The following is a 72,089-nucleotide window of genomic DNA, read 5'->3' as shown; positions in this document are numbered from 1 at the left end:
GAAATTCTCATCCGAGGTGCGCTTGGATGAGAACTGGTTCTCATACAGGCTGCTTCTGACATCCAAGTCCATGGAATGTTTGTTCCCTGCATCAAACCCACCCATGGGACCACTGACACCACCAGGGGGACAAAACTGTGTTCCAGATGATTATTCATTACTCTTTCAGGCAATGGTCTGCCTGAGGAGACATGTCAATCAGCTCATCTTAAATGCAAGGCATTGAGTGGTAACAGACACATCTTCAGGCGAGACATGTAACCAAATTACCAAGGCATCACGAGGCACTGGATGTCACCCAAGTCACGGTCACAGCCTGTGCCCATGCTCCTTTCCCATGGTGAATGGAGCACTTTGCACTTGCTATGAGTCAGAAGTGCCTGTGGACATTTTCCCTGGCCCAGCCAAGCACGGTGACCCAGTGGCTGCAGTGCCTCCACCAAGGCTGAGCCACCTGCTTGCAGAAGGAGGTTGTAGCCTCTCCATCAAGGGTTGGAGCTTCCACATTTCAGATGCTGGCCCTCCAAATGTTGGATTTCCTTTAGCAGCTGACACTTTCCTAGAACTGGTGACTCCTTTTACCAACCCATTGTCAGTGATTCTTGCTGACCTGGGTAGCCAGATTTTCACTGGGCTGTATGCACCCCAATCCTCAACTCAAGTCACTACATGGGCATTAACAAGAGATGAATTATTGGCACAGAGTTGCTCATTGCCCCTCCCTGGGGCTGTGTCTCCATTTCCAGCCATCCCACACTCGTACCACGTACTTCTCCCTGGAGCCTGGCAGGTTGGCTCAGTTTAGCATACTGTCAGCACTCTTGTCCTGAGCATGGGTGTTGCTCACACAGCTGGATCCCTGACTTTCAGGCATTGCCATGGAGAGTGGCACAAAGCCCTTTCTGGCTCCCTTTTGGGTCCTACTTGCTGGCTTGCATCTTGGAGATGCCGCATAGGAATCAACACACATCACCACACTCCTCCTTTCTTTCCTCCTATGGCATCCAGGTTCTTTATTTTCATCCTACCTGTCCAATTGCGGATTCACCTTCCAGAGCTTACTTAAGCTTAATGGTAATTGTTTTCCTTATAATTGCATTTTTCACTGAGGACGTGCCAGTTCTTTCCCAGTGCAAAACAGCTAGGTCTAATACATTGCATTAATTTGTTTTCCAAGTGGCTAGATTTGCTGTAATTGCCTGAATCCCCCTGAATGACCCTTATTTGGGGCTTTAATGAAGAATTGCTGAAATTCTCTTCTGAACTCTGTGTATTTTCTTTCATGTATGTCCCATAATAGGAGTCCCTTCATCTGCAGGGACAGCACTTGTCATCGGTGTTTTATAGAGAAGCAGAAATAAGAAATTGCCCTAAACTGTTACTCAGAACATTTATTTTAGATGATATTGTCATGTATCTTAGTAAGGTTTTCACTGAAGGCTGTAAATGATGGTGCAGAGAAAACACAATCCCTGTCTTTCAATTATAATCTATCTTGGAGCTAGAAAAACCCTTTCTAGCAGTCTGGGCCATGCCTGGCAAGTCTTGTTAACACTGCAAAGTAATATATAAACAAATAATAAATATTAGGCTACAGTAACTTCTCTACTCTTGGGAATTACTGTATTCTTGGGCAATTACTGTGTTTCACTGGAGTTTTCAGCATGTTGTGAACATTTACATAATTCTTTCAAAAGGAACAGTAGATCTTGCCTTCAATATATATATCTGATATATGTGTTCCCTAGATTGAAGGTTGAGTGCCTTAAGTGGTTTTTTTTTTCCTTTAAACAGAAATACATGTAGGGAAAGAATAAGACTTCTGTTATCATTAAAGCATTTAAAAATCAGTGCTTATATAACTGCTATTATATAGTTCCATTATCATTTTTTGAATAGTGCATTACCCGTAATTGGTTTAGACTTTACAGCCATATCTATCTCACATCCGTTATCAGAGCGGATTCAAAGAGTGCTGGCAATGTGCAAAGACAAACAGAACTAATTGAATGCATACAGTCTCATAAACTGAGTTTTCAAGAAATTGACCTAGTGCAGAAGTCAATTTGACTCTGTCAAACTCTGCTCTATTGAACCACTGCTCTGGGCTGTAGGTGCCCTGCTGCTGCAGCACAAGGAGCTTGATTCGTGATGGTTTGCATGACTGAACACTTGCTCAAAACTAAATTAAAAATGAGCAAGGGTTCAGGAATTCTATGCAATGAGTTAATATTTCTGACTGTAAAATGTTTTAATGACTGATGATAATTCTCCTCAAATGTATTCCAGTTCAGATTGCTGTCTTTTTGAGAGGAATATATAGGGATATTGACATAAGCCCAGGACTAACAATCAGTGCGGGGTGGCAGTGACCAAGGGAGACAGACAAGTCATTACTCTTTTTTCAGTAACAAGCATTAGATGATACCCAGATTCCCTTATGAAGATGCCATTGTATGCAAATATTAGTCTGGAACTTTGTCAGTGTAGCAGACCCAACAGCCTTGAGCCTTCTTCTCAGGATGTGACTTTAAAGCAGTAGATTTTAGATCCTTTTATAAAATGCAGTTTTTAACCTTTAGGGGGAATAATCTTCTCTTCCTAACTGAGGATCCTTGAGATGGCACTGCTGCTTCCTTGACTGGCAGAACAGACACAGGTCCCTGGAGTTCCTGCTCTGCACCACCAGAGCTCCAAGATTCTCTGTAGGTACAGTAACAGCAATGGCAGATCCCAAAGGCTCTTTATGTGCATGTCACATGTTGTTCTGAGCCATCTAAAAATAACCATTAGCACTGTCCCAACTGCAAGCTAGTTGAATCAAACAATGTGTAGTAGAGGTCTGTTTACACCACGAGCTTCAAACACAGCTTTTGTGGGGGTGAAACTTTTTTAAACCACAGACAAAGTGCTGTGGTTCCCTGTGAGGCAGGGAAGCAGCAAGTAAGGTTTGGAGGACCCCCACTGCTGTTTCTTTCCCCCACTGAATCTTGCAGAACTGAGCACTACTCTTATTGAAGTAAAAAAATACCCATTGTCAGATTTCCATAGCTCATCCTGGACACCAATCATGGCATTAACTTGTAACCATCTCACAGATGTGCAGTGCCCCCAGCATGATGATCTAGAATCACAGAATATCCTGGACACAGGAGGATCATTGAATCCAACTCCTGACCCCACACAAGGCAACATAAAGCATGTATCTGAGAGCATTGGGCAAACACCTGTTGAGCACCAGTAGGGTTGACTTTTTCTCTGGGGAACTTGTTCTAGTGCTTGACCACCTCCTCTGTGAAATGTCCAGTGTGAACCTCCTCTGGTGCAGCTGTAAGCCATGCCTATCAGACACCAAAAAAAAAAAGATCAGCCCACCCCTCTACACTCCCCTTTAGAGGAAGTTGTAGACAGCCCTGAAGTCATCCCTCTCTTTACTCCTCTCTAAGTTAAATAAAACAAATATATTCAGCCATCCATCATAAGTCATACCCTCTAGTCCTTTCATCACATTCTTCTCCCTCCTTTGGACACGTCCTAATGTTAAAACATCCTTCTTACACTGTGGAGCCCCAAGCTGTGCACAGTACTTGAGGTGAGGCTTCACCAATGCTGAGAATAGTAGGACAACCACTTCTCTATCCAGTTGGCCATGCAGAGCTTAATGCACCCCAAGATAGTAAAAAAACAGGGATTAATCTGTGCCCACAGAGAGATGTTGCCTGGTACCATTAAAGGAGGTAAGAGAAATCAAGCCCTATCCATACTTTTTATTTCTTGGTATTATTACTAGAAATGAGAAGAGACAAACACAAAAAAACCCCTAAATTTCACCTATGACAACAACGTAGCAGCTGAGAAAGAAGAAACAAGACCTACACAACTCCCCACCACTACCCTTCTTTGCTATTTCCACATTATATTCTCCAGCCTTCCTCCCCTTTGCTGCAGGATTGGGTTATATACCAGGAGGTGAAGAAGACAATCAAGGGCTGCTGGTGGGACTGCCATGATCACTGGATGCATAGGCACTATCTTGTAGTGGAGATACAGTCAGGGATATAGAAAGGAGAAGCTACTCAAATTCAATAATGATAAAAAAACTACACTCTGTACTTCCTGGGTCCCTCCAGGATAAGCTGGCACTTCATAATGCCATTTGTAGAAAGGCAACTCCTTTCTAAAGGAGGCTCTAAAAATTATGCTCTATTAAATAATTGTAGAGACATTTATATAAGGGAAGAGATTTAAAAAGACCATTAATAATGCCTCTGCTTCTGCTGAAGTCCCCTAAATGCTGCCCTGAGTTACAACTCATTCCTCTAGAGTACTCTGAGCATTATATATTTCTCTCTGGAATATGTATTGCCTTTATTTTAACTAAAATGATATGTAAAGCTAGATATTTTTAGTATAAAGACTCTACACTAATTCATTTTTTTTTCTTTACTCATTTCTCCTTCATTCCAGGAAAATATGATCCTTCCTTGAGAACATGGTTTTATTCATGGCATTTATTCCTCTGACTGATGAGGCTGATTGTGCTTTTTTGTGAGTGAGGAGCATTTACCTGAAATTAGCTACTTGTAAAACTCCATGTTAGAGATATTCTTCACCTCAAGTAAACTTCCTGGAGGAAAGAGTGACTAATCTTTGGAAAGATTAAGGGATGGGAGGAGAGAGAGAGAAAATAGAAGACCAATATCACACTTAGGTTTTTTTCATGAGGCACACATACAGCACTCAGAGAGGGACCAGTTTAGGCTGCTCATCACAACAGAAGGAAAGAGCTGATTCAGTGCATCCTGGTGCAAAAAGTAAAACTGATGTCTTGAAAACAATAAACATTTCTTCTGCCTCAAAGAGAACTTTACATAAATTCAGAGTTTTAGTAATGCTCTGCACGTAATCAGAGCTGTCTAATCTTGTCAAACATTTGCCCTCTGGGAAACAGGTATTTCCAAGGAGTGCATCTGACAGGCAGCTCCATTTTAGAGACTGGCAACTGAAACACCTGTAAGGGCTGCACCAGGATCTTCCTTCCAGCAGCAGTGACATTTAAGCTGGTTTTGATCCTCAGGCAATTTTAGCTTTCAAGCATAGGGCATTCTTTCCCCCTTCTATTATGGAAAATAATAATTTGTGCCCCTGTAAGTTTTGTAATACCCAAATCATATTCACTTTCTGTGGGGATTTTTTTCCTTACACAAATAACCAATGTGAAGCTACTTTTTCTGTGACTCATTTTCTTTGCAGTTTCCAAATGTTATCTCACCTGAATAAGCTGTAATTCTGTCCCCCTTGTCACAAGGATCTTCCATTTACCCTCCAGGAGGTTCCCTCTGCTGAGGAATTGAAAGCCCTGCAGCAAAAATGAGAGAAGCCAGAGAAGATGGAGGCATTTTACATAGTTGGAAGAATTATATAATTTTGCTTATCCCAGTCTGGGCAGATGCTAAAATACAGAGGAAGGCAAACTCCCAGTGAGCTGTATGAAGTTCAATTCACTGACTGGGTCATGTAACCTCACTTCTGACCTCCTCCTGCATCCTCCTGGCCTGCCCTCCCTGTTCAGCATCACCACCAGCCTTCACCCTCTGTGTCCAGCTGCCAGTGTAAGGAGCTGTAAGGCTCCCTTTCCTGTGCTTTCTCAGGGCTGGGACTGATTCCTCAGACTGGTCCACAGCCCAGCAGGTCTCCCAGAGCCCATCACTCCTTAGGAGCTGCCAGGAAAATTGTCAATTGCTAACGGGCAGGCAGTAGGACCACCGGGAATAGCAGCATCATTAAACAGCACTCAGGGCTTGCAGTCTCCAAAGGGAGATCTGAGCTCTGCCTATTCTCTGCACCCCATAGGCACAGTTTCCCATTGCTGCTGACGTTCCTTTCCTTCCTACGCTCTTCCTGCTTGCTCTGCCAGCTGCTTGCCTTGCCCCAGAGATCCTGTGGGCACTCCTGCCCTGTGGCTGGAGGAGGCTCAGACTGCAGCTCAGCCTCCGCTCCCAGGCCCATGAACTCACAATGTGGGAGGTAAATAACACACATCATAACTGTCACCTCTGACTAACACAAAAAAATGCTTGCACTCCGTGCCCACAGGTTATAATTTCTGTGGCAAAGCTGAAAACATGGGACAGATAAAGGAGACACGCACTTATAAAAATTGATGATGTTTTCCTTTAGATCAGCTCGTGACTTTGTAGCCAGCTGTAAAAGAGCCATGGGGGAAAGGTCAAAGGAGAGCAGAGTTGGGTGAATTGCCATTCTGGTTCCTGTCCTTCCCATGCCTCATAAAATGAAATAATGATACAGTAAAGTGCAGTTGCAGCCTCACTAGGGGATGTCATAGCTGCAATAGCCTAATGAGCTTAAAATGACTGAAGAGTGTCAATAGATAAAATCTATTGTGGGAAAATTGCTAATGCTCAGCACAGCAGGGAAATACTTTCTGAAATCCCAGAACGTTCATCAGTGACACTTCAGACTGTAAATTCACACAGTATAAAGAGATATTCGGTACTCTAATAAAGCATTAAATAAAACAAGTACTAAACAAAATCAGAATGTAAAGTGTTACAAAGCAAAATGTACTTTAGAAACTTGAATTTTGGAAGGTTTAGGTTTTTTTAAGAATTTTTCTTTGTAACATAGGATATTAGAGTAATTAATTCCTCAGAAGAGCATCAAGCAACTTCCTCTGATTCAGACACATGGCCAAGCTTTATATGTTAAAACAAAATGTTTGAAATAAACTAAAAAACATCCTACATCTCAGTAGCAGTCCTTGTAAATAGGGGTGAAGGAGAAGGTATCATGGCTTGATTTTATTAAAGTTTCTCGTGTTGATTCAATTGCTTTCTCATAAAGAATCTAAGGAACATATGTTCAAGACTGTTAAGGGATGTATGCAAACCTAGGTGCAGACCCTGATCCAGGAGGTATGCAATCCAAAATTTATCATCAAAAGGATGGGTTGGGAATTTACTGTTCTGCCTCTACCACTGCTGAATGTACTGAGCTGGTGGGAGGCATGCAGGACACAAGGAACAGCCGGACAATCTATCAGAAGCCCTCTGTCATTTCTTGTTACCATAAATGTCAGTAACATCTCTGAATGCACAGACCCAAGTTCAGCACATGAGACAGTCTTAAACTCTGCTTGGCACTGGTATGGTCCCATTTGATGTATCAGACCTGGTATGAGACCCTGTGCCCAGCAAAGGCTTGGGTGACTTGAAAAAAGCCAAGGAGATACCAGTGAGTATGGCAGGAGGTCCAGAAACCCTGTTTGTAAAGATTTAGAACAATGAATTGAAGAAAGATGGGAACTGTCATACCAAACACAGTTCAGATACCAATAAGAACCCAAGAGGAGGGTAGACAAGCATTGCCAGGGATTGGCAAGTATGCAGGTGAACCAGGGTGGAGGCAAGAGTAAAGATCAAGAAGCTCTGATGATTCCCCAAATCTAAGGTACCACAGAAGTGGAACATCACAAAGGGCAGAACATCTGCTTGTTCACAGATCTGTTGGGCAAAAGGCCAGACCAACACTTGTCCAGACCTGTGAGCAGGCTGTCCCTGATGAGAGGGACAAGGGCATGAGACAGTGGTGCTTTCCAAGATCAAAGCAGAACCATGCCATCCATAGCCTCAGTGCAGAAAAGTCAGTGCCACCCACCTGGGGGCTGGTACTCTGGATTCACCACTTGATTTTATTGAGAGCATGCTACCAAGGCACTAACCCATTACTAAACCCATTACTGCTCTTTTGGGGTAAGCAAGGAAAGGAATTCAAATTAGAGTCTGAGAACTGGATCTTTTCAAATATCTCAAATACACATAGCTTTCCTTCATATGACTGCTTCACTTTCAGAGCTGTGTCTGACAAAAAAGGCTGGTCTCCTTGACAACAACATGAAGCCTTTTAGACAGAGGGATCGTGCTGCATGGCTCATCACAACTTCCGAGACACTGCTACTGGACAAAGAGTACTCACTCAAAATAGGCAGACTTCCATTGCATTGTTCACAGTAACAATTTCCTTTGCAGCTTTCCCTGGGCAGTGAGCTGGGTTAGAAATCAGGGGAATGTCAGGACAGCGAGTTAAATATTTTTATTCAGGATCAAATAAAGCACAGCAGTGCACTGTTGTTATTTTTTTTTTAACCTAAGGTCCTTATCTGTTTCTTGTTCTAACTAGGAGTGAGAAGTCATACAAATACATTGTAAGAATTCTTTCATATTCATCTTTTACTAGCAATGATCTGTGTGATTCAGAGTATCATATGATACTGAGGTTCCAGCTCTTGGGTTTTTTTTCAGGCAGTTTACTCTTTTTTCCTGCTTTTTATTCTGATGTAAAGAACAAGCATAAATGTTGGCAAATGGAAATACAGAAAACTACTGAGAGCTCTAATCTGGATCCTTTAATTTCTGTCACCCAGTTTTGCTATGTGTGTACCACAGTAATATTGATATGCAACAGTGGAAGTGGGATAAATTTAATTAACACTTTAACAGTGGAAAAATAATAAATTAATTAACACTTTTCTCATTTTTGAGTGCAAAAAGCTCTGGAAAGGAATATTGCCATTTGTGAATTTAACTGCATTATTCAATTTTATTAACATGACAGGGTACTTAAAAACCTATCTAGGATTCAACTGTTTCCACATTTTTCAGCTTTTTCTGAAATTTCTTTATATCAGTGTAAAGCAGAACATAATAATTTTTTTAAAAAATCGGTATTTTGCTGGGTTTGCTCTGAGAAGAATCCAGATACATAAGCCATAAATAATTAGATCTCATTTTAAATGACTTGCTTGCTTCAATATAGTCATCAAAATTTTTGCTTAATACTGAAAACTGCATTTGACATCAGGACTGAAAAGGTTTTGGAAACCAGCAGCCCCAAGCAGCAGCAATCCAGATGGTACAGGCAAGCAGAACGTTCAGCCTCTGCCTTCAAGGCAGAGGCACATATTTAGAAGGCCACAGAATGGCTGCTTCCATTTGCTCAACCTTGTGCTGCTGCTCAGTTCTTTCTTCTGTCATCTCTGGTTTCTCAGGGATGAATAGATATGCAGAACAAAAAATTTGATGTTAAAACAAATGTGTCATACATCCTTGTATCAATTCCATCAGGACTGAACATTGCTGGTTAGAGGCAGGATCAGGGCAATTATTTTCCTTCAGTTACTCTCTGATCTGGACATTGTTACTAAACCAGAAATGAAATAGGAGAATGAGCCAATAGAATAACTCAATGCTGGGAGATACATGTAAGTAAAGATGTAAATTAAATGGTTTGTGGAGGAAACAGCATGTTTAAGAAAAGAGTATCTGAGATTTGCTCAAGGTTAACATCTGCTCCATTGGCTGGCCATTTTCTTCTCCCAAGCCAAGAAGGTGATGAATGCAAAGAGGATAAGAAAACATTTGCAAGATTTAGCTTCAAAAGAGTTTCTTTTTCATTAAAAAAGAAAAAGCAAGCATTCAGAACTCATTCCTCAATTTCTGCCCTGGTGAGCCTGGGACATGCTTTTGACAATAATTAGTCAGATCCAATAAATGTAATGATTAAGCTTTATCTAATCTCAATCCAGACCCACAGTCAACACTGGAAAGAACTTGATCCTGACAACACAAAGTCCCTCTCAGGTATCAATGCACAGCACAACACATTGCCTGAAGCAGTCCAGCTAAATAATCAGCCCACATCCAAGGAGATCCATTCAACACAGCTGGCAAAACAACTGCATGCCTCTGTTTTGGTCACTGCTGCTCACTGCCTCCCCTGCAGCCCATGGGGCTCTTTGCCCTGCAGGTCTGCTCTCAGCTCCTTTCCTCTGTGGAGCCGTGTGAGACATCAGGTGCTTTAAAATAAGAAAAGGATTCCCTAAATGAAGAGGCACTTAGAGTGATGCTGGAAGCTGTGGTGGCTGGAAGCTCATTTACTTCAGAAACCTGTGAAGGTGCATTTAAATGTGGTCCAGAGCAGGAAAAATCTCATAATCCAAACTAAGGGGAGAAATAGCATACTGCAGTGGAGACAATGAAAGACTGGCATGTGCATCCAAAACACACAGCCCTACCCTGCCCCTAACCCCCCTTGTGGGGGGATGATTTGTATGTACTCCTTTCTTTGGTCTGAAGAGCACCGATCTAAGAGCATTTACTTTCTTTCTGCATCCCATTGTTTCTGCTGTCACATCTCTTCCTCTGTCATCACCCTGAAACTTATACCATGCTGCACTCACAGCAGCAATCACAACTGTTATTTTACTCTGAGAGTTCTATTTATCATCAAAAGTTAAGAAGTTCCAGCACCAAATGTTCAGCTTGGCAGAGGCAAATAAACCAATATCTCCGTTTCCATGCTTTTATATAAAGCTCCTGTTAATGAGAATGCAGAAGCACTGTTGTGATTTTCTCAACATGGTTTAATTGCTAAAGAAGTTGGGACTATTTTCTGCCCTCTCTGCTCCCTTGCTTCTGTTCTGGTTTGAAAGCAAAACCAGTGAGAGACTCCAAGTCAGAAACACAATTTACTAGGAAAAGGGAAAAGAAAACCAAAATACATGCAATAATACAAAAGAAAAACCACTGAAAATGTCAGAAAACAACCTGACACCCTGTTGGTCAGGGTCTTGGTAGCAGAGCTGGATTGGCAGCTGCAGTCCTCCTGGAGTAGAAGATGTGGCTCTGTTGTAGCAGTGATCTTGTAGAAAGGGTGTAGTCTTCCTCTGAGGATCCAGTGGAAAAGGCAGCCATTCCTCTGGGGATCCAATGGAAAAGACTGACTATTCTGTCCCAAATCCCAGATTATATCCAGGTGGGGATGATTAGCTCCTCCCCACTGGGCGGAGCATCTCCCAATGTGCTGGTATCCTTCTATGAGTCATTAAACAGAAATGGCCCCTGGAGGGAGTTATCTCTGAGTCATTTGGCAAGGAATTGATGGGCCTATTAACAGGAGATAAGGAAGAAACAATGCCCCTCCTGGTTTCAACAGCTCTTGAGGATGGGAATAGAATATATCTTAATATTGTAACCTAGGACAGCTTCCCAGAGGAGAGAAAAGTGAACATACAGATTCCACATGTTCCCTATGAGATGGGGACCCTCTGAACAGAGAGTTGGAGGAGTCAATGACAGCAGTTCCCAGACATTGTGGCCCACACACAGATGTCAAGCTGGACAGTTTCCCATAGAGCTCTCTGCACGTACACTATTTAACCTGTGAGACAAAAAATCAGTCAAAATGGTCCTGAGGATTATTACCTGTCCTCACCAGTGCAACATGAATCAGAGTCTGGGAGCCATCACCCGAAGGATAAAACAGAAAACCTGAAGCACTAGTGAGCACGTGTCCAAGTACAGCTCCTTCATGTATTGCAAGAGCTTCACAAAAACTTCAAGCCATTTATTTTTATAATCCCAGCACTTACAGACACTTATACCTGAGATGTTCAGGCATATGGGATATGGCTATGGGCTGGATAGCCAGCTGAGAGTGTGGGAAGTGAAAGATGATGGAACCATTGGGTGCACCAGGACATAAACACAAAGAGCAACTCTCATGAAGACCAGGAACTGAGCCCTGTTGGGAGAGGATACAGGAATAGATGTGATGATGGAGACAGCTGGGCACTTCCCTTTGTTTTCCATCTCCATGTGCTGGAGTCCTTCCTTTCCACTACATCATTCTGTTCCTCCCAGTGGTTTGAAGTATTATTACTCACTTTTTTTCTGGCACTTTTCTCATTTGTCATTTTTTCTGTTGTACACAGCATGGATTTTCTTTGTTTCATTAGTTCTTCTCCTTTTTTGGCCCAGCTTTGTTCCCTCTCTGTTCCTGCATAAATTTATCCTGGTGGCTGGCCATTATATAAAATATTGTAGGAACAGGATGTTCCTTTGAAACATAATTAAGGATAGAATGTGAACAGCTGATATTCTGGCATTTTCACCAGGAAAAAAAGGGGGGAAACTCTTTGATTGCACATCTACTTTAGATGAAAGTTGTGCTGGACAGAAGCCAGGTGGTGCAGTGACCCCATGTATCCCCCTAGGACTTCATTCTTCCCATGCTAGGACAAGAAGCATTCTCAAAGTCACCCTCCCACATGAGTGAGGGCAGCAATCATTCTGCTTCAGAAAGGTCTTTCAGTGAAAACTGACAGGCACTGGTAGGTCCACTGCAGCAATCTGGCTTCTCTTGGGATTTCAGCTCATTCTTCCACCAATCCCATATCCCCCAGGGCAGTTGTGGTACGTGTGGGGGAAGCTGGAAACACACAGAAAATTTCCTATGAGGATGACTTTGACAAAGGTGTGTGGATGGCAGTGTCATCAACCACCTGCATGTGAAGTCTCAGGACTAGGCAAAACCAAATATACAACTTTTGGATTTACAGATGGAAGAGAAGGATGAAAAATTGGACCATGCCCACAATGGCTTATGAGCAGTTTGGAAGACATTGAGGTCCCCTGGGAGTTCCCAGGTTATTAAACAGAGGTTAAGCACTATGTCACAAGCTAATCTTACCTACATAGAGAAGAGACACTCAAAATAAGCAGCTATTTTTAGCCTAATTGCAGTCAAATAGAAAAGAAATATTTACAAGTTTACTGCAAAGAGAAGCTAAGCACTATAACATTTTCCTAGTATTAATGGTAGCTGCTCCAGGACCAGAATTTTTTAAGAAATTAAGTGCCTTTCCAGGTGCTGCTGGATGTTTCAAACAGTGATTCATCTAGGACTGCCCCTCCAGCCTGTGCAGAGCAGCACTATAGGAGAGGTAATCACTGCAGTCCTTTTAGGTTTATAGCTGATCACATGTGCTTAATAAAAGTATACTCTCAGGCTGCCTGGCTTGGGGTTGCATATGGTGGATGTGTCTTTACACAGTGTGCAAGATGTCTCTGCTTTTCAGTGGGTGGGATCTGAATCAGAAACAATCTGCCTCAGAATTCCTGGGGCTAAGGAACAGCCTGAAAGCTCCCACAGGCATTAACATGGAAAGCAGGGGAAAAGGCACAAGGGCCATGGACTGAAACACACTGCACTCCAATGGAGCAGTGAGAGCTGCTCTGAGGCACCACTGGAGCCACACTGGCATTTGAGATCCTAGCAGGCTGAGGCCACACTGCAATTCACTGCCACTGCTTTGCACAAGCATCATGTGAGCAACCTGATGAATGGACAGCAAAAAGCCATCAATCAGGCTGAGAGATAAGTCAGGTTTTATTCTTTAACAGAGCATTCACACTCTATTCTGTGTTTCCCCTGACTTGTTAAGTATTTCATACTGTATGTTAAACAGAGGTATTAGGAACCAGAGGTACTCTGGTCTATCTTTATAGAAAATATATTAGTCACGAGGAACATAAGCAATTGTCATCATCCACTCCACTCTTGCAAGTTCACCCATTGTGAAAATGTCAGGGTAGGCTAATTTTATGCTGCATAATGTATTTGACCTACTCCTTTCACTCAGATGCACTTGAAACTATTCAGCTGATCCTAAGCAAATCTTGCAATGAGCACTAAATACCCAGTATTATTGATTTATGGTTTTATTGCTCTATATATGATTATAACTGTTGAACACTGTTCAATAGGTCAAGTACCCTCTTTGCTTAATTAATTTTTGCCATAACCAGTAACCTGAAGGAATGTTGGTAGAAAAAAATATAGAAATATGCAGGCTGCAAACTTCATGGAGCTAAGAAGGTCCTTTACATCCTGCATTAATCTTCCATCATATCCTGAGACACATACATTGAGTGTTTTCCTTTGTTTGGAGAGATGCACAGAATTGGAATGTTATGAAAAATTCTGTTTCTTTGTTACCTACAAATAACTGGATGTTTAATCATAGGTACACACACACCACACATAACACTCCTGGTGTCATTCCCTCTGTGTGAGCATCCACCCTCCACCTTCAGGTGGCTCTGTTTTGCTTGCCCATGATACCAGTCAGTCCTGCTGTATCCAGCCCCGTGCATGCTTCCAAGAATGCAGCAGTGGGCTGCAGTTTCAGTGAGGAAGATCTGAGAGATTTTTGCCCTATAGCTAAGTACACACCTGGGCTTCCTTTAACTTAATTTTGACAAATATTGTGGCTTTGACCAGAAGACAATTGACAATAGGGCTGTGCCAGGAGGCCCTTGCACCACAAGCAGTGATCCCATTCCTGAAGCATGGCACCTCTGGCAAGTTTCAGTAGGTGTCAAGGTCTGTAACAACTCCAGTGAGTCACCTAATGCACCGTGCAATGTCTCACAGAAACAGCAATACCCAGCCCTGTGGGCAGGTCTGAGAGAATGGATTGTGCACAGACATCCATTTCTGTGTGTTGGAGGGTTTATCAGCATCCTGCTGGGGTCCAGTCCCCATAAAGCTGCCCCCATGTTCACACAGATGGGGCTCCACTGGCAGGAAAAGCTGATCCGTGTCGACCCCCTTATGCCAAAAAGCAGCATGCTGCAGGCCTCTCAGTGTGGACAGGACAAATTCACATGGCAACCCCAAAACAGTCAGGTTAACAGTTAACTTATACATTTCTGATCTTTTGGGAGTTTCTCAAACACAACTTTTAGATTTTTTTGCTCTACAAGGATGCAGTGTTTTAGTATACATTCAATTGCTCCATCAGTGAAAAGTGAAATGGCATCTTTGTTTCATTCTGCAGCAGAACACACTTTGCATGCTTCCTTTTATTTCTTTGCACAGACAAATTATTGGCTTTTCTATCTCTCAGGCACTATTCAACTTTAACTCTTCTTCCCCATTTGCAGTCCCCCAGCAAATTCCATTGCATTTTCTTATTTATCCTTACTTGATTCTCCCTTGAATGAATGTTTAACAGTTGGCCCTGAGGGGAATACCTTTCCTCTCTCTTTCTTCCAGAAAGGGAATGGGAATTGAACAACATGGAAGGAAAGAGAAAGGTGGAGGCGTTCCCTTTTGCAGGTAGGAAGGTCACTGTGACATATTGAGATTTGGCTCTTGTTTTATACCCTCCTTGGACAGACAATTCTTGCAAATCCAGAAATCTTCACAAGCTAATGTTTCTTCCTGCACTCTGGCTGGGTTGTTTCAAGCAGATACCACACCATCCTCATAAAAAATATATTGGTGATTTTCAGCTGCAGGGATCTGCCTGGCAATGGCAAATCCTGCTGCAGTTTCTGCAAGTCCCTCTAACCCTTGGCTCTTGCAGCCACTGTTCCCTCTGCCTGCCATGGCCTGACCATAGTGCTGCAGCTAGAGCTGTATTGCTGTCCTCCTCCTGCCCCCCACAGATGTTTTCATTTTCTGATGCACAGATCTCAACCTCAAATCCCATTGCCCCTTCTATCCTTGTTCCAGGGTGTCCTCTCTCTACTCAGATCTCTAAGCATCTTGGTTTTCCCTTGCCCCCTTTATTACTCTCTTAAAACATCCAACCTGCCCAATTTTCCATTCTCTCAAGCTGGGAATCTATCTTTTTTCACCTTCACCTGTTCCTGGAACATTTCTTTCCTCACACAGGGTCATCTCCTTTCTTCTCCCTTGCCCTTCTTCAGCCCAGTTCTGATGGTTGCAGCAGTAAATCCCACACTGGCCCTTTGCCTCTCCAGTCAGGCTGCATCTTTTCATCCTACTCAGGGGGCATCTCTGCATATTGGAGGCATGGCCCTCCACAGCCCAATTTCCCATGGATTCTAGACTTTAGTCAGTCAATATTTTTCTGTAAATGCTCCATGCTGCCTCCGAATGGGCCTCTTTATATAACTTAATTCTGACTAATTTCTTCAGAAGATTTCCTTCAAGCAAGCTTCAGAGTGTATCATGTTTACTCCTGGATCATGGCTTAGACAATTTACTTTCAGTGAAGTCACTGGATTTCAGGATTTTGCATTTCTCAGCAGGTCATAAGGCTTATTTTCAATTTCATTCTTTTACTGAATTGAACTGAATTTCTGAATTATTGAATTTCTACCGAATTCAATCAACAATTGATATTGTTGATGTGTTTTTCAAAAAAAAGGCATTAATAAAACCCCCTAAGGTAATTCTTTTGCAAGAATCTCCTTGCCATGAGAGGAGTTTGTTATAACCCTGACATCTTTCTCTGGTCTGATACAAAATATACACATTACAAAGATCCTGTAATGTACGCAAATCTTATTTTTTTAACTTTGTACCAGACACTTTTTTTCTGCAGCTCTTGTATTTCTGTGTACCTGTGAGTGACTCTGAGCCCTCATCTACTACTAACTGCAATGGGCATGTTGTGAAAATACATCAACATGTGCCTATTAAGGCTGAAAGCAGGAGGTGGCATTTATCCCTGTACTTTCTAACAAGACCAGAACTCTAGTCCAAAACCATAATGTCAGGGGAAAATAACATAGCTCTTCTAGCTGTGATACTTGTTAAAACTTTTCAGCTAAAGATGCAGCTGTAAACAGACGGAGACTTTGAAAAACTCAGGACAACAAACTTTCTGAAAGTCAAAGGAAAACCTGGATGAAATCTTACTAATATTTTAAGACTTTGGAGTCAGTAGTACTTGCTACAATATGTTTAACTTCCAGAAAGAAAAAGGATATTACTGTGGCTTAAATAAAGTTGTTTAATACACTGTTTAAAAGAATAGACAATAAGTCACAGGGGAAAAAATAATCAGCTCAGACTCAGGAAAATATTCAGAGAGAGCACCAGTTTTCCTATGGCAATGAAGTGTGCACAGGAAGTCAGCAGAGTGTGACCAAAATGTGCAGCTTTGTCTTTACTTTACTAAATGCAGGGGTAGAGCAAGTGGGAAATAATGATTCTTGGGAATAAATTATACTATGAGAAAGAAAAAAAAGAACTTGATTACTTGAGGTTCTTTGGACTGCCAGTTTATTTTACTCTGGTTTTCTCTTGTCCTGAGTATTATGAGAAAGGGACTTGATGCAGCAAGGTTGGATCCTGTGCAAGCACCATTTGTGGAGAAAAATACAGAGATCACGAGAAACTCTTTGAGCAAGACCACGAAGAACATGAGTACCTGATCCATGGATGGCATTAGGATGTCTGAGTGCTGTCAAAAAGGGAGCAGTGGAAAGTACAGTGAAACCTGAGCCTAAGTCTGGAATGTGGAGATTTCCTTATGAAGTTGTGAAGGGAAAACCTCCAGTTTTCTGGGCGCTGATTTGCTGGGAGGCCTTGTTTGAGAGAAGGTACAACAAAATATCTTTCCTCAAGACTTTTCAAGGCAGGCAAGCAAAACATTTTGTTGCAGAGATTAAGAACTTCTTGGCCACAGGGGATGCCAAACATTATCCACTTTGTATTAGGCCTTTGAAAGTTTGACTTCACTTTTCCTGAATGGGCTTTGTTTTACCCTGGAGGTGCTGCAGCTTCTGACAGGCTGAAGCACAACCCACAAAATTTTGTCTCCCATTGGTCATGGCTCCAGGAAGATTCAAGGGGATGATTACTGGAAATGGGGCTTCAGGAGGCCAACTGGGCCATGTGCCATTGGAGAAAAAAGTCCAGGAGTGATGTCCAGAAGCTGGGGCTGCCTGAGCCTTGCTGCTGTTCAGCCACCCAGCCCCACACAGGCTAATCTCCCCACAGATGACAGCAGGTACCTGTATTAGAGAAAATGTATTTGAATAACTATATAGAGGCTTTGCCCCAGAGGTCCTGGTTGCCCTTGATGGGCTGCAGCTGTGATGTCCTTAATTGGGCTGCAGCTGTGACCAATGAAGATAACTGGGATAAAAGGGGGTGGGTTAGCCAGTCAGGGAGAGCCTTGGAGGACCCTTGACCTGAGAGAGAACAGCATGCAGAAGGAGGAGTCAGTGAAGATCTGCAGCCATGAGAATACACCAAAGAGGTATGGACTTTAGAAATCTGATAATATCATTATAGGAAATAGAACAACAACAGGTACCACCCTGGCACTATGCAGGATTGGGATGATGGGGGATTGCAATGCCTGTGAGTCTGGAAATCAGTCATCACATTGATCCAGGCTAATGTACACAGTACAGCTGCACCAAAGGCTCTCAGCCAATGGCATGGAGGTACTGCTGTGATGTGTTTGCAAGAAGCCCATGCCATCTTCTGAAAGTCTCTGTTAAAAACTTAAAGATCTATTCACTGATTGACCTAAAATGCTGTAATCTTTCATCCCCTTTAACAAACAGTAATGCAAAGGGACTGGGTTTCTCTTGGAGTGACTAGAAACACCAGCTGCTGATGTCCCAGGGGGCAAGGGATGCTCCACCTTTGCACTCCATCACTCTTAGCAGTGAAGAAAGGATGGCACTTCACTGGAATGGGAATTCTAAAAAATCACCAGTATATCAAATGGAGGAAGAGAAAAGACTATAAAGACTGATATATTTTTTTCTATTCTGTTGGGCTTATCCAGGAATATCACAGAAACCACCAAGTGACAGTGGTAACTTGTATCCCATGGCAAGTCCACACCTTCCCACTACTGACAGGAAAAGGCATCAGGGTGGCTAGCACAAACCCAGCAGCGACAGCAGACAAGGAAGTGATGAGAAAGACTTCACCTCAGGCTGACTGTAGTTCTTTTATTTGATATTTTCCCCCATTTTCCTTCAGCTGGCCTCTGATTTGCTCCTCAGTTGGACCTGAGGTGACCTGTCATTTCCAGGCTGCAAAGATAAGAAAATGTACACTGCTTAATCACACTTCTAAATGGACCTTGCCACTTTGCTGAATTGGATGCATTGAAGGTGTCTCACTGTTGTAGCTAATTCCCTCCACAACACAAACAGCTCACGCCAGCTGGCCAATGTTCATAACTACCTAACATTCATCCCATCTAATTCCTAAAGTGAAAACAACTTTGCAGTTAGTGCAGATCACTACCAGTTCATTTCTAGCAGAACAGCTCATCAAAGTGCTAATAGAAGCTGTCTTAGATCACCAGTATAGTCATGGAGATTTAGACTCCAGTTGAAGTAATTATTTCCTTGACCAGTATAGACAAAATGAAATGGTGCTAAAGATTGAAAATGCATGGAAGAATATTTTCATTAAAAACTGAATATAACCATTTACCAATTTTAATTAGAGTGGCATCATTTGCATTGCTCTAGTTAAAGCTTTACTGGTATTTCTGGTATAAGTAGACTTCCAGTTATCATAAAATCTCAATATACATTTGCAGGGGTGAGATAAAACTTGACAGTGTATTAGCTTGGTTTTAATATGTTTTTTAATGCTTATTTAATATATATTCAGAGTAAGTAGAAATTTAAACCCAGCCTTGTGAGGAATTAAATGTCCCTCCTCTAGAGCTGTGTTGTATTAGAGAATCTTTTTAGCATTAACCAAAGGAGTTTCCTGCCCTGAAAAATATTTTCTGAGTTTTCAGGGGTTTCCCTACTTTCTAAATTATGATGAAGTCAAGATTGTGCCAAAGTTATTGACAATAAGAACTACCAAGAGAAAAATTAGCATTGCCCTAAACTAGCTGGAAATGCCAGCATCTGATTCTCTCTCTTGATGGTGGCAAAAAATGTATTTCTGATTCTCTGCATCCATAGTCCATGGCTCACTACAGTATTTGGGGCTCAGTCCTCAGAACTTCTTGCACTGCTGTGTCCCTTGATGACTTCCACACCAATCCTCCCAGGGTCTCTTCTCTAGATTTGCACATGAATTTTGCCTGTGAACTGAGACCTTTTCCTGGCCTGTGGGCATTTGCCACCAGCTATGGTCCAGCTACAGCAGCTGTAGTCCAGTCTCTTCACCAAGGAGTCTCTTCCTCATCACAGTCCTCTGAACACCTCCTGGGCGTGTTCACATACACTTTTTGGGGAAACACCTCTCTCCAAGTAGCCTTCCAAATGGATAAAAAATTCCTATGGTACTGTCATTCTGCTCTTTTTTGTCCACTCACACATGCTGTCTAGACATCTCTTTTACTTTTTACAAGCACTAACAAGAGGCTGTAACTATTTCTGAGCATTGTTATGCCAGATTGCTTGGCAGTGTCCCAGGCTACAGTGTGCAAGTGAGCAAAGGCTGTGCAGGTTCACCTATGAACTAAAGATCAAATTTTTGTGTGAGCATGGTGATGGGCAATCCCATTTCTGGTGCACAAAGGTAGTGGCTGCACAGGTGTTGTCAGCTGCAGGTGGAGAGTAGAAACTGGTCTCCATGGAGTAAAACTACGTGTGCCATGCCTTCACTGAGCTTTGTGCAGAAAGGTGGGAAGAGAGCTTGCAGAGCAACTGTCCCAGTGTAGAAACATTTCTGAGCTGAGGAAGGTGACATGCAAGGAGAAGCAGCAGAGAAAGATTGAGGAAGGGCAGGCTGGTCAGAAAAAAATCTCTTCTTCCTTTCACGCATCTTGGCAATCAGTGTCATCTGGTTTGCATTTAAAGAACACCTTGTTTGTAATTTTTCTATATATTTATTAGGAAAAGAAAAAAACTTTGGAATTATGGCAAAAGCTCTCCTTTCATCAGACATGATAGAGTGAATGCAAATATTTTGCTCAGCTCTCCCAATTTCTTTTCTTTGCAAGTAGCAGGGAAATAACTCCCACAGACTCAAAAGGGTCGCCTATGCTCAACTAAAGATTTGAACCAATTCCTGAGATTCCACTTAGGTTTTATCCAGGTCCTCCCCTTTTTTGTAGATGAGACAAAAGGTGATTAAGTACAGGTTGTGCGTGCACAGAACCCTAAAGGCAAACAAAATGTGACTACTTAGATGTGTGCATCCCTTTCAGGCAGAAGGAATAGAGCTGAAGGCTGATTCTGTACTTCTGAACTCTCTGAGTTATTTATCTTACTCCAGAGATAGAGCTGTGGCACTGCCAATGCAAAGCAGCTTTCTCTATCCATACTGACTGTCACAGAGACAAGCCCCACTTATTATCCACATCCACACTGTGGTTACATATTCCAGCACTAGGTGCTGGGAGATTATTGTGGTGTAGTTTTGATTTCCTAAGAGGTACTGTATAAGTGATCCTAGAAAGTGTCCAATAGATAATTGTGGGACAGCTGCCCTTCTACCACCAACTTCAGGTACTGAAGCTATTTTTGCCTGACCACACTGCCAGACTTGTCAGCCCTGGACACCAGTGTGTTCTTGTGGTGCCTGCTGAGTCAGCAGAATTTTGGATGGCCACCATTTGCTGAGAATGTCACCCAATGTGCAAGGGGGAGCCAGGCAAGGCAGGTTTGGGTTCTGATCACAATTTGTGATGTTCCCCTTCCTTTCTGCCTCCTGAGGACTGACTCAGCATATCAGAGGGACCAAGGTTCTCCCAAAATTGCTCAGGAGGCCCCCAGAAGTGCTGTACCTGTTGTTCATGAGGGAGTAACAGCTAAACAAGCAGCTCCTCTCTTTGTTGGAAAGTTCCCTTCTATGTTGCCATGGATATGATGACCTCTTTGTTAAATCCTTTTTGTCCCTTTTAATGTAAGATCTCTTCTATGATCCCTACATTTTGATCCATACTAAATATAATTTTAAATTAATTACTGTTCTGCATGTATCTTGTGATCACCAAACTGTTCTGCAATTTAGTTTCTTCTGATTCACCTTCTGTCAGTCATCAACCAAATCATAACGTTAAAAGCAAGGAGAAGGAAAAGCTGATTTGGCTGAGTGGGTTTTTCATTTGTTTCCTGTTTCCTTGAGAGATGTTTTGGGCCACAACAAAGAGCTGAAATGTATGTGGTGAAAATAGCCTACAACCATGTTCCCACATGCAAGTGAAAGAGATTCAGAATTTCATCAGTAATGCTGGAGAAAATTTGCCATGTTAACTCTCCAACTTATTTATTCATCAGCAGTGCTTGTTTACACAATGTATGGAAGGAACAAATTCTGGGAATAATAAAAAATACATTCAGGTAAGAAAATGAAGCCTGAACTCCAAGTATCCAAGAAGAAGTCGTTGTGTGAGTGGATTATTTCTACTTTTTTGATGACTGTGATAGGTGTGTATGTACAGACCTCCTTTAGCTATTTTCCTTTAGAAAATATCACCTAAGAGCACCGTTCTCCCTCTGTTATTTGTTCTTGAGAGTCGCTTTTCCCTGACAACAGCTCCATTTTAGGCAACTAATGTGAAACCTCTGTGGGTGGATCTGAAGATTGAGCACATCTGCATTAGTGTCAGAGTGGCCAAAGACAACAGCAGAATCTCACTCACTTCTTCCTCTGAGCTGCACTCCCTGAAATGTTCTGCTTTGCTCTCAGCCAAGGCCTTACTCCATTTCAGACTTTGCCTTTAAGATGCACCACACCACAGTGGCAAACACCTTTACCCACAACATAAGGAGTAATTTGTTCACCATTTTTCTAGAAAGAAGATTAAAGCTGGACTCCCTATTGTTCCTATCTGGTTGAGCAGGGAGAGAAGATAAACTTGGGTTTACAATACCTTTGTCAGCAACAGAGATGAGGAGAGACATATTTTGTTTTGAAATAGTTTGTGGTTTGTCCCCCAGATGCTGCCATCCATTCCCCCTGGGCTTTGACACCAGGAGGCAGCCCCCAGCATGGCAGCTTGTGGTTCTCCATGCAGGAGGTGGCATCCAGAGGACATGGTGAGGCTCATTTGGCTCCACACAAACACCTGGGACATGGGAAGTCTGAGCTGAGCACTCAGATGACTTAAATTGGTGTTTCTATAACAAAAATCTGAACAAAGAGCAGAAGTGTGTGCAGGGGTGAGGGAGGGGGGCTGTTGTTAAAATGCTGCTGTAACTTAAAAGAAAGTAAATAGTTACAGTGCTTTGTGCACTACTATTTGCAGCATCATTAAACCTCCCCTGAAGCCTTGCTATTGGAAACTAGATTTAGCCAGGGCCCATTATGAGCCCAGACAACTGTACAAAATTGCTTGCTTTTTTCATATAATGATGCCTAAAATATTTAGACCTGTGTGCCTCAAATCAGGCATCTCCCTATTTACATTCCTAAATTAGAGTCCATTTGTTAATCATGACTTGCTTACCTGTGACAAATAGATTGGCTTGTTCATACAACCCATCTTGTCCTGTCTCAGAGGAATTTATTGTCATTAAATATTCCTAATTTCCTTGCAGTGCACTGTACTTTCTGGAATGTAATCCATTCCAGAGGTTTTGACATTTCTACTTGTCTGTCTCAGGTGGCAACTAAATATGAGAAAGGCACTAGCAAGAGCTGGGTTTTAAAAAGTCCTCCTAAATATTTATCCAAATTTAATCAATTTCTATAAAAACTCAGTATTGGAATCAGAATGTGGTGTTAGCAGAAGGTCAAGTTATGAGTTTGCTGAGGGATTACCTGACTGCATCCAAAGAGCAAGTAAAGAAAAATGCAAAACATGTAAAAGTATTGACAATATATTGAAAGCATTTAAAATGCATTTCAGAGATGAGATGTCAGGATTTTTCTGACTGATTTTTCCAGCTGGTTTCTCCCAGTTACAGGCAGTCACCACTAAAAATGTACCTATAGCAAAATTTGATCTGCTTAAGCCACTTTGTTGGCAACAACATTTTTGTTGTTCACCAAATAATGACGAAGCTTTGAGGTAGAAATACATGTTTCTTGGAAGGGAGGACATATTCTATCTTCCATGGTTCTGGTGCTCCCACTGCTCTGTGTGTCCCAGAGAGCCCAGGTAAGCCATGTTGGCTGTCATCTGGATGCCTTTCCTTCACACCAGTGTGGCTAAACCATGTACAGCTGGGGAATGCATCCTTGGGCCCCCAGAGAAAATAAGTGATGGAGGATTTGCAGTGAGGGGTAGCTCTACAGTGCTGCTTCTGGGATCTGCAAATTCCCTCCTTTGTGTTTGGATAGAATAAAATCCTTCCTAAATCTCAGTATTTCCTCCCTGACCTGTGATGTCTGATATTGGGACACAGATATGCTGATCAAAAGGCCATCACAAGCTCCTATCGCTTCTGAGGGGCTTCTCAGCTCTCTGCCAGGAACATCTCTCCCTCTCTGGGGGATGTCTGCATGAGTTCTGCTTGCAGGACTGGGGAAGCCTTCCATCTCCTCCCAGATGGACAGCCCTGCCTGAATTTCCTCTTCCCTATCATACCCAAATCTAGTGCTTCTGATACAGCTGATGTAGGCAAGCTCAGCTCTAGATACTTACTGCTGGTGTGGCTGAGGTGCTGTAGGGCTTACAAGGCTGTGCTCCAAAAAGTCCCCAGAATTCCCCTTTCACTTACCTGTGAATTTCAACAACTCCACAGGTATCTCTCATCTCAACCACCTGCAAAACCCAGCCATCCCTTGGGGCACCATCTGTGACTTGTGTCAGGTGCCTGTGCTGGCACCTGCCACATCCAGCGAGTGTTCTCTGTTCTCTGCTGTGCCCAGCAGTGTCCCCAGTGCTGAGCTGGAACCCCATGGCTCCCTGCAGCACTGCAGGGAGAGGGGCAGAGCTGCTCCTCCTTCCAGCAAAGCTTAGGGTGGGGAGATCATATGAATCCAGAAAAACACTGTTGTTCCATAAAATGAATGACACATTCCCTTCACTTGCAACAGCTGACAGCAGCAGTTTGCACAGCAGGAGCAATTCCAGGCTGCAGCACAAGACCAAACACACAGGGCCAGTCGTTTCTCTTCTTGGTCAAGTACATGCTACTGTTCATACAGGAGGCTTGTTCTCCCTCCTTTGCAGCTCCACACCACTGAAACAGAAAGTATGGGCTTATAAATATTGTGTAATTGAATCTTACTCTGTGTACTGTATGCTGTCGGTGGCCTTTTCTCCCAGCCACACATCTTTCAGCACTTGCTGCTGTGATTCCACATTAATACCTCTGTCTGCTGCTGGAATGTGCACTCACTTCAGCAGCTCCTTCCAACAATAGCACTATTAAAAATAATGAAATGTCAGGTTGTGCTACTGTGCATCTAGATCCATTATGGAAATGTGCTGCAGGATGGTAGCAGCCTGAGCCAGTCCTTCATTTGGCTTTCAGAGGGGGACATCCAGAGAAAGGTATCAGTGGTTTTAAACAGCACCTGGGTTCCTGTCCATGGCTCACCTTTGCCTGAGCAGTGCTTCTCCCAAAAGATGTACAGGGTAACACTTTACTGGAAGAGGTGCCAAACATATCTTGCTTTTTTTACAATCCTTCTGTTGGTAGACAGAACCCCTGCTATTTTTATCCCCCAGAAGTGTGTGAATTAAAATGAAATGAGAGCAGGTTGTAGGCTCTAGAAGGAGCAGACTGGCATAAGATTTCAGGAGATTGGCATAAACTGAACTAATAATGTAGGAAATTAAAATGTAATGGACACTGTACAGTCAGTTTTAACTACTGTTCACTATACTGCCAGACAGATCAATAATATTCTGTCATTACTGATTTCCACTGCAGATAGATGGAGTGTTGGGGAAGGAGCAACTAAATTATGGGAAAGGAGCAACTAAATTATGTAGAAGATGCAAGGAGCATGAAGAGTCAGGTAACTGGAATTTCCATGCAACATATGTGCTTGAATTCTCTTAAAACAGGCTAGCCTGATTGCACAGACAAGTTCATTTCCATCTATATTAATCCTCTCACTGGGAATTCTCCACCTGCTTCTTCTAAATAATCCCAGGCTAAACGAGATGAGCCTAAAGGAATGCAAACTAGGCAAAGGAAACACTGCTTGGTAGTGACAGGGTGTGAGATATCTCCAGAATTACATGCAGAAATGTTCTACCCATCCCATTTGATTTGAGCCTGTGCTGGTGTTACACAGAAAATAAACCTGGCTCTCCCTCTGTGATCCCACAGCATCTCTTGTGACAAGGATGCCTGGGCTGTGTCTCCTACCTGTGTGTTGCATCAAATACTCATGGGTGCACACACGTGGACAACAGGACCTAGCAATGGCATATAAAAGATACAAATGGCATAGACAGTGGCACATAAAGTTGTTCCTGAGCAATCTGGGATTCCAGAGGGAACCATCTTCAGATGCTTTTGTACCTCCAGGATCATGACCCCCTTACTGAATAGGGCTGACTCACTGCCCATTAACTCTTTCTGTGTGTGTTGAAGCAAAACATCAGAGCAGCATTGCCCTGCACACACACTCTCTGTATTCCCCAGCCACAGCCATGAGTAAAACAGACTGATCACATGAGGGCCATGAGAAGGAAGCAAAGCTGTCAACTTGTCAGGGATTTTGACTGAGCAACAGCCCTCAGCAGCTGGGATGCACCTGGGAGCCCATGCAGATAATCAGGCAACCACCAGCAGCAAACACAGCTCAGAGAAAGTGTTCCATGTGTGCTTGAGAAACACATGATCCATGAAAAGCCCCATTCCTACCAGTGACGTGGCTAAGCTGGGCTCTGTCATGTCAGAAAGTTTATAGAGAAGAGTCAGAAGAGCAGAATCACAGCAGATAAGTAACTTCTTGCATTATCTGGTGGTGGTGGGAATACTTATTTAACCAACCCCAGCTGGAAGCATGGGAAGGATTTAATTGCTTGATTACTTGCAGCTGCTGTTCTAAAATATTAGAACATACATGTTCTCAAAAACTCTGTATAGCTCCTTGACCCATAAATATTTCTGCACTGTTAGATCCTAATATATCTTCAATTTTTGGTGATAAACCCCTGAAATTTAGTGACCCTCTAACTGGGCATTGCCACCTTTGTTGTGTTTTAGGTAATGTGGAACATTACATAAACATTTATTACAGAAAAGGCAGGAATAGAACACATGATGTCTGAATGGAAATGGTTTCTGCACAACTTGTTCCAAGCATGTGATCCACAACCCCTCAAATTAAGCAAGTTTTCTTATCAATTTCAGCAGGCTTTGGGTGCAACTAAAACTCTTGCCATGAAAGTACCTGAAACAACTTTAATTCAACACAGGCAACTGTATCAAATGTCAGACTGAAACAGAATTATAACCGTTGAGTGTCAACTTCATTTCATCTTTTAAATACATAATGATACATCCCTATTAAAGGATCATATTATCTGTCCCTCTATAGATCACCCCTCAACATCACCAGTTAATCCTTTGATATCAGCAATGGCAGTGTTTTCAAACAGCATCTCAAATCAATGCTCCATCCCCATTACAGTCAGGCTAAGAACCACACAACATCCCCAGCTAACAGCAACCTAAGCTAATGTTACAGCAGCAGCACAAAAACACAGTGTCATAAAATTTACAGGCACACCCCCAGAAATCAGGATAGATATCATTAAAGAATTCCTGTGGGATATGATAGCAAAAAATAAGTCCAAGTTTGGGGAAATTCTTTGGGAAAAGAGTAACACAATGACTTCACTCATGAGGATTTTATCAACAGTAGCTATTGCCTACAGACAGCTTCAAACATGAGCTGCTTTGAGTGCTGAGTGTGAAACTGATTTTTCTTTTCACCACTTCAGCCACATTTTTTCTTTTCTGTGTAATTTCTTTGTGTTCATATTTCAAATCATAACAGAGCACTGTTATTTGCTTGATGTCTCAGCAAATGTTTGTTATTAAGCTGAGAAGATACAGACTTCCAAGGTCTTAAGATACTGTTTCAGTTACTTCTCATCTAGAAACATGAAAATGATTTATGTGCATTTCTTTGTGGTTTGTCAGAATAACACTAAATTACAGAAAAATAAAAGAAGGGGAAATCATTCAGTCACTGTACAATAAGGGACTGAATTGCATACTTCAGTTTTTAGCAGAGAAATTCTGAGTGTATTCAGAGATACTGACTGCTGTACTGGACTCTCCCCATACATACAAAATCACTAAATAACTGATAAGAAATTTGAATGAATTCTTAACCAACTTGGAGTTTAAATATTGACTGGATAGTCATAAGCAAAGGGTTTGTAGGAGACATCCTGTTCTAGTCACTTTATTGTGAGTAAAGAAAATCCCATAATTAATTTTAGGTGGCATCTAAATAAGAAGTACTTAGTTTTCTGTCAAGAATAGTCTGTGTTTTGTGTTTGATCACAGTTTAATCAACACTGGGGTCTTTTATCCAGTCCAGACAGGAGCCCACAACAACTCCTATGCCAGTAGTGAAATACCATTGAAAATCAAAATTAGAGGTACATTTTATGGAATTTTGAAGCCCCTTAACCACAATTGTATTTTTTAACATTTTCTTCGAAATATATATGCCAGGAAAATTTATATAATGGTTCACCAACTTCCCATCTCTTCTTTTTTTAGGAAACCCTCTAAAACAGCCAGAAGAAGTGAACACATATTCAGTCAACATGCAGCATCTTCACACAGCATCTTTGGGTGATCTGAGCCCTGTGAAAGAAGAGGAGTCCTCAGGCAGAGCACAGTGCCTGGCAAAAAGGCACTGCAGCTCCATTGCCCCAGGGAAGCTGGGCTGAGGCAGGGTGTGACAGACACTTTGCAGAAACCACAGCTCAGAAGGTGAGATCCAGGGGAGTTGGAGCTTGTTTGCTGTAGAGCACAATGCCAACCAGCCAGGCTCTAAGCAAGTCAAAAGCCTGTGACAAACACCAGCCTTGGTGGAGCCTTGGTTGGGATATATCACACTAAGGTGTTGCTAAAGCATTAACCAAAGCAGATTCCATACAAGCTGTGAGCAGTAAGTGAGATGCCTGTGCAAGAATTGAGGTTGGAGAGGTGCTACAACACAGCATCCTGCTAAATAACCAAGGGGGAATGATGGAGCAAGGGGGACATTTGCTGAACACCTACCAGTGCCACTGAGAGAGATGGCAAGAACACACCCCGAGTAAGGCACACTCATAAAACAATCCATGATTATTTTGAGCACTGTACAAATAAACAAGTCACAAACAGACTTTGCCCCAGCACAGCAGAGCCAGAACACGCTGTGCCCATAGCATGCCACAGACATTAACAGTTTGTCTGCTGGATGTGAGTGGGTTGGAGCTCTGTCCTCTGGGCTGTGCTCCCAGACTGGCCCTTGCTGCTGAGCTGACACTGCAGTGGCTCTGCTTGGAGCAAGAAGACATCACTGACAGCACCAAGCAGCACATCACAGCTCCAGGGTGTCTGAGTCTGCACTACTGACATGTAGACAAAAAAGGACCAGAGAACAACAGCAAACTAATGACCAATCGACTCCTTCTTGCTGAGGAGTATGATTCTGCCAAGTTCTGAATTTCAGTAGATTTATTAGGACAGCATATTTTAAAAGGGCAGCTCTGCTTTTCCCTGCAGAAATAGCATTTGTTTATACCTCAGGGTCCTACTAATGGCCAGGGACCACCCATGAATAACATAAGCCTGAGAATATTTCTGAGAAGCTCAAACATAAAATTACACATTATTTACACTAGTATTTTTGGTATCGTCTGTCAACTGTTAACTGCAGAAGTTAACCCAAATAAATGAGGATGCTGTGTTGTTAATTTGCTTATGAGAAGTAATTGCAGTGCAGTGGATTACTGGTTACTGACAGCACAACAGATCATCTTTTCAGAGGGAATTATCTCCTTAGGAAGGTAACAGAGTGTCATGCAGAGCTCAGAAAGAGGCAGTTTTGAGAAAAGGACTAAAAAGGACTATGGTGAATCTGGTGAGTCTCTCTTACAGCATCTCATCGTAGCCAGCACAAGGTGCTTCAGAGAGAGCTGCAAGAGCCCTTAAAATGGGTTTTGAATCACTCTAGTGCTGAACAAGGACCTGTTTTAGAGTGGTTCTGTAGATCCCTGTTTCTGAGCAGCCAGCCACCACGTAAAGATGGACAAGTGGGTGGGAGCAGCCACCTGCCTGTACAAAACAGCACCTCTGGAACCTGCTTGAACAACATTTCTCTATGCCCTCCTAGATTCTGCTGCCCTGAGATTAAGCTGACTGATCAGCACTGCTTTTGTTTGCTAGAAATCTGCAGAAGAGCTCAGATTTGCCCCCAGCTTTAGGATTTTATAGGACATGCAGGAAAGTCTCAAAAGGTTCTCAATCTCCACTAGGTCATGGCTACCAGAATTACTCAAAAGAAGTGAGATTCATTCCACTTCACTGTACATACCCACACGTTAATCATCTTTAGCTAAGCAAGTCACCCTGGGCTCCCTTCTGACTCGGTGGAGAGAAATGGGCCCCTCCAAAGGCAGCTCATTTCATCTTCCCATAGAGGATGCCTAAGATGGATGAGATGAGTTGCCTTCTGGAGGTGTCTATTTCTCTCCATTAGCTATACAGAGAGCCTGAGGTGATGTGCTTGCACTCTGATGATTAACTCACAATGTCAGAAGCTAAAGGCAGATGAATCCCACGTGCAGTGCATCAGCATTCAAGCAGCCAGCCCTGCAGACAGAAGGGATGGGGTTACAGAGCACACTGTTGATAGCCACTCTGGTGGCTCCTTCTAGCACTGCAGAGATGTACCTGGTGACATGTCCAGTGACCACCTAGGAAAGAAATAGCAACTTAAATGTAAATAATGGATCAGGAAAGGAGAAGGACAATACGTTAAAGAAAGACAAAAAGAAATGTGCGCAGATAGCAACCAGCCCATAATTCCCTGCTGGGTGTTTTCTGCCCAAAATATCATGGCTCAGCATGACCAGTTATATCTGAATGATCCAGAACTGAAGTAAGGCAGACTGTGGTTAGCCCACAAGATGGTCCACACTACTTTTCCCTGTGCATCCACAGTCCTGCCATGATGGATATTTGGTAGGCTGAACAGATGCACGCACACGTACCTGAATGCATATGAAGTCTTGTCTGAAAGGCATGTTCCTTTCCATGGCAAGACATTTGTGGTATCTGAAAAGAAGCAACTCAGCAGGCTCTACATCATCTACTTACAAATATGCCCAGCAAATCACTGATCAGGTTGGAGGAGTATTGCTGGGATGCAGTAAGAGACGATCCAGTTATAGTGATTCCTCCCCACCATGCAAGCTGAGTACTCATCCCCAGTATCACTTTATAGAAATTAAAGAGTCCTCTTATCACCACTCAGAGCTGGGCAGATAAGACACAAAACTCTCTTGAGTACCAGCCTGGTGCCATAATTACTGACTAATGCTGCCTCTGTAGCCTGTCACAAGAACAGTTTTTGGCAGTCATTTCAGCTCTTTTCACAGTCACATGAAATTAATTTAATTAGTTTTTAAAATCTAAAGAATAATGGGATTTAATTGACTTAATGTGAAACTTTCTGGGCTGTCATTCCAGCCAGCTTCCGATCAACTTGAAATCATTCAGCTGTGAGTGACTGATATTTGTGCCTTTCATTGAGAACACTTTGTCTCAGTTAAAATCCTTCCTTCCATGCTTAATTTTTGCATAATATTGCTTTTATTTTTCCATCTCTGTTTTCATTGTCTGATACCCTGGATGAAGGGCTCTCCATGTGGGATTGGTACAGCCAAGTCTTGCTCCTGGAAGTTTCTTTTACCTGTAGCTGCAGTATTTTGGGGAAAGTATTTTAGGGAACTCTACATTTCAGATGTAGAGTGGCTGCTTGTCACACATGTCAGAATGGAGTCAGACAGCAAGTTGTTTTATACAACCATGCACATATCTAAATACATATCATGGTGCTGGCCCTGCTATGGCTGATGTATGAACACATATCAGCCTTATCATCCTCCTCTAATGCCCAAACAGAAGAGATGTAAGAAACTCTATGGAAAATCCAAGACAGAAATTTTATTCAGCACTGATGACCATAAAAATGCTTGGGAATCTCATTCCTTTGTTGTTAAAAATTTGAGAAGCGTATTATCATCATTAATGAGATCCAGTGATTGTTCTTTATCTATGTCATCTTCCACTGTCATTTTAGATCATGGACCTCTCCAGAAGTCTTGAATGCACTTCACCAGAAGGCACCAGGACAGATCTCTAATTTTTCTGTCCCTTTGGTAAAGTGTGAGAGACAGGAGCAGAGAGTTAGTGAACAGATTTTTAAACCAACCCTCCACATTAAACACAAGTTTCTAAAGCTGTGCATAATAATACCATTTCTGATTAGTGACAACCTCATTAGAATAAAACAGAGGTTCTTTTACTTCCATTCTTCACTTCATAGCATCCCATGAATCCTTCCTTCCTTAGGAAAGTAAAAGCCTTTTAAGACTCTCCTGTGGGATTTTTATCCAAATTATTTGGTATGTGGGGAAGCTTTCATCCTACCTATTTTGGTGGAAGATCTAGCATCGAAGTTGCACTTGACAAAGTTAACATTACTAGTAGAAATTCTGACATTCTCAGAGGGAATAACTACTTGATTTTGAGTCATTAATGGCCGCTAAACTCTCTCTATGGTACTTCCATAGGGTATCTATCGCTCTGTACAGTGTATACATTGCAAAACTGAGCGACTCCACTCCCGTGTGTTCGGACAGCGTGGACGCAACGCTAAAATCCCAAAACACGCTCGCAAGCCCACATGGTTCTCACTCCAGCTCCGCCTGCTCCAGGAGCGCATCTCCGGTATCGGTCAGCACCGGGTGATCAGGGACGGACTGCGAAGAGCGGGCAAGCCCCGAGCAGGCTCTCCCGGTTCCCAGACAGTCCCCGCATCAGGTACCAGCCCTGGGAAGCGCCCTGCCGCCAGCACACCTCTCTCCGTGCGTCTGCCCGCACCGGGGCGGGCTGATCTCCACCGGGAGCGGGCTGATCCAGTGCCGCAGCTGGGCTCCGGGCAGGGCGGCAGCTGCAGCCGCCCCCCGCCCCGACAGAGCCCCGACAGGGCAGCGGCAGCGCCCCCGGCTCGGGCCCGGCAGCGGCCACGGCCGTGCCTGAGCAGCGGCGGCAGCCGCGGGCGGGAGCAGCGCCGGGGGCTTGGCCGGAGCGGCGGCAGCCGGGCCGGGGCAGGGTCCGCCCGCTGCCCCGACTCGGTGCCCGGAGCCGCCTGTCCGGCGGTGCCCGGCAGTACCCAGCAGTGCCCGGCGGTGCCCGGCAGTGCCCGGCGGGCAGGCGGGGCGGGTGGAGGTGCTCCTCGGCGAGCGCAGCGGGGAGGGGGCGGTGCCGTGTTTCCACCGCCACGGAGCGGAACGGAGCTGCTGCATCCTCATCCTCATCCTCATCCTCATCCTCCTCTCCCCTCCCCCGGCGCGACCCCGCCGGCTCCCCCCGCCCAGGGGCGGGAAGGCAGCGGGCTCTGCCCGCGGTGGCGGCGCGCCCCGAAGTGGCTCCGCACGGCGTTTCCCCCCGCCCGCTGCCGCCCAGCGATAAATCCCGGCGCCGGGGGCAGAGCGGCACTTGGCGGCTGCCGCGCTGCGGGGAGGCGGCGGAGCTCGGCCCCCTCCCCGCGGCGGAGACCCCCAACAGGAGCAACAGCAGCCGGAGCTCAGGTGAGCGCCGGGGCTGGGGGCGGCGGGAGGAGGAAAGGGGCCGTGCAGGGGTCGTAGGGAGCTGCGGGAGTGTGCGGGACGCTTCCTCTGACATTCCCCGCCGCTGCCTCGAGGGGAGCGGCTGCGAGGGGGAGCCTCGCTAGCACAGCGGCGTGCGGACAGCAAGATGCTGCCTATGGTTTCTCTGTGAACCGTGAAGTTTTCCTTCGTGAGCTTTGTTTGAGGCGGGTCCCGGAGGGCTCCTTGAGGGCTGCGGGGCTCTGCCCAGGGCTGTGGTACCGCGGGAAGCTCGGAGAGGGGTGAGCGGCGGGCGCACCCCACCCAGCGCGGCTTCCCCCGCAGCCGGGGCTCCCGCGGTCCCGGTGAGCAGCGGGCTCTCCGGGGCTCTCCGGGCATCCCCCGTCCCTCTTCGGGGTGCTGTGAGATCCTCTCCAAAGCGCCTCTCAATAGGTAAAAAGGTCGGTGCTCTCCCCTTGGTTTCTCACACCTGAGTGGGGGCTGAATGGTGAAATGATGCACAGAATGTGAAAATAGTTATTCTCAGTACTGTACGAGGTAGACTGTATTCCTCGCTTCAGGAATGGACCTCCAGGGGCATGAAATGCAGGTGTTGAGCTGTTCATCTGCCTGATAGTCCTTGTGACTCAAAACGAGCAGCAGGTGGAATCAAGACCTTCATTTGGCTACAGGCTGTACAGTCCTTCAGTATCTAGAGAGATGGCGAGCAGAGGTGAGGGTTCATTTTATTGTTTGTAACCAACCTTACACTTTAAGTTTGGGTCTACAGCGACTAAAAAACATGTTCTTAACAGCATAAGGCATTTAATCTGTATTTAGTTATTTCCTGGTGGCTGGGAATCTTACAGAAAAAAATCAGGAATATTCAGTTTCAAAGGATTGGAATTGCCATGAGATCATACATTGAAAAAATTTGGGCTCTAAGTTAAGAAAAAGAAAAATGAAAAACCCACCAAATCTGCACCTCTAATGATGCACTAATTTCCCATAGAGAGACATGTAAAAATAGCATCAACCCAGCAAAGTGCTTGTTAAATTCAAGTGAGGGCTTACATACTATGAGCTTCAGTGGCATTACTCAGAAGCTAAAGGCAAGGCTGAAGGCAAATGTGCTTCTGTGATTCCCCAAACCCAGGGCTTAAGTACTGTTCAATGAAGTATTCAATTGCATGAATCACACTCATTCAAAGTTCAAGGCAGACCAAATCAGGGAAAACATGGACTGAACATCATTGTCAGCCTCTCTGCACAAGAACTAGGTAATCACCAGCCCTGTGGATTTTTCCCGGCTTTTTTAGGAAATCTTTAAGTATAGAGTGAGCAGCTCTTGACTGTCTTGAAATGTGGATTGCAATCTCCTAGGAGCCAATATCCCTTCATGATCATGGATTGGCTTTAGCCTACCTTTGCATTTCAGTCATGTCTCAAACTTTGGGACTTGGGAGGGCACATTTTATGGTATCTGCCCAATTTAAAAAATACAAGCACACAGAAAAGCTCTTATTTCTGAAAACCATTATCTCAAATTCATTTATAAGCACCAAAAGCATAGATTGTCAGGCACAAGATACATAGATAATTTTCAGGAATCACAGCACTTGCCAGCATGGAAAAAGGACAGCATTATATAATTAAGATGTCCAAAGAGTAGCATTTATTTCTAAATATCTTCATTTTTTGTGAGGTACTCTTGGATTCCTATGAAATTAGAGAAAATTGTACTTAACTGTTCCCTGGTTTTCCTCTGTTGACAAAGTCCTGTGCATGGTGAAATAATCTGTATCCTTGGATATCTTCCCATTCTTTTCAGGATGCACATAAACATGCCTGTCTTAAGAACTTTAATAAATTTAAGATGTATATTTGCTTGTATTGTTATTTAACAACTTCAGGAGTGTACAGACAGAGGCAGTGTTGGGTTTGCTGTTCTGAGCTTCAGCCTGTTGCTGTTGATAATGTGCCTTTGTTGATGTTGGGGGCAATTTTTCGGTTTTTCTTTTTCTTTTCTCTGTAAAACCCACTAGCTTCACCAAGTGGCCACCTAAAGACAGTGGATGTCAGCTTTAAACTTTGTGTTTCCCTGATCCTGGTATTTCTGCTGAAATCCTGGTGCCCCTTGCTGGCAATTGCATTAGTAAGTAAAGAGGAAACTGGCAGCAGCCCCTTTCTGACTGAGGGGTTTGGATTTAGCATAACCTCCCTGTAAGAATGATATGTTTAAGGCATAAGGATCTCTTCCAGGACACAAAGGAAGCAGTCTCGTATATTAAAAAGGGAGGGGAAAAGTTCCCAATGCAAACAGCAAGAAAAGCCTTAAATCCAAACAGCTGAAAGCTGTTTGGAGTGTCAAACACATGGAGTACACCAGAAGAAAGAAAAAGGTCACCAGGCCAAACTCCACTCCATTTAATTACATTAAGTCTGTCAAATTAATTCCTGGCACAACTTGACTGAAAATATTTCTCTGGGTCTCCTCTGTAAAGTGACTAGAGTATTAAAAAGGCAAGCACCTATTTCTCCACATGTTCATGTAAATTTGTCTGTTTATGAACAGCCCTCTCAACAGCATTTGGCCTGTGTAAAATGAAACACCTGCCCAAGATTTTACTTCTGCAAACAGCTGGTGGATTAGCCCTTCTAAACCTTTTTACACAGAAAATTTTGGGCTCTTGACAGTCCTGGCAGTAACAAATGTGGGGTCTGTGGAGGCCACTGTGGTGGGAAGTTCAGCAGGTCCAGATGAGGTCAGAACTTGAATGTAGCTGAGGTGAAGTAGAGATGTGATCTGCAGAAGTGAGTTCAGGAAGGACAGGTAGGGAGCATCATGCTGAGCTGGGAATAATCTGCTGCACAAATGTAGTATGGAAAGCAGCTTGCCTGGTAGCACTTCTGCCACTAAAAAAAAGCAGTGCTGAGAGGAAGCCAGACTTTCCACCATGCTGCACAAGGAGGATTGCAATCTACAAAATATGTGGTGGGATTTGGTCCCACAGCTCGATGTTGGTGAGGTCTTGGCTGAAGGAGTCTGCCACTTGGGACACAGCTGTCAATTACCTGGTGAGGGTGCAGGGAAGGCTTAAAAACATGGCCTGAGGGAGATTAATCAGGCTCTTTAACCTCAAGAGTGAACTGAAGCAAGATGTGCTTGTGGCCTCCAGATTTCTAAGTCTGCTCCCTGTGCAGCCAGGATGGACTCAAGCCCCCCTGGAACCATGGTGTTGGACCTGCTGAGAAACTTCCCACAGGGAAACAGCAGCTGTACTCCTATCCAGGCAAGGAAACACCCTGAAAGAGTGACAGGGTATATCCTTAGATATCCTGGGCTTGGGTACCCTTGGCAAGGGTGCTTTTGTAACAGGGAGCTACTCCTACAAAGGGGTGTTTTTCTTTAGTCCCACAGGCAGCAAAGTCATCTTGGGCAAAACAAAGTTTGGGTGTCTACATTATTTAGAAACAGAATAAGCACCAACATCCACCCAAACATCTAACTCCTCTGCTCACATGGAACTACCCTTTTCCTTACTGTTTCCTCAAATCCAGAATGGGATCAAGGAGCCAAAATGCTGAAAGTGAGGCCACCCTATTGAAGACAAAGCTTAATCTTACAAATGGCAGTTGCCAAGGCTGTGGCTGATGCACAGGGCTTTCTAAATGCCAGTTGTCTTTGCTGGCTGGATCCTTTTGCCCAGCTGGCAGCTTCTGGCAATATATAATCTGCCTGCTCTCCCTGGAACTGCAGGGAAATGCCTCACAAGGTGACTGCTGGGGGCAGGGGACATGTCCACTCCTGCCTCTGCTCTGGACACCACCCACACTGCCAGAGTTTCCTTCTCCATCCCCTATAAGCACCCATTGCTGGGCACTTCCCTTCCCAAAGGGCCTGTGGGACATGGGGTGCAGCTTCTTCCTGCCCAGCCCCATTCCTGCAGAAAGGCACAGAGGGACGTCTCTTTTGGAGCAGGCAAATCAAGTATTTGTCTGTTGCAGAAGCCCATAACAAAATTGCCTTTCAGGGTCACCCATGCTCTCCCAGGGGTCTGTCTGGGATCCTAAAAAATGGAGTTTTCGGTAGCACCCAAACCATCATTCACTCTCTGTGGCACTATCAAAATATACACAGTGGTACCATACCAGCAGCTCATCAAATACAATTTAAAATGTTTGGGGGGCAGTGTATTGCAAGTCCCCAGCATTGTCACCTGGTTACTACCACTGGAAACCCTGTTCCTTTACACTTCTGGCCAAATGCTGTGCCATCAGCCTGGCAGGGAACAGGATGCACTGAGACCTTTAGCACCACACTTGCAGAATTATCCCTTTTTCCTTGCAAGTACAGATATCCTGGAGGAATATCATGCTGACAGCTTCTAATTATGCTACTGGTTGATTTACCAATTTATGCTCTTTTAAGAGCTAGAAGTCAAGGAAGGCCAGGAATGATCCCTTCCCTGAGCCCACATCTCAGATGAAGTGGCATCTCTTTGGCAGAGCCTTTCAGAGCAGGGGAGGAACACACATCCAGTTCTCCAGGATGGGCAGCCCCCATTCCCAGCGTGGGCTGCCTGAGCCTTTGACTGTTTCCTGTCCCTCCAGACACTCTCTTTTTGCCTCTGAGTGTTTTTGCAGCTGCCTGTGCCATGGGAGTACCCCACAATTTTTGACAGGGCCCAAATACACTGACTAGCTCCAGATCCACCTCTTTTTTTAATCTGTTTGGAAAGATTTTGGTTTATACTTATAGCATAAGCAGCACAAAAAAGGCAAGATAGTTACAGACCTACACATTTATTTGCTTTAATGTATTCCTCCTCACAAGCTAAATTAGACAGATATTTCTATTAAGGCTTTAGTGGTTGTGGTTCACTTTGTATGTTTCTTTTTTATAATCAAGCAAGCCAGGCTATCTGCTATGCCAGACAGAGATTGCTACCTGCCCTGCTGTTCTGCTCCTTTGTCCTTTTTTCTTTTCTTTTTTTTTAATACCCATTACAAATACTCATATAAATACCCATTTCCAACTAGGATAAGACCATACAAATGGGGTCCCACATAGCAAAATGCTCTCATGAACTGGGTCCCACGGGCTGGACACTGTGCTGCTTCTGTCTTTCAGTGTCTTTCCTGTAGGAGACAAATTTGAAGCCAAGCATAAAAACTGAAAAGCACCATTCAGAAAGATTTATGATCCTGTTTCATTAGGGATGCATATGTGGAATTATTCCCTGCCTGAAAGCACTGACTCAGAGCTCACATGTAAATTGCCAGGATAATTCCACTATTCCATGTTTCACAGAATTGAATGTTCTGTGCCTTGCTTCAAGTGTTTTGTTGATGAAAATTTTTCTATTTTCTCATAGAGAGAGTTTTGTAGTCTGTTGAGCTCTAAGTATGTTGTCCTGACTTACAAACACACAGTGACTGCCAGTCAAATTAATATCTTAATTTTAAACTGGACAGCTTCCTATCAGCACCACTCTGTTCCTGCAGTAATGCTTTTAAGTAGTAGCATTTCTCATATGTGTGAAGTTCTGCGTGAGGGGAAATACTTGGAACTTAACAAAGCTCTATCCATGTTGTGTCTTAGCTTCATATCCCAAAACATCCAAGGGTGCAAAACCTAAGTTGGCTGCCAAGCAAGACCCTGTCATGAGTGTGGGTGATCATAATACACAGGCACAATTCACATGTTTATACCACAAAAAACTTAATTTTGATCTATTTACAATGACATTTCATTAAAGGACATTAAAACAAAGTGCTTTTTAAATTGCTGAAATGGGTGAGTAGTTAGCACCTGGTTTAGAAAGTGAGTGAGGTCTGAAATGGGTTACAAGCAGGCACACATTTGTTTTGTTTATTAGATATTTCCCAACTGATTCTGCCAAACTTGTTAGGATCAGAACAGTCTGACCAGAGTGAAGCAGCCCACCTGGGTACACGCTGCCCCAGCTCTGTTTGACACAGCTTGCTGTGTTAGCTGTCACTGCCCAGGTGGCTTTCCATACAATGCATGTTTCCCTGAGTCATGACAGTTAAGTGTCCACTTTTCTCTTCCTGGTGAGACTAATGCCTTTCTAGCTGTTGTATTTCAGAGGCCAACATAAAGCAGGTAAGTGCTCTGGCAGAGCAGTAAATATTTGATAAAACTGCTTTGCATGGTGTGAGTGTGAACTTCACAGTGTGGAGACAGCTTAAAATCAAATTATGCTGTGCATAATCTTCTTGAATTAAGAGCCCAGATTGTTACTGGTTTTGTTCACTGGACTGAAACAAAGATCTGAAATTCCTGAATAATTGGACAAATTATACATTTGAGCTGGTATGAATAGAAACACTCACCTGAATTACAATTGCACGTTCCTGCTGTATGTGTATCTAAGCCTTTCTCTGGGCTGCACTTCACACAGCAGCTGTTTGCTGAGCCTTAAGAGAGCTTTCAGGGGTATTGAAGCACACTGTGTTCCTCTGAAAAACAGCAATCATCCTGTCCATGTTGGAATTCCTCCCATGGGTCCTCAAAAACTCACCCATTGAACACAAGGAAAGGCTGGGGGAGGCCTCATTAGCTATTTGAGCCTTTTGCTAAAAGGGAGCCTCTGGTCTCCTTTGGATATTTTCCAGTTGTCAGGTAACATACGGACATAGAAGAAAAAGCCCCCCTCCTAACAGGAGAGAACAAAACAAACAAAAAAAGTTAGTAAGAAATAGTAATAAACTCTTATTATAGTATGAGAAACAGTAGTTATCTAAGATCCTTACAATTTGTGCTTGAAGAAGACTTTCTGTGATGGGACTGTGCTGCCTGACTGAGCCTCTGTGGGATCTGAGGGGTCCAAAATGCTGTTTGGGCATAAGGACTACAGTCCTAGCTGCTCTTACTTGTGGAGAAGTTTGGAACAAGAAAACAGGGAAATTTCTACACAGAATTATTATTATTATTATTATTATTATTATTATTATTATTGTTATTGTTATTGTTATTGTTAAAGAAGTGAAGCCAGCCCTGCATTTAACCTCTTAGTCATGTTGATCTCTGTGTTGAGGAGTTTGAAGCAAACACAGATTTTCTTTTCTCCCTGGTAGCTGCAGAAGTGTCTGTGAAAGACAAACAAAATGGAGACATCTTCCATGAACAGCAATTATGTCAAATATGCTCTTCATATTAAATGAAAATTGACACTTCTTAATGACTTAGTGTAGTCCAGTTGTCTCTTAGAAAGGCTACAGTATTTAGTGTCAAAATACCTGTTTTCAGTCACTGTTGGTTTTAGGCTCTGTCTTATGATTAAACATACATACTAAGCTGCTAAGAGTAAATACATATCATACAAAAGTAAAGATTCCTTGTTTCCCAAGTGTTTGATAATGGAAGAAGTGGTTGCAGACACTTCACTAAAAGAAAAAAAAAAACCCAAAACAAAAACCACACAGACAAAAAGAAAAAAGGAGAATACTTGTCATATTTCATAGAGGAGGAAAAAAACATGTAAAGAAAATTAGATACACTAGAGACTTAAGCACAGCTTGCTTTGAGGCAAGTTTGATATGTGGGTGGGTGATAAATATACTGGGATTTACTGGTGGAGGTATTTGTAAGTGTTTTCACTTGTTGTCAAAAAGAACAGCATGGATGTTTGGAAACTTACAATCCTGCAGTTTCTGCTGACTGTTCCTGTTAATAAGTGCTAGCAGAGAACCCTGGCCTCTGCTGATGAAGAGCAGCCAGAGGAACAAGTGAGAACATCCTGGCCAAGCCTTAGGGACATCCAAGCTCAGGGAGGGAGATGAGCTTGAGGCTCATGCTGCGGCATCACTTTGCATTACCAGAAAATCTTAAATCTAGAGCGTGGCAGGTCCAGGCACCAGGGCCAGGGGAGAAACAAGGAATTGGCCCAGTCACAGCAGTATGTTGGAAGAAGAAATCCTGCCAATTTTCTTGAGTCCCTGCTATCTCTACAAATTCACTGCACATGCTTTGGGGGTTTGTCCATGTCCGCTGGAGCCAATAGAGGTCTGGGAACTGCTGAGCATGTAAATGAATTTTTAATATATAATCAGATAGGGAAGAAAACGTTACTTAAATGTCTTCCACATCCTATTAAAACATTTAATTTTTCTTAAGCTCATTTACTTTATTCTTTGGTTGTGGAGAAAGTTTTCAAAGGTAAAATTCTATTATCCTGTCTCCTTTATAGTTTGGGGAATTCAGAAGGTGGGACTAGATCCAAATGCAGGCTCTTCCTAAAGATATTCATATGTACTGGAGCTTTTGCATACCCTGTGTATGAGATACCTTAAAATGGGCTGCCACACTTAAAATGATCCTGAAGCTTCTCCTCATGGACACAGTGAGCTGACAATCATCACCATCTGCCAGCCACACTCCACACCATTCAGTAAGGCTTGTGACCAGGGGACAAGTATCTCATTCATCCCTGTCTGTGTTCACCCTGGCCATCTCCTGCCACTGATTCTGCTTGGCATCAGAGGAGGATTGGGGAAAAAATACAGATTGAAAGGGTGGTTCCAGAGCAGCCAGACTCAAATGATGGTGAGAACCTTGAGAGTTTGCCACCTTAACTAAAGCAGTTTCCAACAAGTGAATGACATGGAGCTGCATCCATGCTTTATGGCTGCCCCTGCTGTGACAGCTCCTGTGTCCCTGATCAGCCCCATACCGGAACATTCCTTTAAACACATACAGGCTTGTCCCTTAAAATGCTCCTGGCTCTCCCTGCTGTGCAGCTGTGCCCTGGGACCTCCAGGTGCACCACTGCCAGCAGCAAGCAGTAGAGCTGTTACCACACAGGCTTTGGAGCTTGAACTTAGAATGGAAAATGTAAGAGTAGGTTAAAAATGCAGAGGCTAGCATTTGTCTCATCTTGTGCTTTAATTTTTACAGCACAGCTTAATTTGATGTTCTCTTTTTCATGTATAGCACATTCTAGTCAGCCATTTAATAAGAAATTCACCTAACATTAGGAGTTACAGTAATATAGTTCTTATTTACTGATAGATTTATAGCCCAGAAGCTTGCAGACAGCACTGTGTCAGCTGTGGGATGATTTTAATGTGCAGGCAGCATTTTCATGGATAAAATTTCCATTATTTCATAACCAAGCTATTGCTTTCTAACCAGGCACACAATGGGCATTATTCAAGAGGGGGCAAAAAAGATATCTTTCTTTCAGAAACTGTATTTTGGATGCATGTAAAATCTCTCTTCTCTGTGTGTTTAATTCATGATACTGATGATACCATGGTTTATTTTCAGAAAAATGTTTTTTCTCTGAAACTGGCTTATAAAATAATGGTTTTTAAATATTGTCTTCAGAAGAAAAGCATGGTAATTTTATTTTTAGTATTTTAGGCATTAAAAAATTGATTCAACAACACATAGCTTAATGGAACTTTTAATGTAACAACCTTTAAACAATTTCACCGTCCAGTACAGTAGTACCAATGCTGATGTAATTTTGGCCCATTTTAGCTAGTGTGCTTTTAAGCTGTTCCATGGGGCATGAAATCCTGCATGTGTGGCTCAAACTGTGGCAGTACAAGGCTGAGCGACTCTGCGTGATCATGAAAATCATTCTGAAAATCAACCAGTCTGAATTTCCACTTATGCTAGAATGGTTTCTGGCAGATAAAGGGCAGGGGGAGGGGAAGAAATACAAGGATGTTACAGGGTTGAAAGGAGCTTGAAGTACACAATGCATGTAAAAGTAGACCTTGGGCAGCGATTACCAACCAGTAAGAAAACCATCAGCAGGTTATGTCCACTGATAATTGCCACATCCTGGCCATCTAGCCATGCCTAAAATTATGGAGTTAAATGACCAAAATTCCTAGGTGTTTCCTTGCATTCCTGCATTGAAGTGTCAATGCAATGAGATCTAGGTAGTCATTGGAAAGATCTAGATGGTCAGTGCTTCTTGTGGAATCAACATTGCCTTCAGAAATGTCCCTGGACAACTGACTATTAATAGGTCTCAAAAATGATGTCTCTTTACCTAATACCATCATTCCCTCAAAAATTATATTCAATTTCTCTTATAAGCCTGTCAGATGTGCTAAAAAATACTGCCCTAAATTGCTGATTTTGTCAGCTTATTTAGGCATAAATTTTCCTTGAAACCATTTCACACACTTTCTATCCTTCATATTCAATTTCAGCAGATGTGTTGATGCATCACCTACTTCCAGTTACCCTCCAGTGTTAACCTTTTTGTGCCAGCATTTATCCTTGGTTGCATTATCCTTTGCACTGAATTCACAAGTGGATGTGGATGTAACCAGCATCTTTGGAAAGAACCAGAATGTCTCTGATTATGTCGAGATCTCTACACCTTCACCTGTAGACTCTTTTTAAATCAATGTCATCCAGGCAAAGAAAACTACGTCCTATGACTCAAAAAAGCCTTACATTTTTCTGACATTTTGTGTTCCAAAGGTAACCTAGTTAAGAAAAAAGCCATGACTGATGGTTTCATGGGGGATGAAAAATGAGCTCTGTTCTTTTAATGGCCTCTGCAAACTCTGTTAATGTCCTTATAAGTGAGATATATTCAACATCAGCTGTTTTGTTTTAATGGCTGTTGCTTCAATTACTAGAAAGTATTGCTGTTGTTTGTACTGCTTCTGGGACTACAAAAAGAAAAGGACCTGGGTTTGGTTGAAGGAGAAATCCTGCTGGTGTACTTCAGCTGGACCTACCCTCTGGCTCTACCGTTCTTGAGGTTTCTCAATGCATCATCTTTCCAGGATGGTCAGATAGATGGCAGGGAGCTCAGCTCTGATTTTCTTCAGCCTTTCCAGAATTCTGACTTTGGTGAGACTTTCAACCACCCCAGTATTCCTGAAGGGTTGGTTTGGGGGTTTTTGTGCTTTTTTTTTCAATTTCCCCTAGTCCTGTGATGCTTGGCCACTGTTTGCAAGCAGCAACACCACTCATCCCCAGGAGGAGGGAGCTGGTCCTGACAGCCCAGCCATGGTGAGAGGAGACACAACTAGCATTCTGTCTGAAAACTGCTCATCCAGTTTCTCTCTTGTTCTTTGCAATGTAGTCAGGGAATATGCACACTCCCACAAAGAAGCACTCAGGAATAGAGTAAAAATCCAGTGAGGGAATATTGCTGGAGCACTTCAGAGCTGCTGTAGTTGTGTAAATGATGTGCTAATGCCCTTCATTTCTAGCTGATGTTTTCTCTTAATATGCTGTCTGCAATGGCAGAGCATATGCACCTCTCTTGGACTTAACAGACTGAGACACTCAAGGGAGGCAGGCAGATCCTTTCCTTTAGTCTCAGAGCCAGGACCAAACAGAAACATGGATAGAAGCCATATGAAGCTGGAGGGAGAGCACATTGCCCCTGTCATGAGCTAGTGACAGTGAGACAGGAGGGGAGAGAAATTTCCCTCTAGCAAGCAGAGCCTCTGAGCTCCCATTTTTAGCCCAATGCATTTCCCCAAAGCCCCACACAGGAGTGTGGGGATAGGATCCCTTGCTCCCTGTCCCAGCAGTGAATAGCCAAACCAGCAACTGCCATTACACACCAGCTTCATGGATGCTTGCTTTCTTCGACCTGCATGTTCCTTAGAACGAGCTGTTAAAGACTGTGTAGAATGTTTTTACTTGTTCTTCTGATTTAAGGACATCAAATTCTGCCACTGTTGCTTAAGTAGTGCTGGTTTTGCTATTTCCCAGCAGAAATTAGGCAGAGGATCTGGGATTCAGATGTTTGAGATTAATGGGATTGCTCAGTCGAAGCAGTGACAAAATAGAAAGTTATTCCTAGTAGAAAAAGTAATTAGTCCCCTTCAGATCTTCAGTTTGACAGTAGCACTAACATCAATTATTCTCTGTTGGGAATATTCCATTTTAACAAGGTTCACTGTAATATCATCCTTTCTCAGTAGTAATCGGAAGAAAGAAGGCCTTTTCAAATCATTGTCTTGTTACCTTGAGATTTTTAACATTTAAGCCTCCCACTTATCAGCTGATGCCTTGCATTGACTTCAGCACCTGAACAATTCCAATACTCTCAAATGTCTGGAAATGAACTCCTTTTTTCCTCCCTCTTTTTTTTTTTTTTTTTTCTGGCAAGAGAAAATCAACAGTGTTTCCAAGCTAAAAGGTATTGTAGAAAGTAAAGTTAAAATCCTCAGGGTGGAGAAAATATGTCAAAATAATCCGGCAAAGCTATGAGCCCTGGTCTCAGGGAGAAAAGGTAGCTCTACTGTACTGGTTTCAGCTTAATCATGAAGCTCCAGGTCTCAACTCTGTTCCTGCTGGTGACAGCAGTTTTTTCAAGGAGAGCATGCCATCAGCAGCTTCTTCCAAAGGTATTAAATTATCAAACTCTGAGCTCCTCAGGTGCAAAATACGCTTTTTTGAGTGGCGCTGCTGTCCTAGTGCACACATCCTGGGGAGCTTCACAGAGCCTGATGCAGTTTGTGCTCAGGCCAAGGAGATCCTTCCTCCAAGCCAGCATTCCTGATGAAACCTTGCAGCCCCATGCAGAAGTCACACTTTCACTTACTTTCTAACCTTGGTGCTCCCTCTCCCATTTCACCATCTCTAATCCAAAAATCCCATCTCCAATTTAGCATCATGTGTTTGAGACTGTTGAAACATGCTTTAGGAGATTTAAATGCACAGCTGTGTGACTCAATCCCCTAGATAGGTTTTATAATCAGCCTTTATGCATAGCTCCAAGTTATTTTGAATAGAGGACTGCTGAAAATAACCAGAAAAAGAATTAAAGAAATTTTAAATGATCTCTTTTCCCACACCTCCAGATTAAGATACTCTCTGGTTAAATATCTCTGAATAAAACTGTTCTAAATTAAATACTGGCTTTGGTGGTATATAAGATGAAGCTGGCAATAAAAAGTACATAATATCCCATCAAGATGCTGAAGTCTTAATCCAGAACTCACTGGGAGCAGTGTGCACTGCTGCCAGCACACCTGGCCACAGTAGGTGTCTCACAGAGTGCTGTACCCTGATGTGGCCCATTTCTGCCTGCCTATATTGGCTGTTCAGATGTCCAGGGCAGATTGCCAGCTCCTTCCCAAATGACACCTTGGGAGGTGGTGAGACAAAATTAAATCACTATTGTGACTCAGTCAAAGAGTAGTGAGAAACCAGTGAAGGCTCTGGAGCAAAAGAGTCTTATGAAGGGTCTTATGTGGAGCAGTTGAGGGAGCTGAGGGTGTTTATCTTGGAAAAAAAGGAGGCTCAGGGGAAACCTTACCACTCTGTACAACTAACTACCTGAAAGGAAGGGAATGTTGGTCACTTCACCCAAGTAATAAGCTAGAGAGCAAGAGGAAATGCCTCACATTTCATCAGGAGAGGTTTACATTGGATGCTGGGAACAATTTCTTGACTGAAAGGGTTGTCAAGCATTGGAATGGTCTGCCTAGGGAAGTTGTGGAATTGCTATCCCTTGAAGTGCTTAAAAGCCATGTAGATGTGGCACTTAGGGACATGGTTGAGTGTTGGACTTGGCAGTGCTGGGTTAATGGTTGAAATGGATGGCCTTAAAGGGATTTTCCATCTCCGAGGGCTAAACCATTCTGTGATTCTGTGACTGCTACAACTGGACAACATCCAGCTTCAATCCATGGGGCCTCCAGAAGGGTCACAAAGTTGGGTGTTCTTTAAGAGCTCTCAAAAACCTTTGGGTTCAGCAGGGAAGCTGTTCTGTCTCTGGAAAAGTAGAGGGCTCCTGCCAAGATGCTTGCTCCTGGCTGCTATACTGTGGAGGCAGTTAAGTTATTGTAGGGCCTTAGATGAAAATGAAAAGGCATATTTGAATCCAGTGCTGAATACTTTAACTTGATAATTTGAAACATTTATATGATTCTATTGAAACCCTCATTTTAGTTGATGGGGTTGTTTTTGCAAATAGTTCACAATTTCAGGTCACTTTTGAGATGGAAACATCTTAGAATTGGTTGTAAAAGCATTTTTAAAGTAACTTGTGGCTTATTTACTCTGTCACCAGATCATTTCATGTGCTAATGCACTGGGAATGTCAAGCTGTGCTAATAAGAACAGTTTTTCTTCTATTTGTTGTTACTCCTATGTAAATATAATTAAGGCAAAAAGTGTCTGAGGGGTGCCTGATCACATGCATTAAATTAGCTTCCTTTTTGGCTCCTAAGGCAAACACACCCAGAGCTGCAAGGTCTCTGGGAAAGACCCAGGGCTTAGGGCAGCACCTTACCTGCTAGCCCCTGAGCCCATGCCTGTGCTGGTTCTGTGCAGGAAATCATGGAGGGTGATTCACTGGGAACTAAATATGTGTCTCATCTTCAGCATGACAGCAGATCCAGCAACTGCCTCTGGAAGTACTGTCACGTTTCATGTTAGGCTTGTGCTCCAGCAAATGCAGAGTCTTGGGAAAACTGAGATTGGAAGATTTGGGAGTGAGTATTCCAAAATTTGTGTGAAAATTGAGATTTTTCCGCTATCTGCCAAGAACTCTGTGTTAGTCTTATGAAAGAAAGGTATGGAGTGATCTCAAGGGCATGTGTCTGCATATCTGGAGAGCATGAGCCAATATGACAGCAAAGCTTCCATGTAGCACAAGGGTAAGTACACAAGGGCACACTGAAGACATCCAAGATGCAGAGGAGGACAATCTTAGGACACAATTATATCTTAAGGGTAAACTTTGAAACTTGCTAATTATTCTCTAAAGCACCACAGGGAACTTGCAGTATTCAGTGGGATTCTGGCTGGGCATGAGGCATCCAAAAGGTAACTTCATCCATCTGCTAGAGGCTTCCGTGTGTCAGAGACCAGGCACACAAAAGGGTGGCTTGAGCCCAGACTACCTAGCAAGCAGTCTTTTGAGGTACTGTCACCATGCAGACAGTCATTTAGGCACTGGTTTGTGCATGCTGATGACCCCTAAAAAGCAGACTGGTTTTGATTAAGTACCCAAGAGTGGTTTCAGATGCCTGATATAAGACCTTTTCAGATAAGGAGCCTAGCGTGACTTGGTCAAACCACTCCATCACTACACCATATAATTTGAAGCACATAATTTGACACTGTGTAATCCATCAGAGTTCATCTAGCTCAACTAAAAATGACTTTTGTACATGAATATATGAAACCCTAATGCTGTCCCATTTTCCAGTTCCCATAAATTAAACGTGTTCAGTAGAAGACTGAGAATACATAAGTGAAATGATCAAATCTCTGCCCTTTTACACTGGCAAAAGGTTGTAGCAGACTACAATTAAAAAGTAGTCATAACTTGTGCCACAAAAGAACCCTGGGGTGAACACAATTAGAAAAAGAGAAATGATGGTACGTTGCCTCCATATGACAGAACTGCAGATGGACAGTGAAGTGTCAATAACTTGAAGTGAGACTGGCTGCTGTTGTTGCTATTTTTTTTAAGCTACTCCAACATCCTGTGCCAAATAATTTCAACAGCTTCCAGCTATGAGGAAATACATTGGCAAAATTTATGGCTGTAAGCATATATTCAAGAGGAGGATGGAGTAATTCTCTGTGCTAATCACTGTGCTGTCAGCACACTGCTGAATTGTGAGTGTTTACTGGATGATGAACATAGTGTTAGGAAAAAAACCATTGTTTTTCTGTTTACATGGCTTTTTTTTATACTAGTTTCACCATCTTAACAAAATGTCAGATACAGTTGCCTCACTCTGGTTCCAGCAGAGAGATCAAGTGGAATAACCTGTCAATACAATAATGCTCACAAAGATGCAGGGATGAAGACAAACCATAGTAAGATTGGTAGTATAGCAGCATCGTTAACCTTTTTTTCTTTCCTGCACTAAATTTTCCACAGACAAGAGCGTTAGTAATTTTAACTTTGATTGAGAACTGCTATTATCCACTCACAGCATGTGGGAGCAAACAGGCACTTGGATAAATCACAAAAAAGAAAACCACTTAGCATGCTGCTTCCCTCAACAACACCTTTTTGTGAAGGCGCAAGGCCGAGTGCTGCAGTGAGAGCACGTGTGAAGACAGAAGCAAGGCTGCAAAAGCCTCCTCAATCATGCTCAAGGTCAGCCCCTCTCAAAGAAGACCAGAAGGTCACATTTAACTTAAAAGGTATTCTGATATGCTTAAAAAATTTAAGTAATTAAATAATTCAGTGAATGAAAGCCATCAGGATTCTAATGCAGTGTTAATGGGGTCTTTCAGAAATCACGAAGATGAGTTTCATGAGTGACACAACTGGAGCCATTAGCAAACTCATCCAAGAGGAATCGTCCATTGAAGGTGCAGAGGAGCATGAGGAGGAGCACAAGCATTCCTGTTTGTGACCACTGCAGAGAAACACCTACAGATACCTTCTGAACTGCCTCACTTTGCTCCTGCAGGCGCTCAGCCCTCGGGTGTGTTTGTCACCCTTCAGCAACAGATGAAGCAGACAGTGACTCCACTAACGTGAGTATGCAAGAGGCCATCTTCTCTACAACCAGTGCTGCTCCAGGAGATTGCTGGGTGAGAAGCAAATCAGACTGATTTGAAACGTGGAGTACTTCACACATGGTCATTGAGAAGAGCACAACTTGCTGGACAGTCTCCACAGAACTTCAACACTCTTTTGGAATGGCGTTTCCTACCCAAGTGTGCCAACTGTGTCAGCGTGACAAAGACAGCTAGTCCTAAGGCCTACAGCTGCTCCTTTGACATGGTTGGGACAGCCTCCAGAATAAACTTTCAGCTCCTACTAGCTCTTACTGGATGTATCTTTGATGCCAAGGCCTCTGCAAAATAACAAAATCAGAGGAAGTTTGGAACTATATCTGTGCTGTGTAGACTCCAGCAATAAATTACTCCAATACAAAGGTCTAATAGAGTTAATAGAGCATATAAAATTGTCTATTATGTGTCATCATATTTAATTTGCTGCAATAACCTGGAGATGTTCAGGTTTCAGCCTCTCTTTTGCAACCACCTCTGAGAAATGCTGTGCCAGCTGAGCAGTGTCTGTGTCACCAGCACCTCTGCAGCAACAGGCAGTGCAGTGCTTCCAGAGCATTTGGCTGCTTCTCATCTTCCATTATGGTCCCAAGTGAAGCAGCACTATGGGGAGAGCCACAAGGGACCTATGGCCTGGTCATGCCCACAAAGAGTGGGCATGGAAGAAGGAAGACCCAGCCTTCGGCCACCCACAGATACATCCTCTTATCTAAAAAAACTTTCCTAGGTAGATAGGCATTTTTATTTAAACTAGAATAAGATTAGATGGCTGGTTCCCTCTTGTGTTTTCTTGTAATAAGTGTGGCAGTGGCTGTAATCATAAAAGTAATTTAGGCTGGACCTCCAGAGGTCATGTAATCCAACCTCCTTCTCCAAATGTAAAAGACAGGTTAGTCACCTGCAAGTATGTTGTGCCATGTGAAGGATCACATGAAATGATTGTTCAGGAGATTAAAGGTCTCTTGGGAAGGGGCAGCAGAGACAATACCCATCTCCTCGTTGGGCAGGAGTGTTGATCTGCTGCAGGGTAGGAAGGCTCTGCAGCAGGATCTGGAGAGGCTGGATCAATGGGCCAAGTCCAATTATATGGCATTCAACAAGGCCAAGTGTCAGGTCCTGCCATTCAGACACAACAACCCCACGCAGTGCTACAGGCTGGGGGAAGCGTGGCTGGAAAGCTGCCCAGTGGAAAAGAACCTTGGGGTGCTGGTCAACAGCAGCTGAACATGAACCAGTGTGTGCCCAGGTGGTGAAGAAAACCAATGGTGCCTGGCCTGGATCAGCAACAGTGTGGCCAGCACGACCAGGATGGTGGCCAGCCCCCTGCACTCAGCACTGGTGAGGCTGCACCACGACTGCTGTGTCCAGTTCTGGGGCCCTCACATGAAAAAAGGACTTCTTGATACTGGACCAAGCTGGTGAAGGGCCAAGTCCTATGAGGAGCAGCTGAGGGAGCAGGGCTGTTCAGCTTGGAGAAAAGGAGGCTCAGGGATGACTTTATCACTCTCTACAACCTCTTTTCAGGTAGCTGTAGCCAGGTGGGTCTTGGCTTCTTTTCCTAGGGAACCCACAACAGGACAAGAGTGTCATATCCATATTTTCTGAAAAATCCCTTCACCCAGGATTTTTCTCCTGGGAAGCTGAGAAGCCGCCAATAAAAAGGAAAACAATCTTATCTCATTTGTTTCTCCTGTGTTGTGCTCACATGTGGAATGTGTTTGGAGATTGTTTATCCAACAGGTGATTGTTTCATTGGTTTCTGCTGTGAATTATTTTGACTCATTGGCCAATTACGGCCAAGCTGTGTTGGGGCTCTGGAAAGAGTCACGAGTTTTCATTATTATCTTTTTAGCCTTCTGTAAGTATCCTTTCTGTATTCTTTAGTATAGTTCAGTCTAGCATTCTTTAATATAATATAGTATCATAAAATAATAAATTAGCCTTCTGAGAACATGGAGTCAGACTCATCATTCCTTCCTGCCACAGGGCACCCCACGAATACAATACAAGAGGATATAATCTCAAGATGTTCCAGGAGTGGTTGAGACTGGACATTAGAAGGAATTTCTTCACAGAAAGGGTTGTTGACTTTGGAACAGGCTTCCTAGGAAAGTGGTGGAGTTATTGTTTCTAGAACTGCTTAAGGAAAGACTGGACATGGCACTTAGCTCCATGGTCTAGTTGACATGGTGGTGTCCAGTCAAAAGCTGGACTTAATCTCAAAGGTCTTTTCTAACTAAACTATTTTGCGGCTCAATGACACCAAGGATGCTGCAGCTGGAGACAAAGGATAACAGGGAACAGCCACTACATGTCAGAGTCTGCCTCTGAACCTCTCATGTCCTTCCTCAGTGTGTGAAGGTGGTGCAGGGCCAGAACCACCTCCCCACAGAAAGTGCCTTGGACTCACCAATGAAGTCCTCAGCAGGACAGGACAAACGGAGTGCCCTGGGCTCTGGGGCAGGTGTGCTGAGGAGATGTTCCAGCAGGGGTAGAGCACTCCTGCAAAGGCCAATCAGAGTTTCACATTCCTTTGGACATATTCTCTTTTGGTGACTTCTGAATTGTAAATTCTGTATCATAAGTGGTACCATATAAGCCCAGAAATAAACCCAGATAACAGTGACACAGAATCACAGCAGCTCCTTTTCTTAACCCAAAGTCTGCTCTGTTTCATTGGTACAATGTTCTAGAGACTCTGCTATATGAAGGAAGAATATTTATCTTGCACAAGTTTTGACAGGAGATTTTTTTCTGCCTGGTAGAGTCTTCAGGACCATCCTGTTCAGAATCTAACTCTGTTCAGTTAATGTCACCCAGGTTGGTAAGTGTTTGCTTTAGTGACAGAGAAGAAGTGTTGCCTAGTGAGCAGTGTGCACATTTCACAAAGCAGGAAGGGTGTTGGGCCTGGCAGCCTGTTCAGAAAGGATTAGAGCTGTTGTCTGTGTGGATGCTGCCCAGCATCTCCCACTGCAGGTACTGCTGGGCTGGCTATCAGCTGCAAAGCTGACAGAACCTAGGAAGTGAGACAGCAGCAGCTCTTCCCACATGGGATGAGGAAGCCACAAATGCTGTGAAAGAGTTGTTCCAGCCCATTCTAGGGTGAACAGAGATCATACAATGTCAGCTCCTTTCCTTTTGTTACCTGGGGGGCAGATGAGTCAGCACAGCTGTGGCATTCATGATTAGAATCCAAATTCTCAAACTGATGAGGATCTTCAGGTCCATGGACTTTCATTAAGTATTTAAAGAATAACATACTTGTTGTACAACTTCACAGTAATACTGTGTGTACAAAGCATACACAGTGCATACATTTTTAGTGCCTCTGTGAGTTAGAGAATGTATGCTGCTTTAATGTTATAGAACTGATGAATTTTAAAACACTTTGCTATATTTACCTTTGATCCCACAATAAGTTCTACCCAAGCCTGTGTCTACTAAAGCTTCCTGAAGCAGCTGGCTGGTAAAGCAAAAGAGACAAACATCTTCTATCCCCTCATCTTCCACTTCATTTCTGAGGCAGAATAAATTGAGGCTTTGCTTGTGCTGCTGATTAAAGTATTCTGGCTTAATCCAGAAATTAATATTTCTGGATTAATAAAATTAAATTAATACACACAGTAGGTGTGAAATATATTATGCTCTTAAAATCAGTCTTCTACCATTGAGAGAAGCACCTGGAGGAGCATTGAGGTGGAATTCTGGTTAATTCTTTTTTCCCATGATCCTGTCCTTGTTAGCATGATATTAATATATCTTAATTGCTTTGAGTATGAACTGCTGCAGCAAAATCCAACCCAGGGCAGGACAAATGGTCACATAAGCATTTTTTGGGTTAAAAGGGCTATGATGTGCTGGTCATCATAGAATGTTATTAGCATAAACCACAGTCTTCTATATTCAGTATAATCAATTTACTACAGAAGGGGAAAGTATAAATTTGGTATATACAGTTTGTAGCTGAAAAACAGGGGCGTTGCCCTTTTTCTTTCTGCATCACACATACCAACTTCTGCTATTTTAATGTATACTACTTTCAACAGACTTTGATTCATCATATTTTATTGCACCTGCTAAACGACAACTAAATCTTTGTAGTGACTGAAATTTTGTAATTATTCCATGTGTGTGTTGTATCTGTGGGTTAATTTTAGTGTGCCTATGGTTTTTGACAGCAAATTATCACTAATTCATATAATGACATGTCTGAAAAAGTTGACATTGAATAGTTTTCATAACGTTTTTTGCTTATTCTGTATTTACATGATGCTCCAGATAAGTAATTAAAATGCCAGTCATGTGAGCTTATTTGCAACCAAAAGTCTTTAAAAGCAGACACATAGTTTAGTTATTCCAAGCAATGCACAGAAGTGTGCATTTTAGCTTGGCTGTGTGTATTGTAAGGGTTTCAGGGAAAAAGTACATCTTCATATGAAAGCTACAGCTAGACATGGCTATTGCTAAGGCCCTGGATTATGCAAACACAGTGGCTATTTTATTTGGGAAACCAAAAACAATTGTTTGTATGTGCTGTCAGCTCAGCTCATGGCTTCCACTACCAACAGCAAAATTCTGGAAATAAAAGCAGGAACTCTTTTTCATGGGATTTTTCAGGATCTACTGACCACATTTAGCTGGAAATTTTTGTTCAAGTCACAGCTCAGGACCCAACCCCTGGAGCACTTGCCCTTAGAATGCAATGCTAACATGAGTTCAGTTCAAATACAAACTTGTACTGCCATAAATGTACGGCAGCAGCTTTGGACCATCTTCAACTGGAGAACTGAGTGTGCATCAGGCCACCATGGAAGTCAGAGCTCAGCCAGTCTAATATCTGAACGCCTCTGCCTCAGCAGGGTTTGCACCTAGGGCTTGTACAAGAAGTGTTTTCTCATACTAAACAGGAGTCTGTCCCTGACCTTTATGTTGCTGTACAGCACATGTCAGTAATTCATTTCTCCTGTGCTTGCAGCAAGCACACTGCCCAGATGGAAATCCCACGCTCACAGTCCCAGGCAGCAGGCTCGTGCCATCAGCCCAGTGCTTCTCTCCAACATGAGACATTTTTCTACATGACTAAGGACCCACAGCACCTTCTGCTACAATAAAACTATTTGTTCAGTCACACAAAATATTCCTTTCAAAGCAAGTCTAGAGCCATTGTGTGAGTCATCTCCTTTATTTTATCAGTGCAAAATAGGGTGGATATTCACTAAGGCTTAATCTGAAATCTTTTTGCTCACAATGGTAACTTTTCCATTGATTTCAAAGGATCTCAGATCAAGAATTACTAAGTTTTAGTCTGTCAGATTTGTTCATTTGAGGCCTTTATGAATTGCAGAGCAGTTGTGTACAGAACCAAGTCATGTGGAGATTAAATAAACTCCATTGACATCAGTCTCCTGACACAGAATAGCAGCAAGAACCAAATATTGACTAGAAAAACAACGCATGTACAGTGACATTTAGCTTGTATAAAGTCATAGTCTCCACATAAATGCAAATAGCACCATTTCCCCAGAGCTGAATAAATGATATTCATCGGTAAATATTTGTGTGTCTCTGACATGTCTCTAAGCAGCAAGATGAGAAATTGAGATGGAAAATACATTCACAGGTGAGAATTCAGTGCAGATTTTTTTTTTAAAGTTTTTCTCTCAATGCATTTAGGAGACCTTGAAAAGCAGATGCTTCCCTTTCTACTTAGTCACTTAAATGCAAAGCATCAGAACTACAACAGGCCATCACAGACTCAGCTCCTGTGAGTAGTTTCCTGACCCTGCCACTCATGCTGTGCTACATGGCAGGGCTCCAGGCCTGAGAACACTCCTCAGAAGAAACCCTAAAGCAGCTAATTAATTTAGGAGCTTCATACCGATAGTCAGAAGGGATTTATGCACCAGGAAGCTATTATTTAACTATCTTTATATGAGAGTTGGGGATTTTATGGACCAGGGTTTCAGTGACCTATGTGACCTAAGCATCTTTAATTATGTAGCACCTGCATAAAGTATGTGCAGAGGCTTTATCCTCTGTATGAGGAACAGCAGCACAGCTCATCAGTGTAAGGAATGAGTGCTCAGGCTCTTCAGTTAGGAAAGAGAAGACTGGGAGCCCAAATCATTACAACAGAGGTCTTTAAAGCAGCCACAGGTGGCACAGGTAAGGTGGCTAGGTAGTAACTGTTCACCATAGAGAATGAGTCTTCCCTACAAAGTTGCACTCTTAGAATCATATTTAGGTTTGCTTCAAACCATAAAACAATGAAGATTAAATAGGATTTCAGGCACATGCCTAGAGATGATAAACCCACTTCATGGGCAGCTTACCGTGCTGCTGAATTTCTAGAACTGACTCAGCATTCAGCCAGCAGGAGCTGCAAAAAAAGTCAATCCCATTGTCTTTACATGGTCTCCTAGTCACAAACTGCATTTGCCTCCCTGGAGGTGCTAGCAAATGAGGCAGTGGACCGTGCCTCCTGCCAGGCCTGTGTACAACATGTGAAGTATTAGGCTTGCAAACTGTGTTGGGATCTTCAACCAAGGAAGTAAAAATAAGGATTATCAGCATGTAAGAAAACCCAACTGTTCCCACAGCAACTCTTTCAAGTTATATTGGACATAGTCCTCTTATTCTCCTCTTCAATTTTTAAGATGTTCCAGTGAGGTGCTTTAATAGTTTGCAAATGAAACAGACTTCTTTCTAATGAAGGATTCTTTTATAAAAATAGTTTTCCCGCATGGGATTTTACTCCAGCAAAATAGTCATGGTTTACAACAATTTCACAAGCTCTGCATGATTTCTGTTCCAAAAGACCATGGGAGGAGAGTCACTACGAGGCAGTTTTGTTTCTAGTTACAAACAAATAGAACATAATTAGTTCAAAGGATACTAAATTTCAAAATAACTCATATTATTTTAAAAGTTACATAGGGGTCTATGGACCTGGAGGTACTTGGAGGTCTGGAGGTCTCTGGACAGTTCTTCCATTCTCCACATAAATGCAACCAGGGGAAGCCAAGAATTTTTTTTAAGAGTAAACATTATTTAAAATGAGTTTGAATAATGGATTTTCTTTTCATTAGCCTATTCAAAAGGAGAAACAAAGATTTTTTTACTGAGAGAGATTGCACTGTTAGTGACCAAGAGGACACTGAATTATTTTGTCCCTGGTTCCAGTTTTTAAAGTAAGACTTTTTTCAGAAGAAATAGAGTGAACCCCTCTCTTTCTGAGTCCTCCAGCACCTTTTCTGTGATTCTGTATCTCCTTCAAACACCAAGATGCTATCTCTGCTATTTGCAGCTAAGAAACAGGGGATCACTTCAACACCAGGCTTCCAGGGCTGTGACAGCGTGGTCTCTGCCTTTGGAATTACTGTGGTTTTGTTTGGAGTTTTTTAAGGTGAATGTCGCTGCTGTTTATTTTGCTTTGGCAAAACGTTTCTGGGAGCTGTTGTGGATGGATCTTCATCTTAGTTGCTGCCTGGCAGACTGAGTCGTAGCTGCAGGAAGAATTGCAGGTTTGTGGGATGGACTCACCTGCTCAGGACCTTTCAGATGCTGTGTGCCCTTACTTTACCATTAAACCTTACTAACCAGCTTCATGAATATCTGTCCCTGGGCCACTCATCAGTGAAGCACCATCCCAAGTGTTGTTTTCCTGAGGAGGGCTGTAAGTGCTGGTGATGGCACACACTTGTCTGCCCTCTCCCCTTACCAATTACAGGGAGCGATCTCGCACGAAGTTTAGCTGCCAATGTCTGATAGCATAACTCATTATCCAAGCTGTCCTCCCACCTGTATTTTATCTGATTGCAGGTTTTAGTCATACAGTCAATGAAGAAATAGTCTGAATGGAAGGTTGAGCAGTACAGTAGGAGGAAGGATTGTGAAGGGCCCCAGGACCCGCCAATACCCAGCGTCGATGCTCTTTTCTTTTGTGCCTGTGTGCACCTTGCTGAACCATTCAGTGGAACAAAAGGGAAGAACAGAGCAAAACAGCCAGGCCAAAAGCAGCAGTGGGTACTGGCAGCAGCACAAAACCCTGGACAAATGTCTTCCCTTGCCATAACCACCTGTTCCATAGCCAGTGATTTGGGTCTGTCACCAGGTCTTTGAGGTTTTCATGTTTTCCTGAAGCATGAATAGATCCATAGCAGGGATCGGTGACATGGTCAACTTCATAAAACAGCATAGGCTAAAAAAACTTTAAAAGCTTTAAAAATTTACTTAGAAGAGAGGGAATTCTGGGGACATAGCATGTTGTAAAGATGCATGTACAAACTGAAGTAGGACCTAAAATACAGAGGAAAAGTCTTTAGTAGTGAAAAACTCAGAAATACAAAGTTCAAGAAACACAGTCTTAACCACAAGTTTTCTAAAACAAAAAATTAATCAGAGAATAATGTCTCTGTGAGAGTGACTGCTAAGCATGGAGGTTGCAAGGGTCAGTAACAGGTACAGATTGTATTTTTCTTTCCAGATGAGAGGTTAAGTGTGTAGGTTATGTGTCTTCCGGGCCTGGCTATTTACTAAACTGGGATATCACCAGGGATCAAGAGCACCTTTGCACTGAGAAAAGATCAGGTGAGAAGCACAGCTCTGGAGTGGCTAAATGCTGCTCTGGGGCAACCAAACAAGCTTGCTGCCTCTGTTAATATAGATGTCATGCATGTACCAGGGGAGAGCATGTCAGCTAACTTTAATCAGGTTAACTTCTGTAACAAGGCTGTCTAGCTGTGGGAATCAGGAACTCCATGACTGAGGATTTACAGTTCTTGGCTGGGTGAATTAACCCATTCAGCTCTCCATGCTAGTGTAACATGTTTCTGTACCCAAGCTAGCTCATTTCAGCACTTCTACAAAAGCTGTCTGCAAAACAAATGAAGGCAAATCACATCATCTTTTCATTTTCTGTTCTTTCAGACACAGATTTATAATGAAAGAAGGTTTCTATCTCCATATATAATCTCTGGAGGAAGAATAGGTACAATATAGGGAGAAGTTCTTTCTGCCACAATGTGGTGGAAAAGGCAGCGCTTACATGTTTTGACAGTGTAGGGTTATACAACTATAAATTCTACCTCAAAAGATTTTGCAAGATCCAGCTACCCACATCTCTTGGCTCTATGGTATGGGAAATTAGAACCTCTGGTGTCCATAAGTTAAACATCTCAAGATATAAGGCTGGGCATGAAAAGGGTATGGTGAAATGAACAACCAGGAATGAGCTGAAGTTTACATGGATATTTTGTGTAGTGTAAAACAAAAGAGACTTTTTACAAGTACAATGCTAAGGGTCTAAAGGGATGTGATGATGAGTTTTGAAGTTATTTTTTTATTTGATAGTCCCCTGAAAGCAAATAATAATAAATTTAGAGTGTTATTTATTACAAAATATTGCAACTATAGTAGAATGCTACTCTAGTTGTTGTTTTTTTTTAATGAGAAATCTGTGTGTTTCACTACCCCACAGAATTTTATTTATGTCTGATGAGAACCAGGATTCAGTCTGTATTGAGTCCTAGTTTGCATCAGGTCGCAGCTCAGCAGCATCTTGCCAGCTTTCACTGCCTCAGATTTACTAACTTTCATATTGAAAGTAGATAAAAATGAGTAATCATCTGTGAATGATAATTATACCACTGCTTGTGGGAGGGAGCATGGTTTGAAGATCATCACTAATTATTGTTTCTCATTTGCATGTGCCAAGATCTTCACCACAAATGCTCACCTCTATAGTGTAATGCTGGTGGAGTTATTTCTTAAAAAACCTGCAAAAATGCACCAAGGGTTTTTGGAGGCAGCACCTCCTCTCTCCCGTCAGTTTTCCCCCAGGCTTCTAATTTGGGAAGGAAATCCTCCAGGCTGGCAAGGTTCAGTGGGTAAAATCTTTCTGATATGCAAGTGGAGATCCCCTTTCCCATCCTGAGGGAGTTGAAGCATCGTGGTCACCCTGGCATTTAACCTGGGCTCTTCAGCAAAAGAGACAGAGAGCAACATCACAATATACAGCGACAAGACACAAATAACAGTGCCCAAGCACTGCTTTGCAGCTTGACATTTTAGCAACCTCCTAGACAGAATTTAGTTTTCAGTGGAAAATAAGCAGTGCCACAAGGGCTCCTGCACACACACACAGCTGGCCTGCATGAATGTTTGGTTTTGCTCTTGCAAGAGGACAAGAGGACACAGACTCACCTCTTTGCCATGAGGAAGTGATGGGTAGCTTCCAAAACCATCAGGCCTGGTGCAGGCATCAACACAGCAGCACCAGAGTACTGCATCCCTCTGTCACCTGGGTCCTGTGCTGGCTGGGAATAACCCAGACCTCCCTGCTTCCCAACAATGGTGTCAGATTTGACTCATGTGCTCTGGTCTGAGCAACAAGTTGGGTTATTGCCCTGATTTTGGCTGTGGATGAGTAAGGCATACTCACGTTTTCCCTTGTTATCTCTTCTTCCACTTTTCACCAGACTTGACACTCCCTTTCTCCATCTCAGCCTGCTCTCAAAAGAACAACTCTGGCCAAATTACCTCCTACCCATCAGTCCCAGTTTTGCAGCAACCACTGAAATTTCTGATAGAATTGATATAGGCGTGCTCAGCTTTATATGTGATAACTATTTGGGGTGACTGAGGTGCTGTGGGTTTTGCAAGGCTGTGCTCCCAAAAAGCCCCCAGTGCTCCCCTCCACTCTTCTGTGAATTTCAACCACTTCTCATGTAACTCCACCTGCAAAACCCAGCCATCCCTTGGGGCATCATCTGTGGCTAGTGTCAGGTGTGTGTGCTGACACCTGCCACGTCCAGCATGTTCTCTGCTCTGCCCAGTGCTGCCCACTCAGCCCATCCTCTCTGGCCAGGACTGACTGAAGCACAGATATCCCTGTATCCCTAGAAATCTACATTACACAAAGACAGGCTGCAGGCCACTATATCCTTGATTACAACATGCTGTGCTTTGGCTGTTTATGACAGGGTCACTGCATGTATGAACATTAGTAGGATGCCCACGGATGCAAACTCACAGCTCTGCCTCCACACACCTTGCTTGCTGCTGTCCTTCCAACCTGTCTTTCCATCATGCTGCCTGTTTCAGTGGTGTGCACAGGGTGAATCTTAATTTGAAGGTCAATTCTATAGGTCAACTCATACAAATTTCATAGTAATTTCATTCCTGGCCTCATTCAGTCTGTGTAGGAAAAGGCTGCATCCCTAAATCTATGGCCCCATAATGCAGCTACAAATTCCTCAGACATGTTCTTGTAATATTTGGGGTTTCACACAAAAACAGCCATTTCCTTTGTTGTCCTACCCCAGTTTATACTTCTGTAAGGCAACCCCAATGCACCAATAGTTTGCTTTCATTTTGCCAACAACTGGCATCAAAACATCTCATACTGTGGCTGTGATTATGAGCTGCCTGGTGAAAACAAGATTTTGCTTTGCTGACAATTTTGCCAGAGGTTGGTGTGATTCTGACCATCTCCATTTTCTCAGCTTTTGCATGCTACTTTTCCACATACAACATGTTACAAACAGCATCAGTGCCTATATAAATCCATAATGTGACCTCTGCAGCACTGACATCCTTAGAAACCCAAAGCAACACCAGCATGCCAGGGTACAATACTTAGTATTTGAAAACCTATAATTTTCAGTTAAACCCAGCTGTATCATTTGATTACCAAGGTGCCATGAAGCCCAAGATTTGTTGACTCTACAAAAGCAACGCTAGAAAGTTGCAAGTGAAAGGCCTGAATTGCAGGGCTTTGTAAATAAAGTTGGAAAAGAAAACCTCTTTGAAGGAAGAGAAAGAGCACTGAAAGTTTAGCATCTTCTCATAGCTTGAAATATTAGCATTATCATAAATGCGCTAAGTCTTATTTTCCATAAACTGTCTCAAAAATCATGGCACAGATTCTTGCCCTTCATAGCTCCAATCATGGAAATATTAAAAGTGAAAAGCACTCAGACCAATTCAGAGTTTAACAGAGTCAAACTGATTATTGATGTCAAGGGCAGAAAGATGTAGCAGTCATACAGTACAATAATTGCTTAGAGGAAATGTAAAACCATGGATGTAAAGGAACCAACCTGCCTTGTACATACACGTGTGCAATGCCAGTTCCACTTGTTTGCTCCAAGTGATATTATTCCATTTGTTATGAAATGGTGGAAAGTTCAGTGGCCAAGGAGTGGGAGTCAGGCAGGCAGAAATTCAGAGTACTCTGCTACACTGTGCTCCTCTGCTGAGAAGAGGGAGATTTTTTTTTGGCATGAGGAGACATGGACATTGCCATCTCAGAGCCTCAAGTTATCCAGTTCCTTTTAAGGAACAATTAATCAAACTCTTTCCCCTTTCTTCCTCCTAAACAGTACTCAAAGCCATTACCAATAATCAGCTACATGAAACATGATTGATTCCCATTTGGAGGAAGCCAGATGAGTTTCTTGCATCAAATGCGGGAAATTAGTCTGTGTGTGTAAAATCCTCTCTGTAGGAAATGACTGACAGCCTAAAGTGATACAGCTGCAAAACATAAACACAGTGCTCTTAGTGAGAGCACTTTAGATAACTGTTATTAATGTCCCTTCCAAGATGTCACTTAGAAAACCACAATCAATTACTATAGTGATAGCAATACTATATATAGCAATTGTATGCAAGTGATGGAGATGCTGGAAACCAGCTATTATTGCTCAGACATAGTAAAATTCTCCTTGTTAACACTCATGCTATGGCCACAAACACACCTGCTTTTTTAAAAGATTGATGGTAAGTAGCATTTAAATCCTGCCCTCCTAGCAAGGTCAATCACTGGCATCTCTTTGTAAATCACTTCCCAGTTTAAAACATCATTTCTTTCCTGGGCCAAAGTACTCTCTATCTGTGTCTTCTAATTCAAAAGTAGAGGGAAGACAGTTGGACAAGCAAGGACAATGGGAGAGTGGCTGGGGAGGAGGCACTGCAGAAGAGTGGACATGGGCCTCAGGAGGCAGTGCTGAGATGGCTCAGCATGAAGCAGTCCAGCTGGAGAAAGACTGTCCTTCTCAGATGCCCCAGCCAGCTATCCAGCACCGCTAGCAGTACGGGGGCACTATCCTGATCTCCGTGGTTCAGGACAGCACCTAAGGCAAACACTCTGTGCTATGACAGCAGCGCAGCTTGTGGTAGGACACGGCTTGGCTTACGGCTACAGTCAGCAGAAATAAGAGAGCGCTCTGCAGCTGTGGTGAATCCAGGTTTACGGAGTCCCAGGGAAACCGACAGCCAAAGACAGAGAGGGGGAAGTTGCAACAGCTTATAAGGAGGGAGGGACACAGAGGCAGAGTCAGTTCTTTGACGAATAGGGTTTCAGAGGGGAGTGGGATACAAAAGATTGACTTAGGGAAAACCCCAATGGGGATAACTTGAGGGTGGGGCCCCGGCCCCTGAGCCAATCACTCGACGCTCTAGCTGGAAGTTTCTAGAGAGTTCTAGAGAGAAGGGTGGGAGCGCCGAGTGACAGACAGGGCATGGGGAGGGATTTGAGAAAGGGTACATTGATCTCCAAGGCAGCTGGGGAGGAGTTGGGATAACTGGCAGCACAAAGGAGGGAAGGGAGAACCAGGGCAGAACCATTACATGATAGGGGGAACAGAACAGTCCAACTTATACAGACACAACATAACAGCACCAGGCACCTCAGGCTGCTCTGGCACAGGACGTGAGCTGGGAGGTGAACAGGCAGGGCTACAGTCAACTAATCATAACTAACTAGTTATAATGCCAGTGTGTATCCTCATCATGTGGGTAAGGGAGGATAAGAGGCAAAAATTTCAGCTGTAGAAGAAGCCTTCAGCTCTCAAAAAGTGAAATTACTTTTCAGCATTTAAATATACTTCCCTAATAATACTGGCTTAGTGCTCTTATGTGGTATTTATGTTGTCTGAATTTCTAAGGGCTCATTTCCCATGAGGAACATGGGAATTAAAACGGAATTAACTCTCTGATGGGTTTAGATTACCATGAGCTTGTGGGGTCTGAGGTACCTGCAGGCAGGGATGATGCTTTGTTTTATATTTCTCCCTGTCTTCAATTATTGCAGTGCTTTCCAGGCAAAAAAAGTTGGCCCTCCTGAGCAGTAGCAGACTTGTAAAGCCAAACTCCCCTGTGTTATCAGTGGTATCCTTTGTCTTAAAGGAAACCTGATGTTTGGATCTGATTAATTTTGTTTAAATACAAGTTAATTAAGGAAAGCAAAAAAAAAATATTTTTCAGCGTATCCTTGAGGTACAGGGAACAGGTAGAGCTCTGAAAGGATTTTCCTTGGGATACATCAGTGTAGGCCATCTTGGGGAGAACCACAGCAATTCAGGTCTTACTGGGTTAAACCTGTATGTAGGCAGAGAAAATGGTGGGGACCACACAGGGTAGGATGTCCCAGGGCCATGAAACTTCAGGGCTCCAGAGGAGTGAAGGACAAGCAGAGAGAAGCTCTGCTTACATCAAGAAGCATCACAAGATCCCCTGTGTGTGTGCAACAGATCAACAAGTGGTTGTGGAGATGTTAATTCCATGGTGTCTTCCCAGTATCTTTGAGTGTACTTGTGAGCTGGGGTACTCTCACCAAATGATAGTGCTGAGGAAAGGATATGAATTACAATTGGGTTTGGTCTGTGCTCCAGGTGTGCAGAGAGGGAGAGAAAGCCTCTTTGTTTCATCCTCTGATTAAAGCATCAGACATAATGAGGGTGCAAACTAAGGAAATGAGAATCTGGCTCGACAGAAAAGACTCCCATGAACAATTTATGAAGAAGGTTTGAGCTGATATTTTGGCTTTAGGCCTAAACAACCAAATTGACATTTCCATGTGTGGTAGCCACATGAATACTGATGGATGGATTTCCATCTGACTTCTCTAGTCAATTTTCAATAAGCAGGCCTAATATTTCCTCCAAGGCTATTCGTAGTTTAAAGCTTTTTAAAGTAGTTTCTTAAGAATGGCGTATGCTTCGGGAGGAAGGCTGTTCTGCTGTTCCTTGAGCAGAATTAAAGCTCACATTTTGCTAACCCAGAGACTACAGCAGTCCGGATCTGCTTTTCTAGAGCCTATCCACAAATGGAAGTTTTTATCTAAAGTTTCTATTTTTAATTTTTCCTCATTCAGCTCATTCTGAAACGGCACTCCAGTTTCTGAAGAAGAGCATATGTACACAAAGCTAAGCAGTCAACTAGCTTTAAATGCATAATTCCTCATTCAATTTCTTAATTCCTCATTAGCTTGCATGTGCAAACTCAGAGCCTAATCCAGCTCCCACTGGTATCAGTGAGAATAGGTTTCACCTCTCAGATTTAGCCATCTAAAAACCAGGCATGTATTCTAAATGCAACTGTGGAGGTGCCACTTGTCGTGAAAATAGAGAAAGATCAGCATTTCCAGGATATGATTCATAGCATCTTCCTTAAGGGTTGTATTGAGAGGGGACAAGTGTATTTTCAGCAGCCACTATCTTTTTCCCCTGCTTGTAAAGAGAGCTTGTACAACTAACCTAGAAGCCTCCTTACTACAATAAATGAAGCCAGGGGAAGGAATCTTTCTGTTTATTTCAGTGGATAAGGATTCTGACTTTCAGTTTTCCACATCCTTTATGCCAAGATAAATTACAAGTGAGTAAGCAAGGTCCCAGAGGTCATCCCAAGCTGCATTTCATGGACTGTTAACTCTGGATTCAGTTAACATTTGGGATGTATTGAAAAGACATGAGAACTTCTGAAATAAAATTAAACTTTTTGTTAATTGTTGTTCCTTGCATCACGCTGGACTCCCTGACAGGGAGCACAATTAGATGGAAATCTCAAAGCAATGGCAGAAGCTTTTTGTCTGTCTCCTCTAAAGACACTCACAGTGGGATATGTGAAATGTCAGGAATAATTAGACAAAACTATATGAGCTCCTAGCAACACTGATGTGCTGTGTAAAACCAAGCATTTTCCATAATGCTTTAAACATTGTTGAAAACGTGCATGATAAAAGCAACTCGAATAATTTTTAAGTACTGTTTCTAATATCTTAATACAGACATGGATATGAAAAAGCAGAACAGAAAGGTATGAAATGTTGGCATGCCTTTACTCAGGTAGGCTGCTCTGCTGCTTCTTTTCCAAAGGTGATATATAAAAGTAATTGATTCTGCTCATATAGCAATTAAAATGAAGAGGCAAATTCCCTCAGCTCTTCATCTGCTGGAGTGTATTTTAACAAGCTGGAAAAGGGCTAGCTCCTGGTATCTGTATCACAAAGATCATAGACATGTTTGTGAAAAGGAACCTGTGGAGGTCCCTTAGTCCTGCCTCCTACTTTAAGTAAAATCTCCAAAATGAAGAAGGAATAACCATTTCACATCAGCAGGAAATCTGGCCCAAATTGCCCTTTAGAGAAGAAAAAAAATGAACGATGAATGCAGAGAAAAGGGGAGAGTAAAGGCAAGAGAAGAGAAGGGAAAACAGACCAACATTTTATTTGAGATTATAATATTAGAAATGCAAAACTTTTTTACCAAAAGGTGGGATTATCCTAGATTGACTCACATATGTGGTTTTTTTCTTCTAGGAAAACAATGAACAATTAATTTCTTCTTTCCAGGAAGAACCCTGGGAGCTTTTTTGCTGCTCCGTTGAATATGGGATTATAAAAAAGTTTTTTAAAATTGCACATAGAGTATCTCTTTCAAATGGATAACTTCTGAGCCTGGAACTCTTCATTACCAACTTCTTGCATCCTGGAGGGGAAAATGAATTTCACAAATTGCACCACTGAAGCCAGTGAGGCTGCAAAGCCAAAGACAGTAACTGAAAAGATGCTCGTTACCCTGACCTTGGCCACAATCACAACCTTGACTATGCTGCTGAATTCTGCTGTAATTGCAGCAATCTCCACAACCAAGAAGCTCCACCAGCCGGCAAATTATCTCATATGTTCACTGGCTGTGACAGATCTCCTTGTTGCTGTTCTCGTCATGCCCTTGAGCATCACTTACATAATGATGGATAAATGGACTCTGGGATACTTCATCTGTGAGATCTGGCTCAGCGTCGACATGACCTGTTGCACGTGTTCCATCCTTCATCTGTGCGTCATCGCGCTGGACAGGTACTGGGCCATCACAGACGCCATCGAGTACGCCAGGAAGAGAACGGCAAAAAGGGCTGGGCTGATGATAGTCACCGTGTGGACCATCTCCGTTTTCATATCAATGCCCCCCCTGTTTTGGAGAAACCACCACAGCATCAGTATTCCCAGCGAGTGTCGCATTCAGCATGACCATGTCATCTACACTATTTATTCCACATTTGGGGCATTTTACATCCCCTTGACTTTGATCCTGATCCTGTACTACAGAATTTACCATGCTGCAAAGAGCCTTTACCAAAAGCGGGGTTCAAGCCGCCACCTCAGCAACAGGAGCACTGACAGCCAGAACTCATTTGCCAGCTGCAAGCTCACACAGACATTCTGTGTCTCAGACTTCTCCACATCTGACCCAACCACAGAGTTTGATAAAATCAACGCATCCGTGAGGATTCCTCCTTTTGAGAATGACTTGGACCCAGCTGGCGACCGGCAGCAGATCTCCACTACACGAGAACGAAAGGCTGCTCGCATCTTGGGGCTGATTTTAGGTGCTTTCATTTTGTCCTGGTTGCCCTTTTTCATCAAGGAATTGCTTGTGGGCCTCCACATTTGCACTGTCTCTCCAGAAGTAGCAGACTTCTTAACCTGGCTTGGGTATGTCAACTCGCTCATCAACCCTTTGCTGTACACGAGCTTTAACGAGGATTTCAAGCTGGCCTTTAGAAAGCTCATCAGGTGTCGAGAACATACTTAAAAGTACTGAGAGATGATGATGCTGGCATGACTCCTGGCCTTAAAAATGAGCAAAACTATTTGACTCTGCCACTGTTTCCCTTGATAAAGGGGATTTTTGTGTTTGCCTATTTGCTTGACTGTTCTTCAGCCTGTAATTCATTATGCCATTTTTTAATCTCTAGTGATATTCATAGTAAAGGGTTTGAAATAAATTTATTCTACAAAGGAAAAGATTTTTTAGAAATGAAACAACAAAAAAAATATTAGTAGTATTAGGTACTGATGTCTCTAAGACATTTTGTGTAATCAATGATTCAAGAAGCAAACAACAATATTCACTTTTATACTTTTTCCATTTAAGAATCAAACTATTAAGAATCTAAATTATGTACTGTATGAACTAAACCCCATAAATACATATTCAAAAATTAATAAACACTTCATGATCATGACAACTAAACAGCACCTCTTTACTACAGGAAAATTCCAGGAGGAAAATTACCACCATTTCCACCTTGGGTTGAGGCAGAATAAACTATTCCTTTCTTCAGGAATACACTCCCAAAACAGAAAGCAAAGTTCAGTTCATTGCATCTAGAAATGATCCCATTTCATAACCCAAAGGAATTTTAATAAGTGGCTCTCTTTGTGTAATATTCCAGATTTATATTCAAGGTATTGGGCAGACAGCTGTGAGATTGTTTGGCAATTGAGAGGATGCAGCTAGCGAGTGTCATACTTGTGAAACTAACTGCACATCTGAGCAGTCACACTTCCAATACCATTAACCCTATTTCTTCAGGCCTTGTGCCTTACTCAGTTCTGGGGTGGTACTTTTCACTTGTGCCACACTTCACCTGAATGTTGTGGTGCACAACCCCAAGGATCTATGGATCTTACCCCCACCAACTCAGACAACTGGATATCTTCTCAGCAGGCCAGCTATATACAGAAATTCAAAAACATCAGTTAAACCTAATTATTTCTGAATATCAGGAAAAAAATAAAATAATTCACTAAAATAATTTATTTTAAATGGCAGTCTGCACATATGCCTTGTTCTCATCTCACAATTTCCAATGGCAATCTTGCCCACTTAACCTATGGTCAGGTGCTCTGGTAGGATTTCTTGCTCTGGGAGTCCTTCACAGACCTACTTCCCCTGTCCTGAGAGACAAAAAGTCCTTTGTATCCAATCTTTTCTGCTTATGGAAGTTAAAACTTTCTGATTCAAATATTGTGGAAATCAGTCTGGGAAGAGGAAAAATCAAAGCTGAGAATTTGGTATTGTCCATTTGAAACTCCTAAGCACGATTTAAATATTTATTTACCACCTTGCACCCTTTTCTTCCCTGTCTATTTTTCTGGACAAATTCTTTTTGAATTACACCAATACACAACAAAGGTGACACCACATATGTCAAGCTGACATCCAATAACTGTGAAAACTATAGTATGGCGGCTCCAAATCCATCAAAACAAATACTAGAGGTAGCAAAAGTGTTGTAACAGCACTGGAAGCCATCTCTGAAAAATGTTTTGGAAATTTACAAGATGACAATCATTTTTCTTATCAAGAGTCAAGGAAGTGTAAGTAATATGTGGGTAATAAACTGCAAATGGAACTGGGAAATGACATCCTTATTGGTGAGAGAAAGCATTTGGCTGGAAAGATGCAGTGCCACAAGCTGAGTGTAAACCAAGTCTGAAGGTGACAAAAGCATGACCTGCTGCTTACCCACATGCAGTGGGATTCTTCTTACAGGACTCCCTGCCTGAGTTTGAGAGGTCCAACTCCAACTGACCTTCTGAAGCTACTGTTGCAGTTGCCTCCAGCAGATACCTTTGGATTCCCTGCTAGCAAACATTAATACCTAAAAAGAGAGAAAAATTATCTCAGCCACTAAAAATTTCTTTTAGTGAGGAAGCACAGACATCCATTATGGTTTTTCTTTTTTGCAGCTTGTTGGAAGTGGAAATTGTTGATTGGAATCAGGGAAGTGTGTCCTGACCCTGCCTATCAACAAAGCTTCCAAAGCAGCTCCCCAGAGTTGATATGCTATTAAGAAAAAAGAAAAAAACCCCAAAAACAAAACAAAACAAAAAAAAAGAACTGGAAATAAAAATAAAAATGTGGTATTTGTAAGAAGTGCTGCAGCATTTTTTTTTCTTTCAGAAAGAACAACAGAATTTATTATTAAAGAACAAGGATTCGGCACAATTTCTGAAATGAGTTGACTGTGGCAGAGAAAACAGGACACACAAGCAGTTATGGCTAGAAGAGAGTAAATTTTGGTGTCCTTTGGGTGCACAAGGGTGCCTAGCTGCTGCGATGACCAGAAAGGGAAGAGTAAAAGTGCAAGACTGCCCCAGCAGACTGTCTGAGCCACCCCAAGGAACTCAGCTGAGGCAGAAGCTGCACCCAGCCAGGTTCTTTGGGGCTGTCTCTGGCTTAGCTGTGGGGTGGGTGGGCTGCACAGGGGTCTTTGACAGGAGAAGGGGAGAGGTGGGAGTGACAGTGCTGGTGAAAGGTGTTTCAGAGTGGAAAACCAAAAAAATGAGAGATGCTTCCAGCTCTGACTGCTGCTCCTAAGGGCACGCAGAATAATTTAGCTCAGATGGGACCTCTGGAGGCCAGCTAGTCCAAACCCCCTACAAACAGCAAACCTCAAAGTGGGACCAGCCTCACAGCTCAGCACTGCTCTGATGTGCTGTGTGCAGTCAGTTTTCTCCTGGAGAAACAACAGCTCAGTCAACTCTGTTGCCAAGACTAACTTGTTTAAAGCCCTAAGTGTGTCTGAAGGGCTGGAAATGCTGGCTGTGACCTCCACAGCAGCTGTCATAGGCAGGTAGCAGTGCTTCAGAAACAGGGATAAAAGCTGTAATATACAGGAGCTGCATCATCTTTATTTCTACTAAAGGATTCCCTTTAGTATGTGAACACTGCTATTACCACTCAACTACCAATCAGGTTGAAAGCTGTATTCAATTTTAATATTTAGAGGTAATTAACAGGAAAAAACAGATGGATGGCTAATTTCCGTGCTTTCCTGTTAAATAAAGACTCACCATTCACTGCCAGCTGACTACTGATTTTCTAATTAAGTCATTAGCTAAACACAGAGAATGTTTTCCAACAAATGCCACTAGATTGATGAAGATGTATGTTTTCCCCATGATCAGAATCAAAGTCAGGAACAATATAAAGGATTGGCTACTTAACTCAACTTGATCAGAAATTACCAGTCTCCTCATGAAAATGGAAACTTTTGCTAGTCTGACACCACTGTTTGACAACATCTTTATTTTTTTTTTTCTGTTGAGTTTTTGCTGCTTTTACAATGTGTTTGGAGACATTTCTTGACCTGTCCATGGCAACTCCCCATTCACACCTATCCTGGATCAGGCCCACCCACTCCATGTTGTGCAATAGAAGATCTTCCCAACAAGCTCTTAGTGATGTATTCAAGACCTACAGACTACCTCCATTTTCATCAACCTCTCTAAACCATCCTGCAACCTCAAAGCCTTATTTTCTCAAATGGTGCCCTTGCAAAGGTGTCTTGCTTTACAACCCTCACTTCCTCCCTGTCCTGCCCTCGGGTTTCTGACTCTGTCTAATCCCTAAATTTATTGTGGTCCTACTAGAGCAAGCCCCTGTTCTCCCCCCCTCTCCCTGCAGTTATCAGAATTCCCATTATTGTGGCTGTTCAAGTCTGCAAGATTTTACTGTCTTACATGTATCCAGACCATATCCAGAAGATTTTTACTCTCTGTAAGCAGCCAGTGCTTTGGAGTGAGTTCATACATCCCTGAAGACTGCAGCAATCAACAAGTTGTCCTCCCCAAAACACAGACTCTTCAAATGTTATTTTACCTATTTTTTTATCTTGCTGCCTTTCTTCTGTAACCTATCCTTTTGTTCCCTTTCTTCCACATTAAAATTGACCCTCATATTGTTCTTTTATGGACCAGTATCTTTGTTTTTAGGGACCTGTCCCTGCACAGGTTGCTCAGGTTTCACTCAGCTCCTGCTCTTCTGCCTGTGCCAACCACAACTCTCTTCTCTGCAAGCTTTGTCCTCACTACCTTCATGATCTTTCCACATCTCTCCTGTTCCTTGCAGCTTCCTTCTCAAAACCATTTCTGATATGGTAAAACTCCTGAAAGAAAAGCAGTCACCATGGGCAGTGGAGGAATTTGTGTGTGTGTGTATTGCCTTTTTTTCTCCACCTTTCCCATACAGATCATATCCTCTTCTAAGGTGAGCTATCTCTGAAGTGCACAACATACACAGGCACAGCAAAAACACATTAAGAGTTGCATATGTCCTGAGCCACTTTGATTTGGCTCACACACAGCACTTTAAAGTTGTGGTTCCTCACCACAATGATGTACCAAGTTGTTCACAACATAAGCTAATT

At 42.9% G+C, this 72,089-nt stretch overlaps 1 protein-coding gene across 2 annotated transcripts; it reads left to right on the top strand.

Annotated features, from left to right (window-relative positions):
• Positions 1 to 32,756: 32,756 nt before the first annotated feature.
• HTR1E (5-hydroxytryptamine receptor 1E) lies at positions 32,757 to 71,626 on the top strand. Of its 2 annotated transcripts, none has more exons than XM_071443462.1 (2): positions 32,757 to 33,301; positions 66,409 to 71,626. In XM_071443462.1, the coding sequence occupies exon 2, from the start codon at positions 66,590 to 66,592 to the stop codon at positions 67,682 to 67,684; it is 1,095 nt and encodes a 364-aa protein (XP_071299563.1). In that variant the 5' UTR covers positions 32,757 to 33,301; positions 66,409 to 66,589; the 3' UTR covers positions 67,685 to 71,626. The 2 variants fall into 2 exon arrangements, with proteins under 2 accessions (XP_071299563.1, XP_071299572.1); XM_071443471.1 differs by lacking the exon at positions 32,757 to 33,301 and adding an exon at positions 52,551 to 52,628.
• Positions 71,627 to 72,089: the final 463 nt, after the last annotated feature.

This window comes from Agelaius tricolor, unplaced genomic scaffold (assembly GCF_023055355.1).
Source record: "Agelaius tricolor isolate 1412-34295 unplaced genomic scaffold, bAgeTri1.0.p SCAF_1, whole genome shotgun sequence".
Classification (NCBI taxonomy): domain Eukaryota; kingdom Metazoa; phylum Chordata; class Aves; order Passeriformes; family Icteridae; genus Agelaius; species Agelaius tricolor.
Note: the sequence above shows the minus strand (reverse complement) of the source record. Positions and strands in the feature narration are given on the sequence as shown.

Excerpts from the sequence above, each read along its gene's own strand:
- HTR1E (XM_071443462.1), top strand. The coding sequence starts at position 66,590 with ATGAATTTCACAAATTGCACCACTGAAGCCAGTGAGGCTGCAAAGCCA.